Source organism: Miscanthus floridulus, chromosome 7 (genome assembly GCF_019320115.1).
Source record: "Miscanthus floridulus cultivar M001 chromosome 7, ASM1932011v1, whole genome shotgun sequence".
Lineage (NCBI taxonomy): Eukaryota > Viridiplantae > Streptophyta > Magnoliopsida > Poales > Poaceae > Miscanthus > Miscanthus floridulus.
In genome coordinates, this window is record NC_089586.1 from 26,015,421 (window position 1) to 26,086,205 (window position 70,785).

The following is a 70,785-nucleotide window of genomic DNA, read 5'->3' on the forward strand; positions in this document are numbered from 1 at the left end:
GAGACCGGCTACATGAGTAGAAACACAACGATTAACAACAAATATACGTACGCATGCATCTATAAGAGATGATAGATAATCGAATATACCTCGCCAGTATTTTCTTGCGCGACAATTTGTTGATCTTCAACCACCGGCATATTCAGGATATCCTCATAATCAGCAAAGTACTGACTCGTGTCATCTACATCCACATTGGTGCCGGCGTTGATAATATCCGCCATTATGTCATCACTCAAGTTATCATCCGGAGCAGCCATTTGTATCTTCAAGATAACACATAGATAGAATTATTATGGTACATAACATAAGTACATGTGATAACACATATAGAATTACTAAATCCAATTAAATATAATAACACATAATATTTCATAAGGATAAACAATAATAAGGTATAGGCTTTGGAATCGAATCAAAAACACTTTCGATCCAAAAACATGGAAATAAGTACATGTATATATATACACATAGAATGATACAATATATTTTCTCTCTCTCTCAACACATAGAAATAAGTGCATATGTCTATATCTCTAGATATGCATGTGATAACACATTGTCTCTCTAGATACAATTTTCTCTCTCTCTCAACACATGAAAATAAGTACATGTATATATACATATAGAAATAATTAAGTACATATGTATACCATATAGAATCTCTCTCTAGATATATATAAGAGATATAATATATAATTACTAAATCCAATTAAATAAATCCAACATGAAATTAGATAAACTAGTAATAGATAATACATTTTAAAAAATCTAACTAACTAAAAAATTATCTAAAAAACTAACATATATCACCTAACAATCTAACTAACATATATCAATTATCTAATAAATCTAACTAACTAAAAATCTAACTAACATATATCAATTATCTAATAAATCTAACTAACTAAAAAATCTAACTAACATATATCAAAAACTATCTAAAAAACTAACTAAAAAACTAAATAACTACTAAATATTGTTTATTAGTATTATCTAAAAAAACAATGAAAAATCCAACATTATAATCGATCGACGACGGCAGTGAGGCCGGGCGGGCGGGCGAGTTCGACGACGAGGCCGGGCGGGCGGGGCTCGACGACGGTAGACGAGGCCGGGCGGGCGAGGCTCGACGACGGCAGCCGATCGAGAGCGCAGTAGAGATCGAGTTCGACGGCGGTGGGCGCGCGGGAAGCCTCGGCGACGGAGGGTGGGATCGGGTGCAGCGGCGGAGACGGGATGCGGCGCGATGCGGGCCGGGAGAATGGCGCGGCCGGGTGGGGGTAGACGACGACGGCGGCGCGGCAGGACGAGCTCGACGACGGCGGATGGCGCGGCCGAGACGAGATCGAAGATGAACAGAACAGACGTTCGATATATATAGGCCGGGACCCTTTAGTCCCGGCTAGTAACACCAACCGGGACTAAAAACCCTTTAGTCCCGGCTGGTATTACCAGCCGGGACTAAAGGCCCAACCCTTTAGTCCCGGCTCGCCTTACAAGCCGGGACTAAAGGCTTTTAGTCCCGGTTGGTTTGACCAGCCGGGACTAAAGGTATTTTTGGGCGCGCAACGAAATTGCCGCCCACCCTTTAGTCCCGGTTCTTAGTCTGGGCCGGGACTGAAGGCCAAAAAGTTTTGGCAACCCGCCAGCGTAATTGGCCTGGGGTTTTGATTTTGTTTAATACTAGGTTAAACAATTAATTCCATATCAACTTCAATACTTTGCAATATTTATTTTAAAAAATACTATTGATTAACTAATTATTTATTGTAAATAGGAAAATTTTGTAACCTAAAGTTTTTAATTTCTTTTATGAATATAGAATATAAATGTTACTAATACTAAGTATTTTGTTAATGCAAAAATATATTTGTAACTTAAAATTAATAAAACTAATATTATTCGATAGGAAATTTATTATCACATTATTGTAACGTCAATGTTTCAATTTTTTTCGGTTTTTGACCAAAATTGATAGGAAATTTTTGTTAAACCTATAAAAATAAAGAAAATATAGTATTTTTTGTTGTACAACTTTTTCAAATGAAAAAATGGCCTATATAAGGATTGTTGTTTTTTCAATTCGACCAAAATTAACAAACTTGGTATTCAAAACTTTTCAATTCGAAGTCATTTAGAGTCCATAATACTAGGGACAAAGTGTTGTTTTTTCATTTGACCAAATTTGACTTGGTCAAACTTGCTCAAATGAGACACTAAATGACCTCAGATGAAAAAACTCTGAATACCAAGTTTGATCATCTCAGCAAGATCTACAATTGTTACATAGATCATTTTCCCATTTGAGAAATTTTTATCAAACACTAGTCACAATTTTCCTTATCTCTTATAAACTTCTAAAACTACGTCACACACTTGTGAAAATTGAACTACATTTTGTTCAAGCTTTCTCAAATGAAAAAATGGTCTATATAAGGATTGTAGATATTGATGATATGAACAAACTTGGTATTCAAAACTTTTCAATTTTAGACAATCTAGGGTTCCGAAAACTAGTTTGTAGGCGTCAAAATTTAAAAATCATAAATTTGAACCGTCCAAACTTTCTCAAATGGAAAGTTGACCAAAACAACAATTGTAGATCTTTTTGAGTTTAACAAACTTGGTATTCAAAACTTTTCAATTCGAAGTCATTTAGAGTCCATAATACTAGGGTCAAAGTGTTGTTTTTTCATTTGACCAAATTTGACTTGGTCAAACTTGCTCAAATGAGACACTAAATGACCTCAGATGAAAAAACTCTGAATACCAAGTTTGATCATCTCAGCAAGATCTACAATTGTTACATAGATCATTTTCCCATTTGAGAAATTTTTATCAAACACTAGTCACAATTTTCCTTATCTCTTATAGACTTCTAAAACTATGTCACACACTTGTGAAAATTGAACTACATTTTGTTCAAGCTTTCTCAAATGAAAAAATGGTCTATATAAGGATTGTAGATATTGATGATATGAACAAACTTGGTATTCAAAACTTTTCAATTTTAGACAATCTAGGGTTCCGAAAACTAGTTTGTAGGCGTCAAAATTTAAAAATCATAAATTTGAACCGTCCAAACTTTCTCAAATGGAAAGTTGACCAAAACAACAATTGTAGATCTTTTTGAGTTTAACAAACTTGGTATTCAAAACTTTTCAATTCGAAGTCATTTAGAGTCCATAATACTAGGGTCAAAGTGTTGTTTTTTCATTTGACCAAATTTGACTTGGTCAAACTTGCTCAAATGAGACACTAAATGACCTCAGATGAAAAAACTCTGAATACCAAGTTTGATCATCTCAGCAAGATCTACAATTGTTACATAGATCATTTTCCCATTTGAGAAATTTTTATCAAACACTAGTCACAATTTTCCTTATCTCTTATAGACTTTCTAAAACTACGTCACACACTTGTGAAAATTGAACTATATTTTGTTCAAGCTTTCTCAAATGAAAAAATGGTCTATATAAGGATTGTAGATATTGATGATATGAACAAACTTGGTATTCAAAACTTTTCAATTTTAGACAATCTAGGGTTCCGAAAACTAGTTTGTAGGCGTCGAAATTTAAAAATCATAAATTTGAACCGTCCAAACTTTCTCAAATGGAAAGTTGACCAAAACAACAATTGTAGATCTTTTTGAGTTTAACAAACTTGGTATTCAAAACTTTTCAATTCGAAGTCATTTAGAGTCCATAATACTAGGGTCAAAGTGTTGTTTTTTCATTTGACCAAATTTGACTTGGTCAAACTTGCTCAAATGAGACACTAAATGACCTCAGATGAAAAAACTCTGAATACCAAGTTTGATCATCTCAGCAAGATCTACAATTGTTACATAGATCATTTTCCCATTTGAGAAATTTTTATCAAACACTAGTCACAATTTTCCTTATCTCTTATAGACTTCTAAAACTATGTCACACACTTGTGAAAATTGAACTACATTTTGTTCAAGCTTTCTCAAATGAAAAAATGGTCTATATAAGGATTGTAGATATTGATGATATGAACAAACTTGGTATTCAAAACTTTTCAATTTTAGACAATCTAGGGTTCCGAAAACTAGTTTGTAGGCGTCGAAATTTACAAATCATAAATTTGAACCGTCCAAACTTTCTCAAATGGAAAGTTGACCAAAACAACAATTGTAGATCTTTTTGAGTTTAACAAACTTGGTATTCAAAACTTTTCAATTCGAAGTCATTTAGAGTCCATAATACTAGGGTCAAAGTGTTGTTTTTTCATTTGACCAAATTTGACTTTGTCAAACTTGCTCAAATGAGACACTAAATGACCTCAGATGAAAAAACTCTGAATACCAAGTTTGATCATCTCAGCAAGATCTACAATTGTTACATAGATCATTTTCCCATTTGAGAAATTTTTATCAAACACTAGTCACAATTTTCCTTATCTCTTATAGACTTTCTAAAACTACGTCACACACTTGTGAAAATTGAACTATATTTTGTTCAAGCTTTCTCAAATGAAAAAATGGTCTATATAAGGATTGTAGATATTGATGATATGAACAAACTTGGTATTCAAAACTTTTCAATTTTAGACAATCTAGGGTTCCGAAAACTAGTTTGTAGGCGTCGAAATTTAAAAATCATAAATTTGAACCGTCCAAACTTTCTCAAATGGAAAGTTGACCAAAACAACAATTGTAGATCTTTTTGAGTTTAACAAACTTGGTATTCAAAACTTTTCAATTCGAAGTCATTTAGAGTCCATAATACTAGGGTCAAAGTGTTGTTTTTTCATTTGACCAAATTTGACTTGGTCAAACTTGCTCAAATGAGACACTAAATGACCTCAGATGAAAAAACTCTGAATACCAAGTTTGATCATCTCAGCAAGATCTACAATTGTTACATAGATCATTTTCCCATTTGAGAAATTTTTATCAAACACTAGTCACAATTTTCCTTATCTCTTATAGACTTTCTAAAACTATGTCACACACTTGTGAAAATTGAACTACATTTTGTTCAAGCTTTCTCAAATGAAAAAATGGTCTATATAAGGATTGTAGATATTGATGATATGAACAAACTTGGTATTCAAAACTTTTCAATTTTAGACAATCTAGGGTTCCGAAAACATATTACATAATATCCGTCTCTAAAACATAATATATTAAACATGCATCGTTGTATCATGCGGGCACAACAGTGAATTTCTTCTTGACGTATGACCCTTGGTTATGATCTTGTCGTAACCATGGAGTGTCTTCATCATTTAACATGATGCTTGGATCTTTCTTCACTATGAAGGGTGGAATTCGGACATTTCTTTCGTAATCTTCGGACATGTCTGACTTGTCTTCAATTCCTACTATATTTATTTTCCCAGAAAGAATTATGTGGCGCTTTGGCTCATTGATCATTGAGTTGATGTCTTCGTTTTTTCCTCTCTTTGATTTTGTAGACATGTCTTTCACATAGAACACCTGACTCACATCGGCAGCAAGGACGAATGGTTCCTCTTTGTATCCAATATTGTTGAGGTCCACTGTTGTCATTCCATACTCTTTGTCGACTGTTACCCCTCCTCCGGTCAGCTTCACCCATTGGCACCGGAACAAAGGGACTTTAAAATTAGGTGCGTAGTCTAGTTCCCATATCTCTTCTATGCGGCCATAATATGTTTGTATATTCCCATTTGGATCTGTGCCATCTATGCGAACACCACTATTTTGATTGGTGCTCCTTTTATCTTGGGCAACTGTGTAAAATGTATTCCCATTTATCTCGTACCCTTGGTACGTGAGGATATGCCACGATGGCTGCCTAGCCAACAAATACAGTTGCTCATCAATATTGTCATCGCCTTGACATTCTTTTCGCAACCAACCACTGAAACTTTTCATGTGCTGACGCCTAATCCAAGCTTCAGTCTTCCCTGGAAACTTGGATCGTAAGAACTCCTTATGTATCTCGATGTACGGATGCACCAATGACGAGTTCTGAAGAACTGTGTAGTGTGCTTTATTGAAATAATCGTCTTCCATGCCAATATATGTTTTCTTCCCTAAAGTTCCTTTACCACTGAGTCTCCCCTCATGTCGTGATTCGGGAACGCCAATCGGAGCAATGTCAGGAATAAAGTCAACACAGAACTCAATGACCTCCTCTGTTCCATAGCCCTGGGCGATGCTTCCTTCAGGCTTAGAACGGACTTTCACATATTTCTTCAAGACTCCCATAAACCTCTCGAAGGGGAACATGTTATGTAAGAACACAGGTCCAAGAATACTAATCTCCTTCACCAAATGAACTAGGATGTGTGTCATGATATTAAAGAAGGATGGAGGGAACACCAACTCAAAGCTGACAAGACATTGAACCACATCGTTCTGTAGAGTAGCTAGTTCCACTGGATTGATTGCCTTCTGAGAAATTGCATTGAGAAATGCACATAGCTTCACGGTGGCTAGACGTACATGTGGAGGTAGAATTCCTCTTAAAGCAACTGGAAGCAATTGCGTCATAAGCACGTGGCAGTCGTGGGACTTTAAGTTTAGGAATTTTTTATCTGGCACATTTATTATACCCTTTATATTGGAGGAGAATCCCGATGGGACCTTGATGCTGCTTAGACATTCGAACATGCTGTCCCTCTCTTCTTTGCTAAGCGTGTAGCTAGCAGGACTTAAGTAATGACGTCCATCACCTGTCTTCTCTGGATGAAGGTTGTCTCGTTCTTTCATGCACTGCAAGTCCTGGCGTGCTTCAAGTGAATCCTTTGGCTTCCCGTACACACCCATGAATCCTAACAGGTTCACACAAAGATTCTTTGTCAGGTGCATCACGTCGATTGCGTTGCGGACCTCTAGGACTTGCCAATAGGGTAGCTCCCAAAAGATGGACTTCTTCTTCCACATGGGTGCATGTCCATTAGCATCTTTGGGAACAGATTCACTGCCTTGTCCCTTTCCAAATACTACTTTCACATCCTTGACCATTGCGAGTACATCTTCCCCGGTTCGGTTATGAGGCTTCTTCCGGTGGTCTGGCTTACCTTTAAAATGCTTCCCTTTCTTTCTTACTTGGTGGTTCAAAGGAAGGAATCGACGATGGCCAAGGTACACGACCTTTCGACATCTTTTCAAATATATACTGTCAAGGTCATCAAAACAATGTGTGCATGCATTATATCCTTTGTTTGTCTGACCTGAAAGATTACTTAAAGCAGGCCAATCATTGATGGTTACGAACAACATTGCTCGTAGGTCAAAGTGTTCTTGTTTGTACTCATCCCAGACACGTACACCTGGTTTGTTCCATAAAACTAGAAGTTCTTCAACTAATGGCTTCAGATATACATCAATATCGTTGCCAGGTTGCCTCGGACCTTGGATGAGGATCGGCATCATAATGAACTTCCGCTTCATGCATAACCATGGAGGAAGGTTGTAGATACATAGAGTAACTGGCCAAGTGCTATGACTAGTGCTCTGCTGTCCAAAAGGATTCATACCATCTGTACTTAAGGCGAACCTTAAGTTTCTAACCTCATTTGCAAACTCTGAAAATTCTCTATCTATCGCTCTCCACTGGGACCCATCAGCTGGGTGTCTCAGCATATTGTCTACCTTACGGTCTTCTTTATACCACCGCAACAACTTTGCGTGGTCTTTATTTCTGAACAAACGTTTTAAGCGTGGTATTATAGGAGCATACCACATAACCTTGGCAGGGATTTTCTTTCTAGGACGTTGTTCACCCTCGACGTCACCAGGATCATCGCGCCTGATCTTATACCGCGATGCTTTACATACCGGGCATTCATCCAAATTCTCGTATTCATTGCCATGGTAGAGGATACAGTCATTAGGACATGCATGTATCTTCTGGATTTTTAATCCCAAAGGGCAGACAACCTTTTTTGCTTCGTACGTAGTGGTGGGCAATTCATTTGGCTTCGGAAGCATCTTCTTTATGAGGTTTAATAAATTCCCAAATGCCTTATCGGATACACCATTCTTTGCTTTCCACTGTAGCAATTCCAGTGTTGTACCCAGCTTTTTTTGCCCCTCTTCGGCCATCGGGTATAGCAACTTCCTATGATCCTCAAGCATGCGCTCCAACTTAACTTTCTCTTTTTCACTTTCCCATTCTTGTTGTGCATCACGAATGGCATCGCCAAGAGCATCACCGAGATCATCTTCTACCGCTACCTCTTCTTCATCTCCCCCCATTGTAGTATCATCAAAGGCACCATACTGAGCAATAATGTCATCAATGTCTAAATCTTCTCCTTCACCTTCTTCCATCATGACCCCGCTTTCTCCATGCTTAGTCCAACATATATAGTTTGACATGAAACCTGACTTAAGCAAATGTGAATGAAGACTCATTGAGCTTGAATATTCCTTTAAATTCTTACATAGGGCACATGGACAGCATATGAAACCATCCCGCTTATTTGCCTCGGCCACACCTAAGAAATAGTGCAAGCCCTCTATAAAGTCTTGGGAGCGACGATCGGCATTGTACATCCAATGGCGTGACATAATCTGTATTACACGACAAATTATGAAAACCTTGAACATAATTAAGTATTTTATTACACAACATAAATGACACACACACGGTTGATTAATTAACTAAGCCTGGCTACAACGTAAGCAATCCCAACTATCACTAAACAAACTAAAACTACAATGCACTTCAGTAACATAATTATTTTGTGATCGTACGCAACTAAAACAGACAAATCATTCTTCTGTTGAATATCAATAAGCTTCTCCTGCTGGCTCACTGCCTCATCAGCAGCATCCGCTACCTCAAGCGCACCCAAATTCTGCACGTATGTAGCATAATCTTCCTCCCAGTACCAACCATCGCATCCATTGCCCTCCCACTGAAATTAAAGCCAAAAAATATTTAGTCAAAAATATTCAAGAAAAGCAGGTCAATTAGCCATAATTATAAAATGCGTAAGAAACTCACATCGCGATCCGGGCACTTGTAGAAAACACGACCCTTGTTGGGTCCCTGTCTCTTGACTCGGTACTCCATCACAATCTTCTGCTTACACTTGCCGCAGATAATGAGAGGGAGTTCTGGCCTCAGTCGTTTCGCAACCGAACGAGAGGCCGAGGATCCAGTAACAGTTGTCATCTACTTTCTATACTTATTTTTGCAAACTAGTGTAAATTTCATATTTTCAAATATCCATCAAATTATAGCTCAAAAACATGTTTCAATAAATAACCATCCGTACTAGTTGACCTTGCTTACGTGATCATCTCGGCGAGCATTTCTCCACCGGACGGCACCGTACTTGGCCAAGGAAGAGCTCCGATTCTACGAGAAAGGGAACACGGTCTTCCACGACCGTTGCCGCTCTCCCTCGTAGAATCAAAGCTCCTCCTTGACGTCCGTTACCGCTCGGCAGAGAACATGCTCGCCGAGATGAACACGGTCCGCAAGTTCAACTAGTACGGATTTTCTACAATTTTCTAACAATTTTCTAAGTTTTTCATTTCATGGAAAAATTAATTCTAAGATCACGTAAGCCACCGGGGACGAGAATGGCGCGTGCTCCAGCGAGGACGAGCGAGGCGTGATTTTGATGAACTAATTTAACTTTTGTTTATCCAAACATATATGCAAATCATCATGTGATTTTGAGCTAAAAATGACATATAAAATCATAATAAAGTCCAACATATAAAGTTACACATGCATCTACATCGCAAAATGAGATAAGCTACTGATAAAACATAAGAGGATTAAGTTTGTTACCTCCAAAATCGAAGAGCAACACCAATGGAGGGGGAGAGTGCAAGAACAACAGCAAGCTGAAGAACAGAGGCAGTGAGTTTGAATAATGGAATGGCTCGGGCTCGGGGAGGAAGAATTGAGCAGAATTATAGGCCGGGATAATTAGTCCCGGTTAGGGGTCCAAACCGGGACTAAATATTAATCTTTATTCCCGGGGCATAACCCAAACCGGGACTAAAAGCTTTAGTCCCGGCTGGTATTACCAACCGGGACTAAAGGTAAACCTTTAGTCCCGGTTGGTAATACCAGCCGGGACTAAAGATCCCTGCCCCGCGGACGACCGTTGGGCAGGGACCTTTAGTCCCGGTTGGTATTACCAACCGGGACTAAAGGGTCCTTTAGTCCCGGGGGCAAAAAATGCCGAGGCTAATGCTAAATTGGGACATCGTTCTAAAGTCTGTTCTCTAGTAGTGTTCTCTTCATCCATTTTTTTCGGTCCGTCCTCCCCTAACTAACTCCGTGAATGTGGAAACTATCTTTGTTAGGCTATGTACAACTCTCATGTTTTATATGACATATTGGACACATGTTATTAAGGTAACCTAGATAGTTAGAAATCATAATCTAAATCTAAATAGATCTCTTGATCCTGGGTAAGTTAAATAGGAATCCTAACCCAAATAAAAAAAGATATAAATAGAAATTAGGCAAAATCTTATCTTCTATACCTATTTAATTTCTGTCATATTTTTTGGTCCATCGTTTTCTCATGTGATGTGTTTGTCCCCAACTCTGCCATGTACAAGAGTCCTAATCGGTTTTAAGTAGATGACAATTTAAACTTGCACATGTGTACCAAAGGTTCGGTACGTGTGATTTGAATCGTGCAGAGGTGACCAATAGGAGTCGTGCATCAATCAAATCAAATCAACTCCAAAACGAAATTAGGTAGGACTCCTCAGGCATTGAAGTTGCCTCTATACGAAAGCATACGCTTTTTCTGCCGCTGCTATAGCAAGGCATAGCAAGGCGCGATAACATCTGGCTTTGGGTTTGCTCGCTGCCGGTGGTATGCTGTATGCATATCAGGAAAGTCCGTTTCGTATTGGCGTATGCTGTATGCATAGTAGTTTAATTCCACCGCTCCTTTGTGCATATGGTGTATCATTTTCTTTGTACTGAACATATCTGGTATGCATCATCTGGATGGGCATAGTATCGTGGCACACAAAAAGGTGAATAACCGCTGGGTACATTTTCTTATAACACACACGGATATATGTGTTTGTTGACGGCGCACCACCAATGTCATGGCCTGGCTGTTGGAGCCTTTTCGCACCGTGGCACGCATACAAGTGTGTGCCTTGCCTTCTACATTTTTAACTCACAATAGGTACATACAAATAGTTATCTTTTCAAATTAAGTCAATCTCCTGTTAATTTTCCACACATGAATAATACTTTATTGCACTATCATTTATTGTCTTGGAATTTATTGATATATGGTTAGGCCAAGTCTAATTAAGTCTAATAAAAATAGCTAGCTCATTTTTTTATTGGCACAAGCGTGCGAGCATCCACTACTAAAAAAAATGTTTGTAGCAACGGGATAATTTTTTTAGGAGCGACTGGTGATGTAGCCGCCCCTACAGTGGACATGCTCGGGACCCACGAGACCAGCCGCCCCTACAAATGGCACAGCAGGAGCGGCTGATGATACGAGTCGCCCCTATAAATGGGTCGATTTGTAGGGGCGGCTCACTCACCAGCTGCCTCGGTGTTGCGATTTGTAGGGGCAGCTCAATCACCAGCCGCCCCTACAAATCACGCTTGTTCATCATTGATCATCATGAACCGTTGTGATTTTTCTTTTTAATCTCTAGGTAAAATTTGTAACTAGTCTTTCTCCCCTATACTAACTCCAAATGTGATGATTTTTTTCTAAAATTTTCTAAAATCATGCCCTATCAAGTACCGTGTTGATTTAGTCATTCTTTTCGTTTGACAAAGTTTGAGCAATTTAAATTTTCAAATTTAAAAAAATAACAAGTTCTAACAAGATTTTGAAACACCAAATGATTTCAGCTGAAAAAGTGACGAATACCAAAGATGTATAACTCATCAAGATCTACAACTTTAGTTTGGTTATTTCTTTATCTGACAAAGTGATATTAAATATTGTTTATAAATCAACATGTCTCGCATATAGTTCATGAAACTGAGTGATATGTGAATTTGTGAATATTGTTTACTAACACTTTGATAAATGAAGAAGTGACCAAAATAAAAGTTATAGATAGTGATGAGTTCAACAACTTTTATGTTCACGACTTTTGTAGTTGAAATCATTTAAGGTTTTAAAATCTTGTTTGAAGTTGTCATTTATTAAAATTTAAAATTTGAACTATTTAAATTTTGTCAAATAAAAAGATGACCAAAATAAAAGTTGTAGATAGTGATGTGTTCAACAACTTTTATATTCACGACTTTCTTATTTGAAATCATTTAAGGTTTTAAAATCTTGTTTGAAGTTGCTATTTATTGAATTTCAAATTTTGAACTGTTCAAATTTTGTCAAATGAAAAGATGATCAAAATAAAAGTTGTAGATAGTGATGTGTTCAACAACTTTTATGTTCATAACTTTCTTATTCGAAATCATTTAAGTTTTTTAAATCTTATTTGAAGTTGTCATTTATTGAAATTCAAAATTTGTGAAAAGATGACCAAAATATAAGTTGTACATCTTGATAAGTTCTACAACTTTGATGTTTACAATATTTTCATTTTAGATCATTTTTTGTCTTAAAATTCAATTCGAAGTTCACAAATTCAAATTTTCAAAATTTCAAATATATTTTTTTATTTTAAATATATATAGAAGCAAGTAAATTTTTATGTGTACGAAAAAATATAGCAAATTATTTTTATTACATTTATACATTTATATATATATTTACACATTTATAAAAAAAAATATGCAGAAGTAATATTTAAAAATATGTGAAAATATTTGTAGGGGCGGCTGAATCAAAAACCACCCCTACAAATACATTTGTAGGGGCGGTTGGTAATTAGAGCCGCCCCTACAAATAACTCTAAGTATATATTTAGAGCATAGTCGGCCCACTCATCCCCTCCTCTCTCTATCTCTCTCTTACGCTCCCGAGTCGCGACGCGAGCGAGGCGACGGCGTAGGGCGACCTCGGCGGTGGCCGACCCTCCGCGCGGCGGCATCCACCCTTGTCATCCTCCTCCTCCTCCTGGTCCTCCACCACTCCCCTTCCTCCTCGCAACACAAGGTAGCGTGTCGCAGCGGCGCGAACGACAGCCTAGGGTTTGGCCCCTCCGTCGCCGGTGGTCCCCACAGGCGCGCACCACTGCGGCGGCATCGCAGGCCGTTCCCACGGACTGTCCCCAGCGGTGGCGCCCCAGGGACGGCCGATCCCGGCTCAGCGGCCCTTGGCGGCGGCGGCCTGCCATCGGAGCCGCGCGGTGTCCTCCTAGCCTCCTCGCCGGTCGCCGTCCTCCACCTCCACCTGGCGCGCCGTACACCTCTTCATTCCCTCGTCTACGACCAGGTGGCGGTGGTGGGTCGTGGGTTTGGGCGCGGCCACGGGTGCGGGCTAGACTAGGTGGCAGGCGGCGGCGCTGGCCGGGTGGGTGTGGGCGGCCTCCTTCTATGACCTCACGCGCTGGACGCGCGCGCTCGTCCAGCTGTGGGTCACGCGCCGGGTGCACGTCGAGACGGCGGCCATCCTCAGGTTCCAGGTCCGATCCCCTCCGCGTCATCTCTCCTCCTCTATGGTCACGTAATTTCTACTCATTTCTAAATTCTAATTTCTCCGACGAACAAATTAGCTGCATTACGCTGCTTCTCTTTAGGATTGTTGAATTTGTACGCTTGATGCTACCTTTTTGCTTGTCCGTCGCGTCCTTTATGTCTATTATAGGATCTGCAACTTTGTAGCAAGGGCCGGTAGAACTAACTCGTCGATTAATTTAAGATGAACTTGGCTTCAGTTCATTCTCTTACTCTAAATTGAACGGATCGACAATTAGGCAGTAAACAAGGTTGTCTTGTAAAAACTCTGGTATCTTAGTTTTAGATTTCCGTATCTTCGGTGTTTCTCAAGTGTTGAATCAATGCAGAGGTTGTTGGAGCACAAGTTGTTGGACAATTTCTTCTCTGTGCTGTCATGCGTTGTCTCCGTGCCCTTCTACACGGGATTCCTCCCTCTCCACTTCTGGGTATGTCTTTTGTCTCGTGGCCCACTGATTTGATTGCCTTGCTTTCTTTATTTTCTGTAATAATTCTGTTTGATTCTGAATTCTTAAACAATATATATATATATATATATATATATATATATATATATATATATATATATATATATATATATATATATATATATATATATATATATATTGTAGAGTGGACACGGCAAGCTGGCTAGGCAGATGACCCTCCTCATGGCTTTCTGTGATTACCTCGGCAACTCTAAGGTTTGTCATCTGTTCATAATACAATTGAAAGGATAGGCTTTAGTTTAATCGTTGTTAGAAGAGTGACAGCTACAGAAGATGAGAAGGAAAATGCCATGGAATATGGGCTGCCATCATCGCATGCTCTCAACACTGTTTGTTTGATGGGGTATGTTCCTGCTCTTATTTCGATAAGGGAAGTTTGAAAGGAATTGTTGGCTAATGCTGCTTCTGATCAATGCAGATATTTATTACATTATGTCCTCACATATGGAGAACATGGCAGTGTTATAGTTGTTGTGGGTTTATCTCTAGCTTTCTTACTTGTTACGCTAGTTGCCGGTAGTGAGTCAAGAGTTCTTAAGGCAACTGTTTTTTCTCGAGTTACTGAAATATACTGATGATTTGGTTTACCTTAAATTGGCAGCAAGGATATATTTGGGTATGCACAGTTTGACCGATGTTGTTCCTGGAATTGGTTTTGGTATTATCATCCTTGCATTCTGGTTGGTTGTCGATGACCATGTTGATGCCTTCATTGTCTCTGGGAAAAATGGTACATCCATACACCTCAGTGCTTGCGTGCTGCAAATTTTGGAGGCACGTAAGGTGTGGCGTTGAAAGTTGAAAAGTATCCTAACAGCTTTCCCGCTTTGCACTTGCAGTTGCAACCTTCTGGGCACACCTTTCTCTATTGATGTGCTTTGCATATCCGAAGCCAGAATTCCCTACTCCTAGCTTTGATTACCACACAACATTCAACGGAGTCACTTTCGGAATTGTAAGAGCTCTGTTTCTGACTAACATTGCTTAATCAAAACTTGCTCACGCTATACTTGATTCTGGTCAGACTGAAGATATTATTGATACATTCTTCTGTCCTAACCTTAGACTAGAAAATCAAGCTAGTTTACGATTAAAAAAATAATGGCAGGATTCTCGTTGGTTCTCTTTGCTTAACCATATGATTATAATATTCTCTAGTATCCATTTTATGATGGAAGGCATGAAGTTGGTCATTGACTAAACATACTGCCCCAAGTAAATTCTATGTTATTACAGAATTAGTTTTGTACTGATGATTTGCTAGTGCGCTTTCTTGGTATTCTATGTTTACAATTCAAAAAACAAATTTTAGGCCTCTCGCCTGTGTTTTGGTTTCTTCATGTATCAGCACATCCTATTCTCTGTTCTGAATCATATGGTCTACCCGAGATTTTTCTGACATTTCTTTCTGACGAACGTGATTCAGGTGTGCGGCGGCCTGCTATATACAGATGTATTATTGTGCCGTGCACAAATGTTTATCAGTGGTTTAACAAATATTATGCTTGGGCTGACATCTCCTATCCTATTTCTAAGTATGAAGTGAAGTGGTTCGATCCAATATATTTTTGCACATGTCATACGAATTTTGATGTAATACAACCCTTCGATATTGGCATTTAGTGTTTCAGGACACGTGAAAATAGCTTCAGGGTTAGTTAATAATCTTGGTAGATTGAAATATTGTTAGAACTTCCCTATCTGAAGGCCAATCTTCTAACTCCGACTGATCTTACCACTGTCAACTCAATGGCGACAAACTAGGCTATTGTGGATATACTAAACACAATGCTGACAGCTAGTACCAACACCTTGTGCTCTTGTGTTTGTGGTCAAATTTAAATTATATATATATATATATATATATATATATATATATGTGTGTGTGTGTGTGTGTGTATGTGTGTGTTCTGGTCGAATTTGAATTATAAATTTAATTTTTTTGATAAAAAATGTACTGTAGGGGCGGTTCTAGACTGAACCGCCCCTACAAACAGATATTATAGGGGCGACTGGTACTACGACCGCCCTCTACAAATATATGATTTGTAAAGACGGTATGGTAGGGGCGGCTGACCGAGCCGCCTCTACAAAAGCTTATCAGCCGCCCCTACAAAACGTTTCTGTAGTAGTGACCATGCAACAAGTTATATATCCCGTTGCAACGCACGGTATGTTTGCTAGTCTTAAAAAAACTGTCAAAATTTGAGGTTTTTAGTTATCTGTGTAATATAATTTTCTATATACGTTTTTCCTTCTCAATCGATTGAGCAGACTCTACGCGGGCCCTGCGTCTAATCTATCCAAACTCTACGCAGTCCTGTCCATGTCGACTTTTGCCCCAAACTCTACGCAGTCCTGTCCATGTCGACTTTTACCCTATCCCCTAAGGCCCTAGCGCTGAGCGGCCAACAACGATTGAGGAGTCAATGTGAGATGTGCTAATATGCAATTGAATTGTTGGCTGTATTTTTTCAGTAGAAAACCCCTATATACTTTCATACTTTCTTATTTAATCGACGGCTAAAAATGTTAGAAAGTTATATTTAAGTCTCTTTTGTGCCTATATTTTAAACTATATTAGTATAACGTTTGAACTATTTACATCGTAATTTGCGAAAGTTTTCAACTTAATCTTCGAATTTAAGACTTATCATGACAGTTAGTGTCTATATATCGAATGGCATACAAAATTTATAATTGTTTATCCAATTGCCAAATAGGTTTACGGAATCATATATAGTTTTTTTAAGTAAACCCTAAAATCCTAGATCCGCCAATGGTTTTTCCTTAAAATAAAGACGGCTATGGACAGGTAAATTTACTCGGAACTTTCTGTATGGTCTTCGCAGACGACTCAGAACAGTGAGATTCAGTAATCTGCCACCTGTGTCTGTGTAGACTGCGCTTTTGCGATGACTGAATGCAGCATGACGGGTCAGTCTCGAGTGTACTGTTCATCACAGTGTCCAAGAGACCAAGATCACTACTAGATCAGTCAATGGATGGTTAAGGTTAGCCGCTGTTGTGTTCAGCGCGTCTGGACGGCAACTTGGCAAGGATTAACCTCCCTGGCTCAGTGGCTCCCTCTAATATACATGCATGGTGTTAACTGTCAAAAAGCAACCACAGTGTACATCTTCGCTAATCGTTAACGATGCTGACCATGCATCATGCAATGCAACGAAAGGCACCATAGCTTCAGTACAATGGGCAACTCACTTGAAACTTCCATAGTTCCATCATATATCGGAATCCAATGGCTGCAACTGCAAAGAAATGACATTGCATGCCCCGCGGGTGCTGCAGCAACATCGCAAGGACACGCACAGTCGTTAGCGCTTATATATTACGACACATATCCGTATAGGACCATCCAAAAATCCAAATCCTCATTCAGTGACAATATATGTATGTGGTAGACAAGATCCAAACAAACAAACATCGTAGCCGATCGATACCATACAAATTGAGAAGATTCCCCTTGATTCCATCTCTTGACCCTTACAAAGATTCCTCTTCAGCCACACTGAACGACACACATCAGGCATTATTCTTAGCATCGTCCACGGAGAGGGATCAGAAGCACCAAGTTACCGCCAAGTGAATCGATACAGCAAGTACAGTATTATACAATAAGATACATACATATATTGCGCACAGTGCAACACCGTGCCACGCTGATGTAGACTGAAGACAACTCTATAGCACCAGTAACGAACGAATACTCAGCCCTGTAACAACATGCCACATCTGATATCTCGCCGTGTCTCTATAAAATGAGGCCACAACGAGCGTCCAGGCCGGATCACGAATGTCTAAAAGCCACTGCACCTACTCCATGGCGCTTCTTTGTTCCCCTCGTCAAGCAAGCTCCTGTTCCACCCTTATAACTCTAGCAGCAAGAGCGCAGGACCAGTCGTCGTAGCACTCACACACGAACCAAAATCCACACGAGAGGGCTTCCGGCAAAACAAGCTAAGCTGCCTTCTGTTGTCCGGCGGCCGTCGTCCCAGGCCGGCCGTGCAAACTAGCGTGCTACTCCGACGAGAAGAGCAGCTAGCAGGCAGTTTCTTCTCCATCCGCCGGCGCCGCCGCGACGGCAGCAGCTGGCTAGCTAGCTAGCCGAGGTATGTAGCAACTGTTCCATTCCCGGCCGACCGCCGGCGGCACCGTGCTCGCGTCGCGCGTGCAGACCCAGTAGCAGCCGGCGGCGCCGGTAGCGACGACGGTGACCCGGCGGCTTTGATTCGTTTCTTCGCTTTTCTTTTTCAGTTCTGCTTTCGCTTTGGAGTTCGCCTTTATGCATCAGGGATTCTTGCTTGACCCAGAGGATTAGGCATCCATTGCTGATGCCCTTCTTTAGACGACGCAGCAAATCCAATCGCGAATCGACACGTACTGGGGTCAGCTTGGCATTTCCGACCATTTTGCACAGTAAAAGTAAACAGACTTGTGTTTTCGTAATACTCTTTGACTGGGCGTTGTTCGTATTTGAAAATAGCAGTCCGTGTTCATATGACAGATATAATATGATTTTGACGTGTTTTGTTTTAGGATCATTTTGAGGGTGGTTGGGTGGGGTGGGACTGACTTTTCTCAGACCCGCTGGCCAGATTTGGTCCAAAACTGTAGCCGGCCAACAGGAAGACACTACGGCTAAGCTCTGTGGGCTAGAGTTGGGCCGAGTTTGTTTAGATTATTACTGAACATATGAATAGACTTCCACTAATCAGAACATTTTGAGTAACGAACAACGTTTGAGTAATAAAAACAGAATAAATATCCTAGTATTAACAAACGTTTGAGTAAACTTCAACGACAAAAAAAGGAAAACAAAGCCCACGATTTTGTTTAGATTAAGAGAAGGTCCACATATTAGTGAAAGATTAAGTGTTCCTATGTTCCTTAAAAATGGTAAATAAATATCCTACTACGTATTCATTAATCAACGCTTTAGTAACTTTCAATAAGCAAAAAGTTGCAGCTACGCTGGTTTGTAACACAAATAATCAGAACATTTTAAAAACAACTCAAGCCATCCTCCAGATTTTTCTTTGGGAAAAAATATATTTTTAAATTATTCTGCTCTGTGATAGTATTTTGTAAGCTTCAAGATTCGCGCTTCCATAAAAAAAAACTCCATTACGCGCTATCTTTGAGCCTTTGACAGTCAAGGACTTAAGGTCAGCCATGGTTTTTTTTTTTTCTTGCCCCTTACTTTGAAGTGCAATTGTGATTTTGCATTCGTTTTTTTAACTTTGTGATTTTGCCCTTCACTGCGAGCAAGTCAACGTGATTTTGTCCCTGGTCTGTGTGAATTTGCCCCTGCTTTGACCGTTGACTAGGGGCAAAATCGTATTGACTTGCTCATAATGAAGGACAAAATCACAAAGTTAGAAAAGTTAGGGCAAAATCATAATTGCACTTCAAAGTAGGGGCAAGAACGCAAGAGCCTCCAGCCATCCCCTAGTATGGTCCCGTTCGCTGGTCTGAAACTTGGCTGAAATTGGCTGAAAAATACTGTTCCGACTGAATTGTTGTGAGAGAAAAACACCGTTTCGACTGAAAAAAAGCCGAATAAACCGAATATGAGGTAAGCCGAATAGAACCTATATATCATCACTTGACTGTTGATGATCTCTCCCCTTGTGCTGTGAATCTTTCTATGCACCACTCTTCGATTAAAGTATTCACTTGCGTAAGTTTTCTCGCTGGCCGCCGGTTCGCTGCGTCTCCTCGTCGAAGCACGATGAACGCTGGTATGCTATGGTTGATTGCCCAGGTAGTTTGCAGGGCAAGTACATGTATTGCTGGTCAGATCAGAATATGTCCCGTTCGCTTGTCTTATGAATCGTACTATTTCAACGAACGAACAGTATTTTTCTCTCACGATAAATCAGTAAATAGTACTTTTAGCCATGGCTTTTCAGCAGCGTACATCTGAAACCCAGTATTTTATTTGCAAATATATACTATATATTATGTCTACTTCATTTTCTTAAGCGGGAGGAACGTGGGGGCACGTGCTGCCTGCACTGTTTTGGGCTTTGTTTTGTTTTTTTAATAATATACCGTGTAGAAAGAGTTATGACTCCAACTTTTTTTACAAGGGGCATAAAATTAGATTTAGACCAAAACCATTCCAGACTTTTAGTAAAATACGATAAGTTTTAAATTATGGTCCAGTCCTAAACATAAAGTTGTCTATAGGAAGATAAAATATGCGTAGCCGTCGACTCCACAGTGGCCTGGATGGAGTTGATGTTTTTTAAATAAACACATAAAAAATAATATCAAAAGCTGTTTCTTTAGTTGAAACTTATTGTTTATATATATAAATTACCAGCTTAAAAGGAAGCAATATCATCACTTGGACGTCAAAAAAATCAGACAAGTGAATTTATAAATGCATTTTTTGTTTACTCCATTGGCCACTCAACTTAAAAGGAAGCAATATCATCACTTGCACGATTACTCAGACCCGTCAGAGGTCACTGTCGTCCCATCTATTTTCTTAATCCAATCAGTAGCTCTCTTAGCAATTACACAAAATACTTAAACAGCATAACGACAACCGGAAAAGCACGGTCTGCATTGGTTAGCTACATGATGCAATCAGATATGAAAAGAAAAAGGGCAACTGTTTCCTTTTCTTTCTTTCTTTTTTAAAAAAATGGGGACTATCAGCCTGGCAAAAGACAAATACATGCATGGCCTTTATGTCACTGTCAAGCCAAGCCATGCAAGAGGCGTGACATGCACAAACCGCCCAATGCCCTCCCTCCGTCCACGCCACGCACGATAGCAACCTCCGTTCCACGCCGCACCATGCGCGAGCGCGTGCCAGTCGACACATACTCCACGCTAGGCCTCCCCGCATTAGAGGTTCGGTTGCCGTTACCGGTGGCGGATCCAGAACGGGGCTACGTCTCGGGCTAAGCTGCTGATTCATATTCAAAACAGTCTGATTTTGCTTTCTAGGCCTCATTTTATCTAATTAAGATCATAGTTTTTTAGGCTAAACACCACATATGTTAAATGGACTACATGGACTCGCCCCGGGCTGCAGCCCGGGCAGCCGGGGCCTGGATCCGCCCCTGGCCGTTACGTAGTTTATAAGCTGGCTGATACTGTTTTGTTGTAAGAAAAAGAATATTATACGATTGTTCGAACCATGAGACCGCGACTGGACTCTTTAAGGGTCTGTTTGGAACGCAGGAATAAAAACAGCCAGGAATAGGAAAAAACGTAGAAATTGGGTGAGTGTGTAGTGGTAAAACAGAGGAAAGAAAAAACGTAGAAAATAACTAGAAGGGGTGTTTGGAACGCAGGAATCCATAACACAGAAAAAACGTAGGAAGTAACATTATTTTTTTTTTCTCTTCTCTTGCTGTCTCGGTCTTCGTGAATCCATTGGTTTGGACTGGATGTTTTGTTTCCCGTGAAATGAATGGAGTAGGAAACTTTCCTTTATTTTACTGTTGAAGTTTATTCCAAACAGTATTTCTGGAACCCTTACCAAAAAAAATAGGATTCCTATAAATTTTCTTTGAAATTCCTATATCCAAACGAGGCCTAAGCGTCTCCCACCAAAAGTCTAGTCGCCAGCGGCGTGGTTCCTGTGCGGGTGGGCCGGCGGGCCCCGTCTCCCTCGCCGGCTTACTTTCTCGTCTCGTCTTCTCTCTCCCGGCGCCCGCGCCCGCCGAAACACTTTCGAAAGGAAACCGATCCGTCACCCAAACCTCGCCCCCGCCGCGACCTGCGCGTTTAAAGCGCAGCAGCGGCAAAAGGAAAAGAGGAAGCGAGGATCCGGGAGCGTGAAGCACGAAAAAAGCAGGGGAACGAGCGAGGAAGCAACGCGGAAACGGGAAAGCGAGCGAGACAAGCGCCCGATTTGGACCCCCGCCCGCTTCGTTTCCTCCGCCGCACGCCTTCTCCGGTTCTCCCCCACTACACCACCTTCCCTCCCGTCCCCTCGCCTTCCCGCCACGGCGACCCGCTGCGTCGCCGGAGCGCTGTAGCTGTCACCGCGCGCGCGTGCCCGCCCGCCCCGAGGTGGCTGCCGTACCGCCCGCTCGCCGCGCGCGGGCGCTCCCGCTCGTCGCGCGCGGGCGCTCCCGCTCGTTAGTGGGGTTCTCGGAATTCGAGGTTTGCTGACTGATGTGCTTGCGCGGAATGTGGCTGCAGATCGGGGAGGGGTGCGGTGTCATCTCTCCTGAGCAAGCGGCGCAGCGATGGCCGGGGGGCAGGCGCTCGAGGCGTCGCCCGGGCGGTACCAGCGTCGCCGCGACGAGATCGACGACGACGACTGCGCCGACGTGCTCGGCATCGACGTGCGTGGTCCCGACGCCGACCCGTTCGACATCCCCGCCAAGCGCGCCCCCGTCGAGCGGCTGCGGCGCTGGAGGGTGAGTACCTGACCCCCAGTCCCGGCCACTATTTTGAATTCGCTGTGCTGTGCCCTCTACCTTCTGCTACGCTGACTTGAGTGCCTGCTTTGTTGTAGCCGCTTTCTGTAATTCTGGGTAATGTGGTTTAGTTTTGTCCGCATTACTAAATATAAGTGTTGGTCTGATGCGGAATTTTGGCTATTATTAGAATTAGATTATAATTATTAATGTATGTGTTGATGTCTGATTTAGCGAAGCATACATTGAGGTATTTAGTTTAGGACATTATTGTTAGTACCACTGAATGTTGTAAACCTTGACTGCTCATTCCAATTCACTTCATCACCCAACCCAAATCTTATTTTGTGATTACCCAAAAGAAAATTTAGTGAGATGAACTAGCACTGGTAAGTCTAAAATTTGGCTTTCTTTGGGTATTGCCGGATGCCACACTGTTGCTTTTGTTTCCTAATGAGATACTTAAAATTCACAGCCCTCATAGCATCCCAATGCCTCCTTAGCCCTTTGGTCCAAGTGCATGTGTTGTGAACTAATAGCAAGGATTATTAAGTCATAATTTGGTGACACCCTTTTTATCTGTATATTGGATTAGTCTATTGGGTGGACTTGATACCTGAAGTAAATACAGCATTGCTTCTGGTTAATACTAAGATAAAGAGTAAAATGCACCACGGTCCTTAACTTTTCCCAAATTCTCATCTAGTTCCATAGACTCAGGCTCTGGGTCCTTAATTTTCTTTTTGATACATAAAGAGTTTATGGACCTAAGTGGGAATCTAGAAAAAGTTTAAGAACCCCAGTGCATTTCACTCAGATAAAAATCGAAAGTTTTAGAATGGATACAATCTGGGGCAGAGCAACCATAGGAGATGACACAACAAAACTATCTCACATATCTTTAGATTGAATACAATAAGAAACTGTAGGAGTTGACAGTTTACACAACAAAATCCACCTATGACCATTCACCATCTCTAATACGTCCTCCATTGAAAGAAAAATGCAATTTACTGTACTAGTTTCTAAAACAAATGATTGAATTGCCTTGAAGAGCTGAAATAACTCCAGGGTTAGCTAGTTGATTTCATTTGTTAACATTGGCATTAGCATTCTTTCTCAAGAAATGGAGCTTTCTCTGTGGATGAAGCATATGGTATTTATGGTGTTCATCCATGAAGAAAATTGCTGTAATGTCCTTGGCCTGAATTCTAGTGCTTCAAATCCACCATGTTGCCACATAATTCAACCAATGTGAATGTGGTACTGTGGCTGACTAACAGTAAATCACTCTCCATTCCTTTTGTTTGATGTTAATGACTTTCACGCTCTCCAAGATATGACATTGACAGCTACTGTAATGACTACTCCCTCCATCTCAAATTATAAGTCATTCCAAGAATCTTAGAGAGTCAAAGTAGGCCTGGTGCAAGCGGTAGAGTCTTACCGCCTGTGACCGGAAGGTTCCGGGTTCGAGTCGCGGTCTCCTCGCATTGCACAGGCGAGGGTAAGGCTTGCCACTAACACCCTTCCCCAGACCCCGCACAGCGCGGGAGCTCTCTGCACTGGGTACGCCCTTTTTTTATGTTATAGCGATATCATTTGCTTTGGGCATATGGCCAATTTAGATTGATTGTGAAATAGCTGGACCGCCCAGATTCTAATAACAAAGAACACATTGAAACACCCTTGTCTTTAAGAGAAGAGGGTGTACCTTCTTATTTTTAACAAACAACAATTGAGGGAAACAAAAATCTTAACTAGTTCATGCATGGTTTCCTGTGCTTCGGACATGCTTGTTCTGAAATTTCCAATAATTACTTCAACTATTGCTGCTGCACATGCAGTCTTAACTGTTTTTATCTGTTCACTAATTTTTACACTTTCTTATTGTGTTTTTTTTTTCCTTTGGCAGCAAGCTGCACTTGTCCTCAATGCTTCTCGACGATTCAGATACACGCTTGACCTAAAAAAGGAGGAGGAGAAGGAACAGATAAGGAGGAAGATAAGGGCCCATGCCCAAGTCATACGGGTATTCATTCTATCTTATGTTCCTTTAATGCATTTTTATACAATGCTGCACCTTTTTCGTTTGATGGATTTGAGTTCGAATGCAATCAGGCCGCTTTACTATTCAAAGAGGCTGGGGAAAAGCAGAATCATGACACAGAGTTACCAGGTAACTGTTTGGGATAATAGATGCCTTTTAGTTTTAGGTTTCACGGAGAGTACAAGTGTCAATATCTTAGTTGTAATTATCGGTGACATTTGTCCACATGATCAACATCTTTGTCAAGGATTGGTTGCTACTAAGTTGAGGACCTAACGGCATATTTATCTATAGTTGTGCAAAAATGGCAATACTACTTTTGTAATACTTCATTAGTGTTCTTTTTATGCAGAAATTCTCCCGCGGGGGGTTGGAATTGGAGAGGAGCAGCTGACAGTGATGACTAGGGATCATAATTATTCTGCTCTGCAAGAATATGGAGGGGCATGTATCATTATCTTTGAAAGTAAATTTGAGTCTCCAACTTGTGGACAGCCAATTAAGGCATGCCTGTCTTCTTTGAAAATTAGGTCAAAGGGCTCGCAAATTTACTGAAAACCAACCTAGAGAAGGGAATTCATGGCGATGAGGCAGATTTGGCATGCAGGGCAAATGCTTTTGGGCCTAACAGATATCCTCGCAAGAAAGGAAGGAGCTTTTGGGCAAGCTTCCTTACCCGATTTAACTGTGATTACTCTATTAAAGCTATTGCTTTAACAGTTAACATTTTTTTTTCTTTTGGTGGGGGTGGTTCTATTTCTACAGGTTTTTCTTTGGGAGGCCTGCCAGGACATGACGCTAGTTATCCTTATCATAGCTGCAGTAATTTCTCTAGTACTGGGCATTGCAACTGAGGTCAATTCCTTTAGTCTATCATATGTTTTTCATGTTCCTTTTATGCTATCGTTTGTTGATCATTTGCTATTGATGCTTATCTGCTTATGATTTGAAGTCTGTTATATAAGCTTTCAGAAACAATGTTTTTGTTGATCACTTTACCTATACAGTTATGCTTTTAAACATATGTTTTGTTTATTAGTTCTAACTACAAGGGTTTCACCAGGGTATCAAAGAAGGCTGGTATGATGGCACTAGTATTGCATTTGCGGTTTTTCTTGTGATAGTCGTTACTGGTATGATGCTTGTTTTTTACCCTCTAATCTCTATATTCATTAATGCTCTAAGCAACATAATACAATAGGATGATGCAAATCATGGGTTCACTTATTCTTGAATTTTCTGAGTAAACGCTGTAATTTTGGGAGATAGAATCCAGATTCGTTATTATCCTTACGTTCAGTAATATGTTTGTAGTGTGCAGGATTGAATCCTTACTGATATGCTTCCAGGTTCTGTATAGTTTTTTTTAGTGCTTGTTTTTCGCCTTTGCTAAACGATTTTCTATTGAGAATAAAAGTTCCACCCCTAACTATTTTCTTCTCTTATTGTGGTAGCTGTTAGTGACTACAATCAATCACTGCAGTTCCAACACCTCAATGAGGAGAAGCAAAACATACAAGTGGAGGTTTGTGAAAGGAAACTACCATACAAGTTTGGGTCAATAGATTGTAGCACTCTAATTTAATTTCATCATTCTGTGTTGTTCAGGTTATTAGGGGTGGTAGACGGATTCAAGTATCAATATTTGATATTGTAGTTGGTGATATTGTGGCTTTAAAAATCGGTGATCAGGTAAGGAAGCAAATATGTCTTGCTTTGATTTATGGCTAATGTTTGTGTTCCTGACATTATAATCGTATCGAAATGGCATTTTTAGGTCCCAGCTGATGGTGTTGTAACCAGCGGTCATTCTCTTGCCATTGATGAGTCCAGTATGACTGGGGAAAGCAAGATTGTAGGCCACATTTTACAGTTTACACTCTACCTAGAATCAGTTTCCCAATGGTTAGCAGACACACTAAACAATGCTTCTTCTGTTAGGTTATGAAGGATCAGAAGTCACCCTTTTTAATGGCTGGATGCAAAGTTGCTGATGGTTTTGGTACCATGTTGGTGAGTGATTGTATTTTGCCTCCTTACTCCTTGCTTATTTTTCTATTTTGTTCTGAAAACTAAATGTTCTTGAAGAAAAAGTGGCTAGGCTCAATTTGTATTGTTTAAGTGTATGTTTACCCACTCCCGAGAATATTTCCAGTGGCTCACTTGTGTTAAGAACTAACACCCTTGACTATTATACCTTAACAACTTACAATTACAAAGGGGTATCCCTTTTTTTTTGAACGGGAAATACAGCAGGGGAAGCCCCACTGTAGGATTTTATTAAATAAATCAGGAACCTGTACAAAAGGTAGAGAAATAACAACAAACCAACCAGCCGGAGGGCTTAGGTAGCCACGGCGTGAAGGGAACCGCAGGCCAAAAACCAGGGAGGCCTAAGAGAGGAGATCTAAACAGAGGAAAAAAGCTACACGTTTATCATCTCTCATTCTAAAAGCCTGAAGTTTGGCCTCTTCACAGAAGAGGTTTTTCCAAGAAGAGAAAGAAGGCCGGCCTCTGTCAAAGGGGTATCCTATATCTGTAGTCACCTGGAAATTTGACAATAGACTCTGTCATTCAGGATTTCTGCATCTCTTGTTCCCCTGATACATCAACAATACCAACTATGTAATATTGTAGTCGCTGTGTGCGGACACGCAGAGGCGGGAAGTTCTCTTCCATTTTCAAAAAAAAAAAAAAAATTCTGTAGTCACCAAGTTCCTAGGTCGATTGGGTCGAGGAACATTTTTTTTCTTGAACAACGTAGGAGAGCCGCTTGTCATTTTATTAAGAAAGGAAATCTTACAAATGTGAGGGCTAGAACAAACCTTCCCAACACACCCTACTTACACTAATCCATAGCTAAAATGAAATTTGCGCCACTGCAAAAATAAAAAGCCTGATCATGACCTGCTTGGTCAGGATAAGCTCCTGAGGAGCAGAAGCACCGGCCAAACACCACAAATGTCATTCCTCTACCATTTGAAGAACCTGGACATTCGGACGAGTTCAAAATCAGCAGCTGTTGAGGAACATGGAACACTATTTAAGATAGGTTTTGCCAAGGCTAAGACAAAATTGTTCCCCTGTTCCCCGGATGATGAATGTGGCATTGTACCTGTACCACGTTCTTGGTGACACTGGGTATCCCATTTATTTACACCCCCCTCCTCCCTTTACAGGACTCCCACATTACTAGGTCACTGCTGTTTATTTACACCCCCCTCCTCCCTTTATACCCCCCCCCCCCCCCCCCCTCCTCCCCTGGGTATCCCATTTCCCTTCCTCTAGCATTCCAATTCCTACCTTAACTTGCTATATGGCTCGGCAGCAGCTCCCTTGCTGATTCATCACTTTAGCTCTGCTTCCCCTGCTTGGCCATCTGCATTTAGTCCTCCTTCGGTATTTCTCCTAGCGCCTTTCTTGCACCCTGCAATCACGTTTGCCAAATTGCCGATGATTTAATGACCTACTTTTTTGCTTACTCATGCAGTCCAATTCTAACTGATTAGGCCCTAATAGACCACTAGACCTCATTGCTGGTGTGGACAAAATAGCCTTCCATTGGATTCATGGTGCATAATCGCCAACGAAATCCATAGTAGGGTGCTCATGCTTAAAGGTTAAAACATTGGTTTCATTGTTTTAGACGCCCTTCCAGTCCCAGGCCCATCAGATTCCACAACCAGACAAAGCCTTAGGCTTAACTCTGCCCAAAATACTAGTCTTGATAGGTGAGGGTTGCCCCCTGAGAGTGTCGTAGATTGGGTATTATGTGTGGGATAGATCGTATTGAGCCTCTCAGGCAGTATATATAAAGTACAGAGACTTCTGACTTGGGGAGCAAGTTCCCTCGCCTGTATACATATGTCAATATCGGATTACAATCCTAACTACCAAATATATAACACCCCTGACTTATATGTTGTGATCCGCCACCATCAACTTCCGATGTAAAACTAAACCTAGCAAAATACACCCATTCCATATCTGTTGTTCATTGGTGTGTATATGGACTTTTAATTATTGCTGTAGATTGTACAAAGGATTACACTTTCAGCTAGAGTAATTAATAGTGCGAGTTAGTTCGTGACACCCTTAAGAAATGTCCTTATTAACAGGCTTTGCGATAAGGCATGGATGTTTTGTGTATATGAACGTTTCCAGTTCTTTGCAGGTAACGGCAGTTGGCCTTAACACCGAATGGGGTTTATTAATGGCCAGTATTTCAGAAGATAACAACGAAGAAACTCCTCTGCAGGTTTCACCCTTTTATCTTTCACTGATGATTTGATCAGGAATTGTGCATTGTGCTATGATACTCTGAAGCCTTGCTTACATTTTATGGTGTACTTCATGGGTTTATCTTTTCTCTTTAAGGTGCGGTTGAATGGAGTAGCAACATTCATAGGTATCGTAGGGCTTTCTGTTGCTGCTATCGTCCTCGTAGTCCTCTTTGCAAGGTAATAACAATATCTGTAAGTCTTGATGATTAAAATTCGAATAGCTCAGGTAACCCTACAGTTGAAGGGCAGGCTGTCACGCTGATTCACAACACTATTTTTTTGTCCTTTTAGTATTCTGGAACTGCTAAAGCACTACAAAGCATATTGCAGACACCACTGACAATATAATGTTCCATATCTATTAGAAATGACCTATGACTCATTATGAACTGATCTATATGTGAGAGCGAGACAAACAGCATCAGACTTATTATTTCCCTTTTCGTGTTCTCCCCATAGTTTTATCCTATAGGGCTCAAAATGACGACATACTGCAGATCTTTTTTTTTCTGCTGTAAATCCGCTGTATATATGTCAAATTAGAATTTTTTTTCTCTTTGCTTCCAGATATTTTACAGGACATACTACAAATTCAGATGGTTCTGTTCAGTTTGTTAAGAGGCACACGAGTGCGAAATCTGCAATATTTGGTTCAATAAAGATGCTAACTGTTGCGGTATGTAGTGGCTGTTTTTAGTACATTGTAGATTTTTTTTTTTATTAAATCTTATACTGCTGAATCATCTAGGTAACTATTGTTGTTGTCGCTGTACCTGAGGGCTTACCGCTGGCTGTCACACTAACGTGAGCTAATATATTCTGGCGTTTTCTTTAATATTCTATTTTATTTTAATTTCTCAATGTCCTTTTCCCATTTCATCAGTCTGGCTTATTCCATGCAAAAAATGATGGCCGACAAAGCACTGGTACATATTTCTCCAGATTAGTTTATGATGTATTCTTCCAGTTATCACATGTTGCTAAGCATGTCAATTCAGGTGCGGAGGCTTTCTGCCTGTGAAACAATGGGTTCAGCTACAACTATTTGTAGTGACAAGACTGGTACATTAACATTGAACCTGGTTAGTTGTTTTTGTTTTGAAATGGGCCTTGTACTTATTCTTTATTAGTTGATACTATGTACTCTCTCTGTTTTAAATTATAAGATGTTTTGGCTTTTCTAGATACATGTCTTTTACTATGTATCTAGACAAAGTGTATGTCTAAATGCATAGCAAAAACAATGTATCTAGAAAGCCAAAACATCTTATAATTTCGAACAGAGGGAGTAGTAAATTGCCTCTGGTTTTGTGATTATTTGACCCTGGGAATTTTTGTTGTTCAAGATGACTGTTGTGCAATCGATTGTCGGTGAAGTAAAGCTGCAAACTGCTGGTAATGTTGATAAACTGGCACCTACTGTAGTCTCACTTCTACTTGAAGGAATTGCACAGAATACCTCAGGCAGTGTGTTTGAGGCACAGGTAATGTTATGTTCTCATCACACAACTACAAAGGTGAACTTAGATAGTTCTTTATGAAATAATTTTGTAAGACAGTTGCAGCTACTTTGTATTCATCTTTTAATTTGGGCTGTTGATTTTGTGGCACTGTCGCACGAACACTACACACAAACTTTTTTTTTTCAATGGGTGTGTCTGGGGGTGTAGGGGGATGGATTTCTTTGTCCTCATTTAGTTTTTCTCCAGCGTGTTTGAGAAAAAAAATCTAAATGAATAGTTCCTAGATCAATGGCCAGTTAATTGGGTTTCTATCTATTTATTTGGGAAAGTTTTAATTTTACAGGCGAGCATGTAGTTTTTTCGTTGGTGTGTGTCTGGTTGTTTGGTGTATGGGTTACAAACCTTTTTCTTCTTAATATAATGATATGCAGCTCTCCTGCGTGTTCGCCAAAAAAAAAAATCTATTTATTTGGGAAGTAAGAGATATGTGGCTTAGTAAAGTGGAGATAGGCTACGTAGGACTTGGGAGTCAGTTCATGTCCGTAAAAGAGAGATCCTTTTATCCATTTTAAGGAAATGACTGGTGATACGGCAAAAGGCTTTGCCCACCAAATTGGTTTAATCAAAATCTCTAATCAACAAAGATGCCTGGCAACTTGAGGGGACCATCCTTGGTGGGTGCCGGAACTTAAGTTTTTAAAATTTTCAGTTTGATTACTGTTGAAACTGATGAAATGGTTATTCTGGATGTATTTTGTGATTTTGTCTTATAAGTTTGGCATATCTAAATTCTTAGCTACTTGGTCTCTGTGTATGTCAATATCTTTACTGCTTCTGTTATCATTGATGCTACTTAGAGTGGTCTATTCTTCTGATATAAAATATCATATTTGCGTATTTGTATCCCCTCTATAATGTCCTAAATTGTGGCTTATCAGGATGGTAGCGTCGAGGTAACTGGTTCACCAACAGAAAAGGCTATCCTATCTTGGGGTCTTGATGTAAGTTTATTAGCTATTAAAAATTACTTCTATTTCTGGTGACATTGTTAAAATTTAATTTCATTTCTGATAACTACATTTTTTCCTTACCCTGCTGGTACCTCATAGCTTCGTATGAAATTTGCGGAGGAGAGATCACGATCTTCTATAATTCATGTCTCTCCCTTCAACTCTGAAAAAAAGCGCGCTGGAGTTGCAGTGGTTGCGGTAATTCCATCTGCATTTTCTTTTTCACTTTGTCTTTATTGTTTGTTTGAGCTCTGTTTTACTATTACATTATTCCTGCTTTTTGGTGTCCTGAAATGATTGATGCCAGCTTTCTGTGTGGATGAATTATTTTGAGACTTTGTTAAATACTCCCTCCGTCCACGAAAGAATGCAATTCTCACTTTTCGAGGAGTCAAACAGTTTGAACTTTGACTAAATTTGTATAAAAAAAGCACTAACATTCATGATATAAAATAAGTATCATTAGATTGGTTATAGAATATATTTTCATAATAAATTTACTTGGAGATATAAATGCTAATACTATTTACTATAAAGTTAGTCAAACATTAGCTACTTTGACCGGCACGCTTCCCACAATTGCATTCTTTTGTGGACAGAGGTAGTACAAGGCTACATAATACATATAACTTAAAACGATAACATATTCTGAAATTTACTCTCTTTTTTTTGTAGCTCTGTTTCTGTATGTTGATTGAGTTCCAAATATTACTTTAGGATAAAATGTTGCATCTTATATATTGAGATTGCTTGTCTCTTCTCAACCATCCTTTGTCATTTATCCGTGCTTAATAATATGACACTGTTGAAGTATTCTTGATACAAATGTACTCATTGTTTTCATATTGAAGATCTAGTACCCAAATGTACTGTTGTTCAAATTTGAAATCTGTTGACCCAAAGCATTCCGGAGGCACTTAATTCCGAACGTGCTGTTGTTCAAATTTGAAATCTGTTGACCCAAAGCATTCCGGAGGCACTTAATTCCAGTGAAGGGAGCAGTAATCTTGTTCATGTGCCATTTTCAGAGAGATTCGAATGTTCATGTACACTGGAAAGGAGCTGCTGAAATTGTTCTTTCCTTGTGCACAAGTTGGCTCGATGTGGATGGCTCAACACATGAAATGACACCTGATAAGGTAGAAACACTGGTCCCTACAGGCTTACCCACTTGCCCCCTCCATTCCTAAATAGATTTCATTCTAGGATCCTGTACAAGAACAACCAAGGCACACATATAGAAGACTATAGCTTCACGCCGAGCCTTCGTCAGGTTAATAGTTCTTGGGATGGTCTTTAAGCTATTCCTGTTCCAAGTCATAAAAATATGTCGTTTGGGACAAGATTTTAGTCGAACCTTAAACAAACTAATCCCCTGTCAAACATGTCGTAGGACAATATTTAGTTAAACCTTAAAAAACACAAACATCAATAGCTTAGAAATTGTTTAGTTTGAAAACATGCAAGATGCAAATTATATTATGTGTAGAATTTTATTGAAAAATATTTGCAAAATCTTATAAATTTGAAGGATTTTAAGAATATATTCTAGTAGAAACTATTGGTCAAATATATGCCTCGAAGGCTGCAATCTTAAACGTGATAAGTATTTTTGCGGGACATGTAAGGAAAACATGGTAAAAAATCATCTTGGGAACGACCCTGGAAAGCTATAACCCTATAATTGCAGATTTGAGAATAGAAGATGTATTTTGACACTTCTCATTTCCACATCGATCTTTCAGGCTAATCAACTCAACAAACTTATAGAAGATATGGCTGAGCAAAGTCTTCGATGTATTGCTTTTGCTTATCGAAATCTTGATCTTAAGGATGTTCCAAGTGAGGAGCAAAGAATCAACTGGCAATTGCCAGATAATGAATTGACTCTTATTGGAATCATAGGGATGAAGGTATATGCTCATGAACTTGCAAGTGTTGAATTATGTTGCTTGTTCTAGCTCTTGTAGCCCTTGCTTGTTGCTGAGTTTCCCCTGTTTATTTGCAGGATCCTTGTCGCCCTGAAGTAAGAGATGCTGTTGAACTGTGCAAAAAGGCTGGTGTTGAGGTGTGCATTTGTGTTGCATTCATGCCTAAGCAAATGTTTGAGGATTGTTCGAAATAAGACAAGCCATATCTGTCTCAGAAAAAAGTGTGCTGAGGTTTCTTGCATAGTATTTCATTATTAAATATTATTCATCATATAATACCCATGTTAGAAAACCAGCTTTCATAAGGTTTTTTCATGAATTTGTATTCTTTTACTGGTTAGCTCAGTATGATGTTTGATAATTTTATTTTTCTGTTTTGAGATGCAATTCAAAATGGTAAAGTGAATGAATCTTCTAACATGGGTACTTGGTAAAGTGGATCTCCTACCATGGGTATTTTTCTATTATCTCTAGATACAAAAGCTGTTTATTTGTATTTAGTGGTTGTGAAAGCACATGAATGTTGGCCATGTTAACTTTTTCTAAAATTTTGTCTGCATTACTGAAGTGTGAAGTCATCACGAATCTAGCCTGGCTTCTGTGGTTTCTAAATTCCTTCTAAATAAATAGGTACGAATGGTAACTGGAGATAATCTGAAGACAGCTAAAGCAATAGCACTTGAGTGTGGAATACTCGATGACTCAGAGGCATCTGCACAAGCTATAATAGAGGGAAGAGTTTTCCGTGCTTATAATGATACTGAAAGGGAGAATGTTGCCGGCAAGATTTCTGTAAGTCTAACTCATTTGTGTTTGAAAGTCCCTCCGTTCCAAATTATAGGTCGTTATGGCTTTTCTAGTAGACATAGCGTATATCTAGGTGCATAACAAGAGCTATGTGCCTATAAAAGTCAAAACGACCTATAATTTGGGACGGAGCCACGGAGGTAGTACTATGCAACATAATTTAGTTTGGGTTGATTTGAGTCAAGGATATTTGAGTGTGGTGTGGTGTTTGTGTCATTGCTAAGCTTGGTTCTTGTGATTGCTACTGTTCCTCTAGTATGACTGCTAATGTCCCTTTTCTTAACTTCTGATATCCTATGTTCTGTCATTCTGTTACAATATCTCATGCACTATTGTAATTGCTAGATAAAAAATATGAAAATTTGAAACAACTGAATCTGTGTTCCACAAACCTAGATACAAAATGTTCACCGTTTTCAGTTTCATTTAGCTTGCTAGCTGGTTTTGTCGAGTCAGTTTTTGACTCTTTATTTCATCATGTAAATGGACAGGTGTTCTGTGTTTAGTCCTTGGATTACACTTTATATTGTTCATTATGTGCTCTTGCTATTGACTGTTCTACTGGGACTAAGATCTATCAACAATACATTGCAGGTGATGGCACGATCTTCTCCTAATGACAAACTTCTCCTAGTAAAAGCTCTTAAGAAAATAGGCCATGTTGTAGCCGTTACTGGTGATGGAACAAATGATGCTCCTGCATTGCATGAGGTACATTCAATTTGGGAGTTCATATTATAAATGAATACAAGAATTCGCCATGCATGTGATTATATGATGCACTATTTGGTAATGCGGTACTACTAACATGGTGAGGTTTCTTTCTTCTCCTTCTCAATCTTATCATTACTCCCATTTATCAGGCAGACATTGGTCTTTCTATGGGCATACAAGGAACAGAAGTAGCTAAAGAGAGCTCAGACATAATTATTCTGGATGACAATTTTTTATCTGTTGTGAAGGTTTGGCATATTTTTAGAATCTAACGATCTTGATAATATGCACCTAATACAGCGTTTTCTTATATGTTCTTCATTTGTTTTATATTATAGGTGGTTCGCTGGGGTCGCTCTGTTTATGCAAATATCCAAAAGTTTATTCAGTTCCAGCTTACCGTAAATGTTGCAGCTCTTGTCATCAATGTTGTTGCTGCTGTTTCCTCAGGAAATGTTCCTCTAAATGCTGTTCAGGTTTGTATAAACATCTGTAGTATGTTTTTTAAACAATTACTGCTATAGCTATACTAAATAAGATATTTAGTGTGGTTATATTGATATTTTAAGTTTTTAACTGCAACCGATTTCTGAATACCAAGAGATAACTTACTCTTGCTGCACCCTGATTTCTTTTTTTTTTCTCGAACAGCGCAGGAGAACTGTGCATCATTTCATTAAGGTAGAAAAATGTTACACGGGTTTAAGAGACCCAACTCACACACCCCACACCCTGGACACCAAGTTACAGACTCGCCACAATAACAGCAGAAACGACCAAATGCCTCCGAGCTTTAAGCTCCAGCAGGCCATGACCTGAGAACAAGCTCCTGGAGTTTAGAGGCTCCAGCCGACTAGCCGAGCACCAGAGACCTCCCTCCGAGCTAACAGCCCTAATGACCTCCTGAACGCTTAGCCTCTTGTTGTCAAAGACACAAGAGTTGCGATGCTTCCAGATCTCCCATGCCACCAAAATTATCAAGGAGTTGAGGCCTTTATGCGCTTTTTTGGGGACAGCTGCAATTGATCTCTTCCACCACCCCGAGAAACGAGTCACAGTAGGTTGTGGTGCCAACTGCAGCAGCCCTAACTGTTGCAAAATCAGGGTCCAAACTTGTCGAGCGAAGACACAGCCCATCTTGCAGTTTCCTGAATTATTATAAATGGTTGCAATGTTGCATGCTGCAATATGTGGTTGTTAGCATTATACACTTGGTCTTGTCTTGTTGCTCTCCATTTTGTGCTACTAACCTGAACCAAATCCTGCTATTATTTTATTATTCTTTTACTAGGTGAATCAAGTGCTTTATGTGTAAACAGGAATTAGTTGCAGACATGTAATCCAAAGCTAAGCTATTAAAGATATATGCACAAATGTGATGTAGTAACTATTAGGAATAACATCTTTTCTTTTTGAGTAATGTGTTTTTTTTTCTCGAACACACAGTAGAGTTGTGTATATTGATATTATATAGAGAGAAAGAAAGGGGATAGAAATCCCATACAATGCAACCTCTATGCCTCACCTATGAGACAAGAGAAGGTCGCAAGGAACTGGCCTTTCTAGACACTCTAGCATCTCTCCACGTCCACGACCCAAAAAAATGAAAAATAGATCCTGAAGTTTTCGAGCACCAGCAAAGCACCATGGACTCACTTCCTCTTTGAAGGAATGATGTGCCCTTGCTAGGGAAGGAATCACAACGTCAAAACCTCTATTCCTTTGAAGCCACAAGGTCCATGCTCCTAGGATCACCATACTGTTAAAACCTTTTCTTTGGGTATTCACGACTTTTTTGTTTGCTTGTCTCCACCATTCAGTGAAGCTCTTCTCGTTCCTTCTAGGTACAGTGCACTCAAGCCCAAGAGGGGCTAGTAAATTATACCGAAATTGCCTAGCAAAAACACAATTAGTGAGGATATGCTGCACTGTCTCCTCTTGAAGTCTTGGTCATAAATAATACATTGCTCGGGATAGGGAGTTGTCTTTAACCGTTCTGCAGTCCAGCACTTATCTCTAATCGCCGTCCATAAAAATATCTTGTATCTCGGAGGACCAAAACCGTTGCCAAGGCTCAAAGGTTATTGAACCAAAAAAATAGGTTCTGTAAATGGATTTAGAAGTAAACACTCCACTCCCCTCATACAACAACAACATAGCCTTTCAGTCCCAAGCAAGTTGGGATAGGCTAGAGTTCAAACCCACCAAGAGCTCCAAGTCACGGTTCAGGCACTTCAATAGCTGCTTTTCAAGTACTCTTATTCAAACATAGATCTCTAGGTATATTACAAGCTTTCAAATATCTTTTTATTGTCTCTCCCCATGTCAATTTCGGTCTTCCTCTACCTCTCCTCATATTATTAGCTTGTCTTAGGACTCTACAATGCGCTGGTGTCTCTGGAGGTCTCCTTTGGACATGGCCAAACCACCTCAACCGATGTTGAACAAGCTTTTCTTCAATTGGTGCTACCTCTAGGCGATCATGTATATCATCGTTCTGAACTCGGTCCATTTTTGTGTGACCGCAAATCCATCGCAACATACGTATTTCTGCAACACTCAGTTGTTGAACATGTCGAATCTTTGTAGGCCAACATTCTGCTCCATACAACATAGCCGGTCTAATCGCCGTTCTATAGAACTTGCCTTTTAGCTTTTGTGGTACCCTCTTGTCACAGAGAATGCCAGAAGCTTGTCGCCACTTATCCACCTTGCTTTGATTTTATGGCTAACGTCTGCATCAATATCTCTATCCCTCTGTAGCATCGATCCCAGATACCAAAAGATATCCTTCTTAGACACTACTTGACCTTCCAAACTCACATCTCTCTTCTCCTGTACAACTCCGCCAAAGTCGCATCTCATGTATTCGATTTTAGTTTTGCTCAATCTAAAACCTTTAGACTCAAGGATCTGCCGTTATAACTCTAGTTTTCTATTTACTCCCGCCTGTCTTTCGTCCACTAATACTACATCATCAGCGAACAACATACACCAAGGGATATCCCCTTGTATGTTCCTGGTAATCTCATCCATTACCAAGGCAAAGAGCTACGGGCTTAAGGCTGACCCTTGATGAAGTCCAATTTTAATCGGAAAGTAATCTGTGTTACCATCGTTTGTTCGAACACTAGTCACAACATTGTTGTACATGTCCTTGATGAGGGTCACATACTTTGATGGGACTTTATGTACATGTCCTTGATGAGGGTCACATACTTTGATGGGACTTTATGTTTGTCCAAAGACCACCACATAACATTTTTTGGTATCTTGTCATAAGCCTTCTTCAAGTCGATGAAAACCAAGTGGAGGTCCTTCTTCTGCTCTCTAAACCGCTCCATAACCTGTCTTATTAAGAAGATTGCTTCTGTGGTTGACCTTCCGGGTATGAAACCAAATTGGTTTGTTGATATCTGCGTCGTTCTTCGCAGGCGCTGCTCGATGACTCTCTTCCATAACTTCATAGTGTGGCTCATCAATTTAATTCCCTGATAATTAGTACAACTTTGGATTTCTCCCTTGTTCTTGTATATTGGTACCAATATGCTTCTTCTCCACTCCTCAGGCATCTTGTTTGATCGAAAGATATTGTTGAACATCTTGGTTAGCCATACTATAGCTATATCCCTGAGACATTTCCACACCTTGATTGGGATACCATCAGGGCCCATCGCTTTGCCTCCTTTCATCCTTTTCAAGGCTTCTCTGACCTCCGATTCTTGAATCCTCCGCACAAAGCGATGGGCCCGCCCCTTGAATGGTGGTGTTCTCGTTCTCACTCCCTCTTATCCTTTATGCACTTGACTTGGTTGAAGTCCCTTGTCTTCCTATCGTGAGCACTAACCATCCTATAAATGTCCTTCTCTCCTTCGTACTCAAATGTCGGTAAAGTCCTCATAGGCCCGCCCCTTTGTCTCACTCATCGCTCGTTTTGCAGTCTTCTTTGTCACTTTGTACTTCTCTATGTTGTTTGCACACCTGTCATGATACAAGCGCTTATAACACTCCATATTTTCTTTAATAGCCTTTTGCACATCTTCATTCCACCACCAAGTGTCTTTCGAGTCGTATCCGCTCCCTTTGGTCACTCCAAGCACCTCAGAAGCAACCTTCCGAATGCATGTTGCCATCTTCTCCCACATGCTGTTTGCATCGTCTTCATCATTCCAAAGGCCCTCTTCAATGATCTTTTTCTTAAAGACCTTTGATGCCTCCCCTTCAAATTTCCACCACTTCGTTCTAGCAACCCTAGCTTGTTTGTTTCCATGAGCTTGCATCAGAAAGCGGAAGTCAGCCATCACCAACTTGTGTTGAGTGACCACACATTCTCTAGGTATCACCTTACAGTCCACGCATGTTCGTTTATCCCTCCTTGTAAGGACAAAGTCGATTTGACTAGAGTACTGGCCGCTACTAAAGGTCATTAAATGGGACTGTCTCTTACGGAAAAAAGTGTTAGCTATCATCAGATCAAAAGCTATGGCGAAGTCTAAGACTTTCTCTCCCTCCTGATTCCTACTACCATATCCGAAACCCCCATGAACCGCCTCGAAACCTGCACTTGATGTACCTACATGGCCATTAAGATCACCTCCTATAAAGAGCTTCTCGCTACTAGGGACAGTTCTAACCAAGCGATCTAAGTCTTCTCAGAAAAGCTGTTTAGCACTCTCATCATAACCTACTTGGGGGGTATACGCACTAATTACGTTTAAGACCATATCACTAATGACAAGTTTAACTAAGATGATCCTATCCCCTTGTCTTCTCACCTCCACCACACCATCCTTGAGGCTCTTATCAATCAAAACTCCTACTCCATTTTTATTTGAAATTGTCCCTGTGTACCAGAGCTTGAAGCCGGTATTGTCCACCTCCTTCGCCTTCTGTCCCTTCCATTTAGTCTCTTGGACGCATAAGATATTTATACGCCTCATAATCGTTGTGTCCACTAACTCTCTTAACTTACCTGTAAGGTACCCTACATTCTAGCTACCTAAACGGATCCTAGTTGGCTCGACTAGCTTCCTTATCTTTCGCACCCGCCGAGGTAGGTGTGAAGACCCTTGCTCATTTTGCACCACACCCGGGCGCCGATGTGGCGCGCCAATAAGGATGCGACGATCCGATCCTTGCTCACTTGACACCGTGTCTAGATCGCGACACGGCGCGTCACGGGGGTGACGACCCGGCCCTTGCTCATTTAACACCATATCTGGGTTCCGACATGGCGCGTCGCTAAGAGGGTTACGCCCCAACGTGATTCTTTTAGGTTTCATCTCCATTAAAGTGGCTAAGTTTTTACATTGGCTCGCTGCGCCTAACACAACCCTCCTCCTTTACCAGGGCTTGGGACCTGCTAGGATGGGATACCAAAGGCGCCCCACCATAGGCGGAGTTACTCCACTCCCCTCATGTCTCCAAAAAATGTAGATCATCTTTGTGTGTTAGAGTGAACTCCTTAGTAATGCATTATAAAGCCCATGGCTTAGAAATAAATGTCAATGTGAAAATAATATTGCCAACTTGCCATGGACCAAACCAAGTTGTTAATGAACAAAGTGTAGTTAAAGTATTAAGCTTTTATTTTAAAATTGGACACCAACAAATATTAGCTTCCTTTTGTTTCTTATGCAGCTTCTCTGGGTTAATCTCATCATGGACACACTTGGTGCTCTTGCTTTGGCTACTGAACCACCAACTGATCAACTTATGAGGCGGCCACCTGTTGGACGCAGGTTAGAAGTCTTTTCCTTTTGAATCATTATGGGTGTGATTGGTTTCCTCCACTAGGCTTAGCCTGCATTAGGCCTTATGCAGCATAACCCAATCCACCATAAATAAATGCAATATGTTGGTGTTTGGTTGTCCTCTGCACTTTCGGTTGGTTACATCATGTTGCGTTGCATGTGGTCACCCCAATGTTCTAGTATAGGTGGGGAGGTGAGAATCTATTTTTGTGGACCTCATCAGCTTGTGCAAGGCGCATGCATTGGCTTATATGACCAGTTCTAGCGTACTAGCTAATGCAGCATTGGGCTTATTATGAATACTATGCAAACCTGCATAAGGGCCTTTGCAGTCAACCAAACATGGATAAGCTGCACTGCACAATCCTGGATGTAAACTAATGCAGGCAACCAAACAAACAGATCTAACACAAAATCTGCATCTGCACTTTATTCTTCTGCAAATATCATATTTTTTTCAGTTAGCAGTTAGTCGTTTATGTTTCAAAATTTTCAATAATCAACCTACAATAACATGGTGACAATATTGCTGCAAAAGCACTCTCCACAATCTGGTTTTCTAGCATACCACTCTTCAAAGCCAGTTTGCTATTTTAGCACTCCTTAATTACTTCCTTGTTTTTCCCCCATCATAGCATCGTGAACAGAATTGAATACCAATGGCTCAGGTTTGGACGTGGCGCCTCTCACCATTATTTCCTCCATCTCCACAGTTATTCCCAGTTCCTTGTCCACCTCCCTCTGCCTTCAACCTTCCATCTACCTACCCTCTGTTCACCAGTTCACCACACATATCGTAGGCTCCTCCGAACTCATTGCCTCTGGCTTCATACCAAGCTTATGCTGGCTTCATGTGCTGAAAGAGACTGAGGCCCAGGGAGAGTATCAGGGAGGGCATGTTCGTTGAGGCGCATCTTCATTATTGGGGTCCCCTAGCGGTGAGCTCAATCGTTCATGCAAACCTGTCTACCGCTTGTTGCCATGGGCAGCAATGCGTCCTGTGGCTCCATGGTCTGTGTTAGTCATGTGCTGCGTTCATGGACATGTTGCACCATGACCACATCCACCAGGAGTGTCCCACGTTGAGGCCCAACACCATGTACACATCCACAAGAGAGAGGGCGAGGGAGGGAGGGCTCCGCCATGGCAAATGAGGAGGGGAGGAAGACGACCGGCTTCATGGAGTGCTAGCAAAGATAAAAACTTGGAACTATGGAGTGCTAGAATACCAACCTGGGTTTGTAGAGGTGGTATGCTAGCAAACCTGTTCATGGATAGTGCATAGTGTTATAGAGGCAATTTTGCCTAATATAATGGTTAGTTGCAAAGCTCTCTTCTCCTAATAAAGGTTGTTAAATACTCCTGCTTCACTCAGTTTGTAAGGCGTCTGCACATGTCAAGATTAGTCCCTACTTTATTTGGTTCTACATTAGGTGAAGTTACCCAGAATGGTGCTGATTGATTCATATATCAAAGAAAATCATTGACCTGTGAAAGCTTGTACCAAGCTGTAAAAATGATTAATACTCCATATTATTACAATTAATTATTCTCTCTGGTGAAGGGCGGGCCTGGTGCAAGCGGTAGAGTCTTACCGCCTGTGACCGGAAGGTCCCGGGTTCGAGTCGCAGTCTACTCGCATTGCATAGGTGAGGGTAAGGCTTGCCACTGACACCCTTCCCCAGACCCCGCACAGAGCGGGAACTCTCTGCACTGGGTATGCCTTTTTTTTAATTATTCTCTCTGGTCACAAACATAGACGTCTTGGATAATATTCAATCAAGTCAATTTTGTGAAACTTCCATAAGAGCATCTCCAGCAGTCTCCCAATCCCACCCCTCATCCCCATAAAACTGTCATATTGGGGGAGATAGCTCACTTTTTCTTCTCCAGCAGCCCCGCAATAGCCATTAGCCCTCCCTTTTTTTGGTGGCCACCAGTATCTTGCCCATCTCCCCTCAAATGAAGGGGGAGTTGCATCTCCCTCAATAGACAGGCCCCACAGTAACTACCACTTTTTCCACCTCTCTACTCGCACCGGAGCTCGCTGTGCGCCATGGCTGCAACATGGTTCGATGGCGGGGGTGAGACCGCGAGAGCTGGCGAGCGGCGGTGGCCTCAATCCCAGGGTGGGGGTTGCATGGTCGCTGTGCGGGGTGGCGGCGCTGGATCTGAGCGTGCGATGGGCAGAGAGTAGAAAGAAGAATCTGACAGCTAGGTCCCACGTATTGGGGGCATTATTGGTGATCTGCTGTAGCATCTCTCCCAATAAATCTGAAAAACAATGTTGGGCTACCCCAATAGCGTTCAGATGCTCTTCTCATAAAATTATTGGGGGGAGTATTGGGGAACTGCTGGAGATGCTCTTCTCATAAAATTATTAAAGTTTACACATATTTCAGTAGAAAATAGCATTCAGAGATATCGAAGATTCTCTGTCCAAAACGCCAAAGTATTTTAAAGTTTTAACTGGAGGGAGTATTATATGTGATGTGAAAGAAGCTAGTTGCTGAAGTTCAGTTTTGGAGGTCCTGCCAGCTGCCTTATCAAATGCCTCCTTTTTTCATGAAGTAGAGACTAGAGAGTAGAATGTAGTGGTTATTTTATGTTTATTTATGTTAGTTGTGTTTGTACACCCTTCCCACCTAGGTTCTGTTACGAATAAAGAGAGACTCAACTGGATGATAATATTGAGGCCCAATAGGGACTATATATAGAGTATATGGGAGACACAAGAGGGAAACCCTAGACTAGATGATTACAGTAATACCCTTGACTATTATACCTTAACACAAGTCATCTTTGGCTCAAATTTGGGTGACTATTTCTTCTTATTTACAATGCCACCTAGTTACTCCTAGGTTGGTCGGGTTTTTCTAATGATGTGTTTATTGTTAGTACTTATTTTTATTTGTCATTTTTATTTTTTATTACCTGTTACTGGTTCATCAGGGTCTGTGTAACCTTTTACTGAGCATCACCATTTAGCTTGACACATCTTTCTTAAGGTTATGTTGTGCCTGCATTGAAAATGTAATTTCCTGGTGAAGGAATCACCCAAGAAATAGCATATTCTTTATATTATTTGCATTTCAGATTAATTTAAAACTAAAGGATTCATTGTATTTTTTTTCATAATTTTTTGTTGTATATGCTTAAATGGCTAACATTCTTGTGCATTTGATGCAGAGAACCTCTTGTGCCTAATATCATGTGGAGAAACTTGTTTATTCAGGTATTGAGGTCCTGCCAGATGTTGCCTAACTGTAAACTGTGACTGGACTACCTTTTGATAAATATTGATGTTTATATGTAACCACAGGCTGTCTTTCAAGTTGCTGTTCTTCTGACTCTCAACTTTAAGGGTCGGGATCTTTTGCATTTGACTCATGACACACTAGATCACTCCAGTAAAGTGAAAAATACACTTATATTCAACACATTTGTCTTGTGTCAGGTAACAATTGTTTGGACAACTGATTTCTCTTTTATTCTTAGATTTTCTTCATTCGAAGCAAGGGATATAATATGTTAGTAACCACTAGCATATGCGTAAACCATTCTGGGAATTGACGAACCTCGAATCCTTGATTTCACATTTCCCAATAGGTGTTTAATGAGGTCAATTCTCGTAAACCAGAAGAACTGAACATCTTTGCCGGAGTTTCAAGAAATCATCTTTTCTTGGCAGTAGTGAGCATAACTGTCGTGATGCAGGTATGAAGGGGTTTTAGATAGTTTTAGCAATAAATTTAGGATTTTAAGTACATAACACTTGCTGGCATGCCTTTTTTATGTCAGGTGATAATTATTGAGTTCCTCGGGAAATTTACATCGACAGTGAGACTCAACTGGAAGCTTTGGCTTGTTTCTGTAGTTATTGCTTTTCTAAGGTAAGATACTTTTTCCACTTTAATAACCTTAAGTTTTTTTTTTGTAAGGATCAGCTATGCTTTCTAAAATAATTTGATGGAGAGATCTAATAGCCTCATGAACTTTTGGGCAACATCCATCCGACAAGGCGACCACCAGATATAAAAGATCAGACATCCTATTCCTGAACTTGTACCACCAGTTACATTTTAATTTTGAACCCAGTGTTGCTGGTGGTTTTTGCTTATGTTGGCAGGTGATGTCCCTATTGTGTATTATTATGATGGGAACAATTTGTAGCTATAACCTCGTGTCAGATTCGTTTTAAAAAAAGTTCATGTCAGGGAGGAGGATTGGGGCAAACCTCAGCATCCTGGTCTCTTCCCTTCCTCCTCTGGAGTCCACTACATCCTTCTCTTTCCTCTTTTCATACAACAGCATTGCTGTCCTGATCCACAGCCGCAACCTCCGGTCATCTAGCTCGGCATTGGCGGCTTCTGGCATTTTAGTTTCATATAATTTTCTATGATTTAAAACAGATGAGATTTAATTTCTGATAGGTGCCCTAGAGGATTGACTGTAGCTTGCTTGTAATTAACTATTGCCTGGCCATGCAGTTGGCCCTTGGCTTTTGTTGGAAAATTCATTCCAGTTCCGAGGACTCAATTGAAGGATCTCATCTTAAGGTGTTGGCCTAAAAGTAAGGATCTCACCTACTCTTTTTTTGTTAGATATTGGGACTGTAGTGCATCTGCATCAGCTGCAGTTTGCTTCTTATGTTGCTTATTTATTGGAACGGCCATTATTTTATACTTAATAAATATGTAACCTTCGGGCCTCTTAATGTGCAGGTGGTGAGAGTGCAGCACAACAGACTCAGGATGACAGAATAGCATTATCACGGGCGTGAAGCTGTTCTTGGGCAACTTTTCGAAATTATCAGATGCTGAAATAGTGTTGGTGCACATAGGGTGCTGATTTCTTCTAACCATGCTACCTTGCTCCCTGGCTATGAATTCTATGGCTGTAGTCAGCAATCGGTACATCCTCGCTGACTCGTGATCTAGAATTTGAAGTCACTGTATGTAAACAAAATATGTTTACTGTAGCCTAACGAAGTTCAGGACCTCCAGTGGTTCATTGCACAAGTTGTGCAATCGGTCTCAGAATCCTTTGGTAAAGTCACTATAAACAGTTTTTCTTGTCGGCAGGAGTGGAGTGTAGCTCTTTTTCCCTAATATCATTTTCCTTTTAGATGCAATCTAGAACATTGTCAAACACTCTACTGGTCACTGTTGGGTGTAAAGTCCGATATCTGATTGCTACTGGGATGCGGTCGAAGGATTTGAAATTTGTAATATGAATTGTCTGATTTTGTTAGAGTTGCCTTTGGTTTGCCATAATAGTTGTATTTCAAAAAATTGACTGGCCATATGTATTGCGATTGTTAAGCCGTTTTTATTGGCAGTTTTTGGTACATTTTTTTGCATGATACTATGATTAGCAGTAAGCACAAGGTACGGCCATCCATATTCCCAAGAGGCTATGTTTTCACTTTGGCGCCGGAAATTAAACATAGCTAGTGACTAGTGTAGAACTCCAGTGGAATTATGATTTGTTTTTAATTTCCCATTGCATTGATCCTGACTGCCTCCTCAATCTTGATCTCACCTCTATGCGTGCTGTTGTTCGACTTGATCATGATCGTGAAGTGCCTGAGCAGCTGCTGGTGCGCAATCATAGTGGGCCTGCTTCTATTGCCAGGGTGCACACTATCCGCACCTGGCTTGACGCCAATCCAATGCCTGAGTTTTCGCACTGCACTTTTGGCCCTGTTCCTGCTCTGCACACCCCTCCAATCTACCAACATGTTAGTAACCCACCTACGCAGATGCCTGCCAATCCACAAAATCTTGTTGCCACCATCCTTGAGTGGGAGATTCCAAGTGATACCCCTAACCTTCGTCCTGTTCATACCAGGCGCGCCACTCCCTATCCCAACGCTAACAATGCCAATGCTTCAAGCTCCACCACCTAGCGTCACCTCCTACTCTTGCACTCCCTTGGTATGGTGTTGGCAGGGTGCCTGAGCATGAGCTCCAGGACGTGAGTGAGCCCACCCCTTTGAGCATGACAGTTGAGGAAGGCACGGCCACTGCTATGGCCGAACTGAGCTTGTATGTGCCCACCACTTTCTCTACTGGTGGGCACACTGAAGAGGAACATGAGAGTCGTGCTCAGAAGAGGCGTGCAAGGCGCAAGAGGGCCAAGGACAGTGCCCGCAAGCTACGCAGGAGCATGAGGTTCAAGGAGAAGGAAGAGGCAAACTTTGAGCCCCCTGAGGAGAAAGCTGCCCGTGTCCAGCAGGCTAAGTTCGACTTCACTGGTGCGTCTCGTCGCCTCCGTAACGCCCTCTCCCGTTCTTATCTCTTATCTGACAATTACTATCCTTCAAGTGATGATGAGTCCCTCACCGACATTGCTGCTGCCTGCGGCGCTAGCGAGGAAGAGCTCGCAGGCATCTCCGGTGTGACGTCGTCGCCGTCAACTGGACAGTGATGGGTTCCCAAGAAGACGTGCATGACGGTGGCGCCATCTACCGCTCCGGGAGGCTACCTGCTCCCAATTTTGCTCCTACTAGTAGTGGCGCCAAGAACTCCCCTCCTAACTAAGTTATGAGATGCTTCTCTGTAGCACATCTGTTATCTGTGTTCCTACACCTTGTATCCCAGGTTGCAGCCTGAATAATGTAGATAGTCTGACAGCTGCCTCTTTGCACTGTCCCATGTATGGTGTTGAACACTTCCTTAATGAATAGAAGCATCAAAGTTTTCAGCTGGAATGTGAGAGGTCTTGGTGATTCTGTTAAATGTGGTGATGTCCTCGCTGAGCTCCTTTCTTCTACCCCTAATCTAGTCCTTCTTCAAGAAACTAAGTTGGCTGACATCCCTAAGCACAAACTTTACTCTTTCCTCCCTCGCCGCCTTAACAACTTTCATTGTGCTAGCGCCAATGGTTCATGTGAGGGTATCCTTTCTGCTTGGTCAGACTCCTTTTTCTCCTCCATTGGCTCCTCCTCTACTACTAATACTATTTCTACTCTTCTCGCCTCTACCACCACTAATCTCCCCTTGTTTATTACCAATGTCTATGCTTCATCCTCCCCTGAGCTCAGACCGGCCTTTCTAGATGCTCTGTGGAGATTTCGATATGATAAGATATGCTCATGAGAAGAATAATCCTAATTTTCGGCTATCTGAGGCAGAAGCTTTTAACGACTGCAATAAAATGTGCCTCGTTGAGTTGCCCCTCCTTGACAGAAGCTTCACATGGTCTAACAAGCGCAACACCCCTACTCTTGAGCGGCTGGACAGAGTGTTCATTAATCTTGCCTGGGATGAGAGGCTTCCCGGTACTGTCCTCTCTTCTCTCACCAGAACCACCTCTGACCATGTTCCTCTAAAGATTGATTTCTCTACCGCCACCCCTAAGTCTAAGCTCTTTCGCTTTGAGAACTATTGGATTCAGTGCCCCGGATTCCGCGAGGTCTCTGCCACAGCCTGGTGTTGTCGGACGAACAACGGTGATCCAGCTGCTGTGCTTGCCGCCAAGCTTAAAGAAACCCGCTTTGCGCTCAGAAATTGGAGGGGGCGAAAACAAAACCTCACTCAGCAGGAAACAGATTGCAGGATTGTCGTCAATCTATTGAATCGCGTTCAAGAAATTCGCCCTTTAAGCACCTCTGAATCCAATGTGCGAACTCTCATTGTCAACATTCTCAGCAGAGTTACCCATGCCAAACTGCTTTTGTGGAAACAAAGAGGTAAAATCAGGGCAGCTATTGAAGGTGACGAAAACACCATTCTTCCATGCCTGTGCCAATCAACGCCACCGGCATAACAAGATCCAAGTGATCGAGCACGAAGGCTGTGAGCTACATAACCATGATCAGAAAGCGGCAGTCCTCCATTCCTTCTACCTTAATCTCTTGGGCTGTGCTCGTAGTACTAATTGGGGATTTCATATCAGTGAGCTCTATCTAGAGGGGCCCTTGGATCTTAGTAACCTAGATGCCCCTTTCGACCGGGCCGAAATCCATCATGCTTGCCGTCATATGCATTCCAATGCTAACCCGGGTCTAGATGGCTTTGGCCCCTCATTTTTTAAGAAATGCTATACATTAGCCGGTTGTTTCATTTGCTCAAAATAGCCGGTTTTGTGGCCGTTCGTTTTGTTTGTGTCTTCATTTCGATCGTCCGATCCATCTTAGCGCGCGGCACCCATCTCCGTCGTCGTCTTCAGTTTCTGACCGTGGGCCAGCGTGGTTTTTTTTACTTTCTTGGTAGTGGCGTCCGAATTTTCTCGGCTGTTTCCCACTTTCCCGATTCCCCCATTTTCGATTTGGCTCCCCCCGCAACCGAGTTGAGGCGACTCGCGGCGGCTCCGGTGCGGCGGCCAGCGCTGTCAAGGGTTTCGGCGAGCTAAGTTCCTTTTGTTCCCCTTCCCATGTTTCCTTTTGGCGTCACCGCTGTTTGTATCTGTTGTCTCTCGAGGATTTCGCTGGTACCGAAGAAATCCCCGCCATTGCCGCACCCGTTGTGCGCCGGTGGATCTAGTCTGACGCAGGGAGGGTTGCGGCCGCCGTCGATTGGAGGGAGTAGTCGTCGTCGGCCTCTGTTGATTTGAGAGAGTCCGCGCTGTCGCGTGTAAGATCCCTTAGCCACCCGGCCGCTGCCTCCGTCGCTGCTCACCGCGACGGGCGCGGGCGTCCCCGGCGGACCACAGCCTGCTCCGTCCATCGCCGCTTACCACCAGGACGGGGCGCCTGGTGTCCCCGGCGCGGGCTCCAGGGAGTCGCGCACAGCAGGAGCCGCACGCTCCAGGCGCCCAAGCACCACTAGGCCTGGTGGCCTGTTCTTTTGTCTGGAAGCAGTCTGTTCGTTGCCCCTCTCCCTCTCTGCTGTTTCTGTGACCAAGGAGCTAGATCGATCTCCTTTGTTACATGTTCAGTTGTTCAGTTCAAGTGAATAGTTTATATATGCTCAAGTTGATTTGCTGACTATTTGTTTAGTTCTAGTGAATTGTTAGTCATGTCCTGGGTGGTTTTGAATCTTCCAGTACATTCTATGTTTAGTTCAGTGTAAATCTTTCAGAATAGTGATGTATTATTTCATTGTAGAGTTTTAGTTAGTTTCTGATCCTGCATAGTTTGAGTTTTAGATTTAGTTTTAGTTTTCTTCAGAGTCTACCAGTGTGAACCATTGCAATCTTTTTGTTCAGATTATAGGTTTATTTTTTAGTTTCTATTCAGTTTTAGTGTTAATCTTCTAGAATAGTGATGTGTTATTTAATTGTAGAGTTTTAGTTAGTTTCTGAAGCTGCATAGTTTCAGTTATAGATTTAGTTTTAGTGTTAATCTTCCAGAATAGTGATGTATTATTTCATTGTAGAGTTTTAGTTAGTTTCTGATGATGCCGGCCTCTATTGATTTTCAGAGAGGCCGTCGTCGCATGTAGGATGTGTGTAGCAGCAGCAGCAAGTAATGAAAATTAGTCACTTGCTTTTGTTAGTTTGACTTTGAATTCATGGATATCATTTTGTTTTTTAGGGTTATGGCTCATACGAGCAATCCCTGTTGCGGCAATCACGGGCTGCAGGATAACAATCGAGTTGGCCCTGCTCTTCGTTATGTGAATTATTTTAGAAATGTATGTTTCTTTATCTTGTTTTTAAATAAATCTAGTATGGAATTAGCTCTTTTTTCATACATTATTAGCTTTTTCAGTGTTTATCAGGCTTCCATGTCATCTGCGAATCTTCATTTGCTGGAGGAGTTTGTTGGTTTTTGTGAGGCCAAGAAAATAAATCTGCATAATGACCCTGTGCAAGAAGGGAGTACATCTCGCCATGATCAAGCTAATGCTATTCCTGATTCATCATCATTTAAGGAGGATATCATTTTGTATTTTGGTGATCAGTTGCATCCTAATGTAATTTTTTCCCTTAGGTGCCTTTTTTAACTTACTGATTGTCTGTTTGGTAGTTCTAACTTTTTTTTCAGGTCATTGACGACCTATGCAAGCTCGTGAATGAGAGTTCATATGGGAAGTGTAGGTTCTGTAAGATGCCCACTGAGAGCTTAGTCCTTAGTGTCCTTCATATATTGTCAGATGCTGCACAGATCAGCAAAGACTCCAAAGGAAACACTGCTCCTCCTCCTATTTTAGATCCTAATGTTGGAGGTATTTTTAGTATTTTCTTTAATTTTAATTTATTGCATTTTGTTTTAATTTTTTTTCTTTATAAGTAGTAATGATTTTTTTATACTTTTTGGAATTCAGTTGTAAAAGGCCCATCCGTGCATTGTTCTCAGCAGTTCACCAGGCGCAGTGGTGCAGGGTTCCCCGTACCCATGAAGTGCATAAGAATTCCAATCAACGAGACTACAGGAGACCCAAAGAATGCGCACACTCATGTTGCTGGTAAGGACAAGTCATTCCCATTAACATAGATTGGTTTGTTTTCTTCTTATGTACTATATTAACTTTTTTACCTAATCATTGGTTCTGAAATATATCTGTAAATATTTTTCTATAGGTATTGAGGGGAATTATGTTGTTAACAACTTCCAAATGCACAGTGGCGAGCAGCCCCTTATGCGCAGTGGTGAAGGGTTTCAGCATCCTGTTAATTGCACAAGACCCCCAAATTATGAGTCTACAGGAGTTCACAACAATGGCCACATTCCTGTTTCTGCTAGGATCAGTCCTCACCCTCAGGTTGTGTAATCCTCCCGTTTTTTCATGTTAATATATTTTTGTATTCGTGTCATCTTGTTTAGCTTTCCATCTTTTATGGATTTTTCTTATTTCTTTTATTATATAGAACCCAAAAGAAGCTTCTGATTTCTTACATGGTTTGAAAATGAACAAGCAAATGCTGGTCCTGGACACTCCTTTGGTGATGTGTAAGGGCAATCGTATGTTTCATGAGGCTGCATCCATGGTAGATTATGGTCCTATCATGAACAAGAAACAAAAGGTATGACATTGCTCCATATGCTGTGACTACCCCGCTCGTGGGTAGTCTGTTTTTGTTAAAGAAGCATTTGCAAACCATTAGTAAGTTTTTTTATTTCATTTTTTTTTCTTTTTACCACTTCAGGTCCAAGTTGGTAATTCAGTTAGACCGGTTATCAATATTTCTGATGAGAGACCTAAGCTTGAAGAGGTCAGATATAGGATGAGGACCGGATCTGGCCAGAGATTTCCTATAACTGAAGAAGAGGTTTGTTACTATAATGCAATCTGTGGGCTTGCTCATAGCCAATGGAGTGGGTAAGTTAAGTTTCTTTTTTTTTGGTATTGTCTCTTTTATCAATCATGTTTTTTTTTCGCTGACTCTTTTGTTTTTTTAGTTGGAAGGCAGTCGAATTCTCTTTGTTGACCAGTGTGACATATTCCTCACTGGGCGAATCCGTTGAGCCTGGGGGCAAAGTTGATAACTATTTTGTTTCCGGGATGTGTCGTTATTTTTTTGAGGATGTTCACCCTCGGCAGTCGAAAAAACACTTTTTCTATCCAAAAGTTGGGGTATGTTTTGTTCTTATTCTTGTTCAATTTTTTAAATTTTAATTTATTTATTTTTCAAGTTCATTAGTCAGTCAGCCTAATTTTTTTTATTTATAGGGTTCTCTTTATACCTACAACTGCTCAGATGATGTGAGGATAGTCCAGAAATCGTTCATCGGTGCCAATTTTGCCTACAAGCTTCATTTGTCAGATAAGGTTTTTCATCCTTGCATTTATTTTTTGTTTTACACTTCCTATGTACAGATAAAAGCCCTGCTATGTAATGTGATTTAAATTTTTTTGATGAAATGTGATTTAATTTTAATGTATATGTTTTAGCTTTGTTTTCTAGTAGTCCTTCATAAGCATTGGTTCGTGTTCATTGTCGATCTGAAGAACAAGATGTTTGTATTCTTGGACTCTTACTTCGATTCCAATGCTAATTTTCAAATTGATGCTAGCTCGAAGCTTGTAAGTTTATTTTATGTTATCTTGATCAGTTTCTCTGGTCTTAGCTTGTACCTTGTTTGTACTTTACCTATTTTTTTTGTCAGATTATTGCTTTCAAGGAGTGCTGGTATCAGCATGCTGAAGGCTATACAAGTTTGGAAGATTTCTCTGTGTCTTATCATGCAGTCCCGAAACAGAATGATATGTAAGTCTTGCTATGTTTTTTTCTTTGAACAATCATCTTTCTTATTGGTTCGCCCGCTGACTTTTTTCGCCATCCTCTGCCCCTAGTGTTGATTGTGGTATTTTTGCCGTCAAGTTCATGGAACTCTGGGATAAAGATATTGATCTAAGGAATGTGTTTGACCAATCTGATATTTCAAATATCAGGGTGAAGCTCGCAAACAATATGTTTTTCAGCAGGGCAAACACTATTAACAAGTCTCTAGTAATCAACATGTGCCAGCAGGTACTTGTCCCCTCATAGTCTTTGTTGCATTAGCCTTTTTTATGATTTATATGTTTCTTTTTATATTTTAGATTGTGGTTCTATCCAGGGACAAGTTATCATTGTTATTAATTTTTTTTTCTTGCAGTGGATCAATACACGTGTCATTAACTAGGCTTTTTTTTCTCGCTGGGTGATGGCTGGAGCTATATCACATAGGATTAACAAAAATGTACAGAGGAGGGTACTAGCCAAAAACATGTTTTTTTGTTCTGGAGATGTGTTTGCACGCACATAGAACAATATAGTAATGTTTACATGCACTTGTAATGTCTCTTGTAATATCCTATTACATGAACTGATAATGCGTTTATGATAGCATTATATTACTGTCTTCCTTGGTCCTCTTGCACTCTTTTCATTTGCATCAGTGTTGTTTCTTGTTGTTTTCTTCATCCTCTTTGGCTTGGGCTTGATCGGAGATCCTGCAAGGATATTTTTAACTTTTGATTATGATAGCACTGCTGTAATGTCAAGAATAGTGTTGAGGTTTTTTTATTCTTTACCTGTGCTCTCGTTTGCTGTTACTTTCTTCTTCTTCTTGTTTTCTTTTTGCTTCATTTTCTCTCTTTCCTGTTCTATCAGTGGCTTCATTCTTTTTGGCAATGCTGGCCTGCCTCTTTTTGTTGTTGTTTCTGGATCCCCAATATTGTTTTCTGCATTGTTCACTGTTGCATTTGCCTCCCCTCTGATTTGTTCCACTTCAATGGAGTGTACCTCTTCTTGAGTGTTTTCAGTTGTTTCGGACATCAGAATTGTTTCCAGGTGCAAGTCAATCCTGTTCATTTCTGCCATAAGGTACTTTGTTACTTCCTCTCTTTTCGATGCCTTTGAATTGATTATTGTAGATTGCCTTGATAGCATATTGAATCTTAGCAGTGAACGCGCGTCAGCTGTGTTTTCTCCAATTCTTTGCTTGACCATTCTAAGACCCCTTTTCCTCCATCTATCTATTATGTACTTGTCTGGTATTCTGCTAATTTCTTTTTCAATCATCACTTTCAGGATGTGCAAGCAGAGTACTCCATCTTTGTTGAATTTGGCGCAGATGCAACTCATCTCCTCTACTCCCTCTCTGAGGTCAGTTAGGACAGTGTACTTTTTTATCCTCTCTAGTTTCTAAACTTGGTTACTTCTCTGCCATACTTGAAATACTTTGTCTTCTTGGATTTCTTTGTAAGCTAATGTAGATGTAGCTTTTAGTTGAAGCTGGAATTTTTTGTATATATTCCTGTTGTACAATTCTTCTGCCTGAATCTCAAATGTGTAGCCAAACATTAGGTCCTTCTGCCTTTTTTGTACACTGTAGTGGTCCTCTAGATTTTCTGCTATGTCTATTGTTTCTATCATTCGTTGGTACTCTGAGAAGAAGCTGTGTATACTATAGGTTGGACCCACATTCTCTTTGAATCTTGCATTGACAGCCTCACTTCTTGATGTGGTTTGGATAATGGGAAGAAATCATGTTTGTAGTATACTGGGATGAATCTTTCCCTTGTCTCCCACATCCTTGTGAAGTATTTGTTGTTCTCTAGCTTTTTGTCTTCAATCATCTTACCCCATAAGTACTCAAATTCTTCTTCTGATAAGCAGTTGTTTACTGTGTCTTCAAATATTTCATAGAGGCCTTTGTTTTTTGCGAAGACTTTTAGGTTCTTGTTGTAGCATTTGTTTTTGATGTGAAACAAGCAGTTTCTGTGTCTTGTATTTGGGAACACCTCTGTAATGGCTGCTTTCATTGCTTTGTCCTGATCCGTAATGATGGACCTAGGGTGCTTGCCTCCCATTGATTCCAGAAATGTTTCAAATACCCACTTGAAAGTCTCTGCTGTTTCATCATGTAGGAAAGCGCATCCAAATAAACAAGTTTGAGCATGGCCAGTTATCCCCACAAACGGCGCAAACGACAGCCTGTATTTGTTAGTCATCTATGTTGTGTCAAAGCTGACACAATCACCATATTCTTCATAATATTTAAGTGATGATCCATCTCTCCAAAAAATGTTTTTAACTCTATTTTCCTCATCCAAATCAAACTTGTAGAAGAAACTTGGGTCATCAGACTTTTTGTTTCTGAAGTTGTCCAATAGCTTAGTCATATCTGATCCCCTGACTTCTCTGTTAATTTTTGTTCTTATGTTACTAATGTCTTTCTTCTTCACAGGAAGTGCCATGGGTCCTCCTCTAAGATTGGACAAGATGGTTACCATCTTTCTTGTCGGAATGTTGCTTTCATTTAATGTTCTTATGAGTGCTTTCTCCATGTCTGTCAAATACTTGTGCCCATCAAAATGCTTTCCTGGCTGTAGGTCATGGTTGTGTTCTAATTCTAGTCCAGTAATCCTCTAGATTTGACCTTCTTCTTTGGCAACCATAGTACACTGACAATTTGTTTTTACTACCACATTTGTTTTCCTTTTAGGTCCTTTCTTTTTTCCAATGTCCTTGTCCACCTCTGCCTCCTGCTGTGGTAAGGTCTTTGGTTCTTTGTTTTTGCCATACTTGTTGCACTTAACTGCAACTTTTGTGACCTCTTGTTTTTTTTTCTTGCTTCCAGACCTGAAGACTTTTACTACAGCCGTTCCAAAGCCAGCCAGGTATGCATAGAAGTTGAAAAAATGTTGAGCAGCTTCCTTTGTTTCAAATTCCATCCCTATCTGTGGAGTGTACATGCTATTGATGTCAGCATTGTTTCCTGCAGAAGCTGCTACCTGTTCTGCAGCAATGAATTCCTCAATTTCTTGTTCAGTAAGTTCTTGGCTGTTGTTTGTTTCTGCACTGTCAGCATCTTCAGGTGGCACGCTCACTGCTTGAAATGTTACTGATGTTGTCGATGTTCCTTGAACTTCTTGTAGCTTCATGTTTTTGAAGATGCTATTCTGTCATTGTTCTTCTTCACTATCAATTAAGTAATCTTCACCCCACTCTATGAGTTGATTGTCTTGATATTCATTGTTTGAGTATTGCAGTTCTTCGTGTCTTTCAGGGCCATTGCTAATGGTTTCTACTTTTTTCTGCAGGTCACTTCTTCGGGGGTCTTTTTCTAGAGCAGGACACATTGATGTATTGGGTGCATACTGTCCTGTCTCCATTCCATTCATTGTTTCTTGGTCTCCCTCGCATCTGCTGGTTGTTATATACATGCTATTTTCCTCCATAGACAAACCACAGTCGCCCCCTACAAGCTGTATTAATGCATTTATGTTGAAGATAAGTTTTTTTCCATATTCGGTGTATTTGAAACTTAGTTCTTTTCAATATCGGCTTACCTCATGACTTTGTTGGCTGCAGTACCAGTAGCTGAAGTCATCAAAGTCTGGTAATGTGCTTTCATGTTCCTAGGTGACTGTGATTATCAAAATGTAAGTTGTAGAAAGTTATCATATTATTTTTTTTCTTACGAAGATTTTTTTACCTGCACATGGCCACTGGATCTCATCTGTGCACTTGCTATTGTTTGGTGACCCCTGCAAACAAACTATTCTTACTGATTGCGACTATATAATTTTTGCATATTTAAATGTTTTTGTCAATGTCATACCTATGTGTTCATGTCTCCCAACAACAAAGATGTATATGGGCCAAATGTATGCTGCATATTCAATTCCATTAAGTATGAGATTAGTTCTTTTATTTTTGTAATTACAGTAAACACTATCAGGGTTTATTCTTTTTATGTCTTGTAAATTCATCATGATGGTAGTATTTTTTGTACCTGGACACTAGCAGGTATGATGTTTGCTTCCTGGGAGTTTCTTATCTGTTCAATTATGAGCTCTGTGTAACTCCCCTGCCAGTTGTTTCCTGAGCTGATTGGGGTATTAGAATCTGTTGTCTTGATTTGCTGTTGCTGCTTCCCCTTCTCCTTGCTTGTGAATCTTCTGATAATCTGATTTTCCTGCCAATAAGATTATTTTTTTGGGGTGAGGGGTTAGATGATATGTGTTTTGTCAGGCTGTGATCCCAATTTTATTATTTTTTTGGTGTAAATCCTGCAGTGTTATTTGTGATCATAGCAGCAGGCAAGATGAATGGGATCCTGTAGTGTTATCGTGATCATAGGAGCAGAAAGATGATGGGGATCCCCATGTGCTCCAAATGTTGATTTTGAAGGTTAGTGATTTTTTTCAACTTACTTGGTTTGCCCCGTGAAGTTCAGTCTGATGTTGCTGTACGTCGTCCTCATCCTCCATCTTGGTCTCTCCTGTTTTCTTTTCTTGGTTTTGTTCTTCGATCTGTTTTTTGGCAGCCGGCGGCTGCTGGGTGGGGGGGGGGGTTCGCGTGGTTTTGGAGAAGAGGTTGGTGTGCTCGGTCAAGTAGTGTATCTAATTGGGCTTTTCTTTTTTCTAGTTTTGGCTGGGGTCTTTTTGGGCTTTTCTTTTTTGGTTTTGGCTTGGGCCTTCCCTTTATGGCGTTTTTAATTTTTTCGTGGGCTTTTTTTTTGACATTGTCTTTTTTGGGCTTCATTTTTTCTTGTTGGGCTTTTGTCCTTTTATGGGCCTTTTTTTTGGATGGCCTTTATTGGCAGCAAACCGTTCATTTCAGGCGTCTTTTTTATTGGCTCAGCTATTTTTTTCTCTTGTTGTTTGCATCCCCCATTTACTCCCTACCTTTTCTCCAGCTGCCCCTCCCCCAGCCCTGTTCTTTTCTCCTCCCCCTATCTTTTCACATATAGTTTCAGTCATTTAGAGTTCAGGTTATTTAGTTTCAGCTGGTTATTTAGTGTAAACCGAGAAGTTCTTATGTTGGATTCAATTATTTTGTTTATTTTCAGTTTTCAGTCTTAGTCATCTGTAGTCATAGTCAGTTTATTTAGTTTCTGTTTTAGTAAGATTCAGTGTAGAGTTCAGGTTATTTAGTTTCAGCAGGTTATTTAGTGTAAACTGAGAAGTTCTAATGTTGGATTCAGTTATTTTGTTCATTTTTAGTTTTTAGTCTTAGTCATTTGTAGTCATAGTAAGTTTATTTAGTTTTTGTTACAGTAAGATTCAGTGCTAGTCAGTTTATTCAAATTTAGGAAAGATTCAGTCCTAGTCAGTTTAATTAAATTTAGGAAATTGTGTTCAGTGCTTTCAGTTTATTGAGTTATTGCTTCATTCATAGTTTTAGTCTATTGTTTGATTCGTTGTTGTTTTCCATGTTCCCCAACGCTGTTTTTTTTCTGTGTTGTTTAATCTAAAATCTGAAATGAGTTCGAATCTGAGAGCGGTTGCGCGGCAGGGGGGAGGGGTTGGGGGGGATATCCATGGGTTGGGGGTTAGTTTCAGTTGTCTTTTGGGTCTTAGTTTCATTATTACTTTATTTCTTAGTTTCATTCTTAGTTCAGGTTATATTTATTTAGAGCTTTTTAGTTACTCTGTTCATCTCAATTACAATCATGTTAGTTCAGTTTCATTCTCTCTTTAGTTTAATGTCTACTAGTTCATTTCAATCTTCAATTACAGTTATGTCATTTCAGTTATATGTCTAGTCAATCTTCAATAACAGTTATGCCAGTTCAGTTTTATGTCTAGTCAATCTTCAATAACAGTTATGTTTGTTCTGTTATATGTCTAGTCAATCTTCAATTACAGAATTTCCTTGCTGCAAATTCTACTCTAATAAGCTGCATTTGTTTCATAAGGTTATTCTTTTTTTTCTTTTTTGAGTTCAGTTTTTGGGTCAGCAGTTGAGTTGAGTTTAAGCTTTTGTTTAGTTTTTTGGAAGTATGTGAAACTCATTAAAAAATGTTAAATTGTATATACTGATATAAACTCAGATGTTGGAATAAATAGCTCATTAGTGCATTTTTGAACCTAAACCTGATTTGGAATTAGGTTTATGTTTCAGGTTCAGGCTTAGTGCATATTATTAGTTTCACTGCATTCTATTGATTAAAGGTTTAGGTTCAGTTTCATAATCAGGTTTAAGTTCAGTTTCTTTATCGAGTTATTTAGTTCTCTTGACCAATGTTAGCTATAATGTTTTGTTTCTTAAACAAAGGGTTTTTATCCTCATTTATTGCCCTTGTGTATTGTCTGAATTGTTCCATAGCTAATTAGTATGATTGAATGCATCTTTTTATAACCAAGCTTGTTACATCTCTTTGTGTAGGATCTCAATGCAGTAAGGTTCCTAGCAGAGAAAACCATAGTGGAAATGAAAGGAGAAATGCCCTCCTCTGTGAGATTCAGATGCTTAACCAATTTTGATCGGCATCTTAGAGGGACTACAATGACAGCAGAACACTACCTCCTCTACTGAGACTCTGAGAGCAGCTATCACTGTTCATTTATTAACACAATGGATAGTTATTTTTCCAAATTCCATATGTGAGTCTGTTCTTTATGTCACTTTTTTCATGATATCTGACTGAACTACATATTTGTATAAAATGTCACTGTATTTCTTTTCTTTTTCTTTGTTCACTGCTACCAATTTGGATTTAATTTTCTTTTTTTTTACTGCCCTTTGATGCTAATGGATGTCAAATCCCGGCTATTTTACTGAAACAAAACAGCCAGATTTTTTTCAGTATCATCCGGCTGTTTCTTTCTCTTGAAATAGCCGGTTGTTTTGTTTTACTGAAACAGCCGGATGTCGTATAGACACTTCCTTTTTTAAAGCCACCTGGCCTGTCACCTCTCCTGATCTATATTCTCTCTTTGATTCCTTTCACTCTCATACTGCCACCATCGAGCGCCTCAACAGATCCTATCTCGTGCTTCTTCCTAAAAAAAGATGATGCCAGGAAGCCTCAAGACTTTCGCCCTATTGCTCTTCAAAATTCTACCATCAAGGGGATCTCCAAAGTCCTCACTAACTGGCTTCAGCCCCTTATCCCTTCTCTCATTGGTACTGACCAATCTGGCTTTGTCCTCGGCAGATGCATAGCTGAAAGTCACTACCACAGACATGATTAGTAGGGGGCGGCCGGTGAGGCTTTGCAGTGGCGGCTCGGTCCTACCATACTGTCTCTACAAATCATGTATTTGTAGGGACGGTTCATAGGCCGTTCTTACAAATCGATCTACAAAATCGATTGGTAGAGGCGGCCGTAGTACCAGCCGCCCCTATAATACTTGTTTGTAGGGGCAGTTCAGTGTAGAACCGCTCCTACAGTACATTTTTCCGTAAAAAAATTTAAATTTACAATTCAAATTTCAACCAGAACATATATATATATATATATATACATATATATATATATATATATATATATATATATATATAAATAAAATTTAAATCTGACTACAAGTACAAACAGATACTGCGGCTACAGCTAGCTGCAAGGAAACGAAATGCATTTATTGCAAGAAACAAAAGAACAAGGCAGAGCCGAGCTATAGTTATTGTTGTAAACTCTAGCCTGCAGAGAGAGCACGGCTAATCTTGCTGACTAACAATGTTGAACTCCTCCTGCAGGATGAACTGCTACTACTGGGCTAGCTATTGCCTGACCTGCAAATCTGAGACATAAGATCAGCTCCTGCTATCGGCACAAAGAGAATGAGCAAGCAAATTGTAGAGCACGCTTTCATAAACAACATAATAGACTCAAGCCGAGATGCTCCAGATCTCATGAAAACGCACCAAATCAAGACAACTGATAATAAGATTCGAACCGGCAGTGGAGATGAGTCGCTGCCACCTGATCTCGTCGAGAGGAGGAAGGGGATCTCATCATCCTTTGCCGTCGTGCCCCCGGAACTGCAGAGGCCACCGCGCCCACGGCCATCGGCGAGCAGGCAAGGGAACGCGTGTCGTGTGCTCGGTTGCCGCCCGAGCTAGCGTAGAGGCACGGGCCCACTGCTGCCAGGACCTCGCCGTCGTAGATCCAGTCGTCGTCGCCTTGGCCGCGCACGAGGGCGCGCGAGATCCGGCCGTTGCAGTCCCTGTCGCGCTCCCCCTTCCCCGTGGGCCCGGCTGTCGAGCTAGTGCAGAGGCACCGACTCGCACGGGACGCCCAGCCGCCGTAGTTTCTTAGCGCTTGAATGGGAGGAGGAGAGAAATGAGGTGTGTGGCTCTCGAGCTTTTCTCTCCGGCTGCGAGCACGATTCGCTTCCCCACGATAGTCATCACCGACCAGGGAGGGAGCTGAGGCCTAGGCACTAGGGAGTTGTGGCCGGTGGCGGCGCAGGCTAGGGCCGGGGCGGAGCTGGGAAAAGGAAGGGGTGGGTGTGGATAGGGGTTCTAGCGTCCGTTTTATACGAGGAAGATTGCATGCTCCCCGTTGGATCAAGATGGATGGACGAAATCATCTACAACCTTAATTGGGCCTGCGAATTTGAGAGTGGACCAAATGCTATGTTATGTCAACCCAGTAGAATTTAACTGAATATGCAGCGGGCATTTGTAGGGGCTGCTGGTGATTCAGCCGCCCCTACAAATGGCACAACAGGGGCGGCTGGTAATAGCCGCCTCTACATACCCACCCCCCTACAAATCAATGTATTTGTAGGGGCGGCTGCTGTGCTGGAGCCCGAGCACATCACTGTAGGGGCTGCTCTAATGCCCGCCGTCCCTTAAAAAATGCCCTGTTACTGCAAACTGTTTTTCACGTAGTGAGTTTTGCTTATGCCACTGATCTCCTTCAGTGTTGTCATCGTCGCAACGCCCCCACTATCATTCTCAAGCTTGAATTTCACAAGGCTTTTGACTGTGTGAATTGGGACAACCTTGATCACATCCTCCATTGTCGTGGCTTCTCCGACAAATGGTGCAAATGGATGCGTGATCTTCTCGACACTGGCAAGACTACGGTACTCCTAATGGCGTCTCGGGGCGCTGGATTAACTGTCGAAACGGCCTTCGGCAAGGTGATCCCTTGTCCCCCTATCTCTTCATCATCGTTGCCGACGTTCTTCGTCGACTTCTCCAACATTCCGCCCTTGCCAGCTGTATCAAACACCCTCTTATTCCTAATGCTCCCTGCCCGGTGCTCCAATACGCTGACGACACCCTAATTTTCCTCAGCTGCTCCCCTGATGCTGTCAGTGAAACAAAGCAAATCCTTGAACCCTTTGAAGTTTGAACATGCCACTGGTCTATCTATCAACTACCACAAAACCACCTTCCTTCCCATCGGTGTGCCTGATGATACTGCTCAGGAGCTTGCTACTGCTTTTGGGACGACGGTCTCCATTTTCCCTCAGACCTACCTTGGCCTTCCCTTGTCCCCACACAAAATCGTTGTTGCTGATTGTCTCCCCTTGATTTCTAACTGCGATAAGCACCTTTCTGGGTGGCGTGCCTCCTTGTTGAACAGAGCCGGGCGACTCACCTTGTCCACGGCAGTCCTCAGCTCTATCCCCCTCCACTACATGTCTTCCATGAGCATTCCAAAGACGGTGATCAAAGCCATAGATCGGCATCGTCGTGCTTTCTTCTGGACAGGTGATGATGTCTGCCATGGGTCCAAATGCCTCGTTGCGTGGGAGAACGTCTGTGCTAGCAAAGATGATGGTGGCCTGGGTGTCAAAGACCTGGAGGTCCAAAACCGGTGTATGCTTATGAAATTTATCGACAAGCTGTTCTCTGCTGAGCCAGCCTCTTAGAAGGTATGGCTACTCCGAGATGCTGCTACCTTCGATACCCCCTTCTCCGGCACCCAAAGCTACCTCTGGAAAATTATCAATGATGAGATCAACACCTTCCGTTCTATTACGTATGTCAGTGTTCACAGTGGCTCCGCCATCTCCTTCTGGTTTGATCACTGGCTACCTGATGGCCCGCTGTGCTCCTCTAATGCCGCCCTCTTTTCCCATACCACTAGGCCTAATGTCTCGGTGCAAAGTGCTTTCCAAAATGGGTTTGATTCGTGCCTCCAGCCTCGGCTAACAACTGCTGCTAGCGCCCAGCTAGTCAGCCTACTCTCTTGTTTGCAGGAATTCCAGCTTGATGATAGTCCAGATGTGAGGCTAATGAAGTTGACAGGCAAACCATACACTGCAAGGGACGCCTATAAGGCTCTTGACCGTGTGCAGAACACCCCTGACCACCATGGGTGCCGCATTTGGGGGACCTGTGTGTTAGATTAATTTGGGCCAGGCCCATTATTTATTCTAATTAATCAAATAAACTTCAAAGGCCTACAATTATTGTTAAGAGGAAAAGTGATTAGTACCACATGGGAAATTCACTAAAAAGGTTCTCAACTTAAATAGTGAGTCTTAAGACTCTCACATAGACAAGTTGAGAGGGAGAACCGGGAGGCCACACGCGCGCGCCGCCGCCGCCGAGCCGTGGCCGTGGGCCGTGGCCTGGCGTGATTTTGTCGCTTGGCCCAACCAAAACCCTAGCCGCCGCAGCCAACTCCCAACGCCCAACCACCCTGTCCAGGTTCATTCCCCCGACAGGGCCTAACGGATAGATGGGGAACGGCGCGGCTATAAAGGGGGGCACCCCTGTCCGGCAGGGAATAGACCCGACTCTCTCTTCCTCTTCCTCCTCTCCGCAACATCTGAGCGCTGAGCTGTTCGTCTGCATCTCCGACCAGAGTTCCCTGCGCGCATAGGGAGCTTCGGTAGTAGGCCTCTGGAACTTCCCCCGTCAAGCGTACCTACATGGGTAGGCAAGGAATCAAGTTTTTGGGGAGCGCCGGCTTCCCGGCGCGACTGCTACCCCGTCTCCGCTTCTGTAGGTTCCTGTTCGGGGGCTTCTGCTTCCTGACGGGAGAGTCCCGTGCTACTGCTCCGACACCGCACCTGCAGGAGCTTCCTGTGCTACTGCTCCAACACCGCACCTGCAGGAGCCTCCCGGCGCGACCTCCTCTACAACATGGTGGACACGAGGAGGACTGGTGCCCGCACCAACGCCACCGACGGAGAAGATGATGGCTCACTGTCCGCGGGTACCGGCAGTCCCACCCTAGGGTATAAACCTAATCCCACTGTGCGCTATTGTTCATATGCTATACTGTTAGCGTTGTTAGCGTACTTGGTTGCTGCACTGTTAAATACTATCTGCAGTAGTGGTGGTGTTACAGTATGGTTAGTGGTACTGTTACTATTGGTTAAGTCATTTTTATGGATTAATATAAGTCGTAAATTGACCAAATGTTCAACAATCCAAAAACTTGATAGGTCTTTTTCGGCTGCTAGTTTTGCTGCGTCACTAAAACCACCAGCATTGAAAGATGATGGATCCAACTATAAAGTGTGGCATGTCTGTTCCAAGCTGTGGTTCACTAGTATGCGTTGTGAGCACGTGATCAAGGGAAAGCGCATTGAACCTCCTTTCTCTCACGAGGAGGAGATTAAGTTCAATGAGGCAGATAACTTGTTCAAGGGGCTCTCATCAGCATATTAGCTGAAAGCATGGTGCAAGTGTACTTGGATATGGACACTGGCAAGGACATGTGGGATGCACTTGAGGCCAAGTTCGGTGTTGCCGATGCTAGCACTGAGCTGTACATCATGGAGAAGTTCTATGACTACAAGATGGTCGATGACCGATCTATAGTAGAGCAGGCTCATGAGATACAGATGCTGGCAAAGGAACTCCAGAACAATGAGTGTGAGTTGCCTGACAAGTTTGTGGCCGGCGGTATCATCGCTAAGCTGCCACCTACTTGGTCGAGCTTTGCCACTACTCTAAAGCACAGGAGGCAAGTGTTTAGTGTGACTGATCTCATTGCTACTCTTGGTGTGGAGGAGAATGCTAGGGCAAAGGACACTCATGGCAAGAAAGCGCATGAGGAAGGTTCTAGCGCCAATCTGGTGCAAAAGAAGAACTTTCATGCCGCACAGAGGAAGAAGAAAAACAAGCCTGCAGTCAAGCCTAAAGCTGCAACTTTTAAGAAGGGCAAGGAAAAAGAAAAGGGTCTTTGCTTTGTCTGCGGTGCATCTGACCATTGGGCAAAAGAGTGCCCTGACCGTAAGGACAAGCAGAAGAAGACCGCAAACATGGTTGTTAGCGAATCTGGAGGATCTGGGTACGGTAATCATCTACCTATAGTTTTTTCAGTTTGTCTCTCGCCAGAGTGGTGGGTTGACATGGGTGCTAACATTCATGTATGTTCTGATGTTTCTTTGTTTTCTTCTTATCAGGAACAAAGAGGTTGCTCCTTGCTGATGGGAAACAGTACGCATGCTGCTGTACTTGGTGTTGGTACAATCAATCTGAAGTTTACTTCGGGAAAGATCGTGCAGCTAAAGAACGTGCAGCATGTCCCCTCCATCAAGAAGAATCTCGTTAGTGGGTCTCTATTGTGTAGAGACGGCTTTAGACTTGTGTTTGAGTCCAATAAATGTGTTGTATCCAAGTATGGAACCTTTGTTGGAAAAGGCTATGAAAGCGGAGGCTTGTTCCGCTTCTCTTTGATGGATTCTTGTGATAAAATTATGAACCATGTGAGAAATGATGATGAGTCTAATGTTTGGCATTCCCGACTAAGTGCCATGCTTGTGTTCAAGCGAAGCAACCTCGCAAGCCTCACAAGGCTGTGAAAGAGGTGAGAAATTTGGCACCGCTAGATCTCATTCATTCTGATCTGTGCGAGATGAATGGTGTATTGACCAAAGGAGGAAAGAAATATTTCATGACTCTTATTGATGATAGCACTAGATTTTGCTATGTGTAGTTGCTAAAAACAAAGGATGAAGCAATGCATTATTTTAAAATCTATAAAGCTGAAGTAGAGAACCAATTGGAAAGAAAAATCAAATGGTTGAGGTCTGATCGTGGGGGAGAATACTTTTCACATGAGTTTGATTCATTCTGCAAGGAACATGGAATTATTCATGAGAGGACGCCTCCATACTCCCCCCAATCCAATGGGATTGCCGAATGAAAGAATCGCACTCTAACTGATTTGGTTAACGCCATGTTAGACACTGTGGGACTTTCCAACGAATGGTGGGGTGAGGCTATATTGATGGCATGTCATGTCCTGAATAGAGTTCCTACAAAGAATAAAGAAGTAACACCATTCGAGGAATGACTCTCTCATACCTGCGCACTTGGGGATGCTTGGCCAAGGTGAATGTGCCAATCGTCAAAAAATGCAAACTTGGACCAAAAACTGTAGATTGTGTGTTCCTCGGTTACGCTTTACACAGCGTCGGCTATAGATTCCTAGTTGTAAGCTCTAGAGTACCTAACATGCGTGTCGGTGTAGTGATTGAGTCCAGAGATGCTACATTCTTTGAGAATGAATTTCCTATGAGAGGAAATGTACCTAGCACATCTAGTTAAAAACCTGTTGATTCCCCCGTGGTGCCAACAGAACATCTTGAACAAACATGTGTTGAGAATCCTGAGGAGGATAATAGTGGAGCTACTCGAAAGAGTAAGAGACAGAGGACTGTAAAGTCTTTTGGTGATGATTTCACTATATACCTCGTGGATGACACTCCAAGCACCATTGCTGAGGCATTTTCCTCTCCCGACGCTGACTACTGGAAGGAAGCAGTGCGAAGTGAGATGGATTCAATTATGACCAATGGAACTTGGGAGATTGTTGATCATCCTTATGGGTGCAAGCCTGTAGGATGTAAATGGGTGTTCAAGAAAAAGCTTAGGCCTGATGGTACGATTGAAAAGTACAAGGCAAGGCTTGTGGCTAAGGGTTATACCTAGAAAGAAGGCGAGGACTTCTTTGATACTTATTCACCAGTGGCCCGATTGACCACAATCCGAGTACTACTTGCCCTGGCTGCGTCTCATGGTCTTTTCGTTCATCAGATGGATGTTAAGACGGCTTTCCTAAATGGAGAGTTAGATGAGGAGATCTACATGGATCAGCCTAATGGTTTTGTAGTAGAAGGTCAAGAAGGAAAGGTGTGTAAATTATTGAAGTCTTTGTATGGCCTAAAACAAGCACCTAAGCAATGGCATGAAAAGTTTGATAAAACTATGACATCTGCTGGCTTTGTTGCGAATGAAACCGACAAATGTGTGTACTACCGCTATGGTGGGGGAGAAGGAGTAATCCTGTGCTTGTATGTGGATGACATACTAATCTTTGGGACAAGCCTCAATGTGATTGAGGAAGTCAAGGACTTTCTGTCAAAGAGCTTTGACATGAAGGATTTGGGAGTGGCTGATGTGATACTAAACATCAAACTACTAAGGGGAGAAAATGGTGGGGTAACACTTGTACAAACTCACTATGTGGAAAAGGTACTGAGTCACTTTGGTTATAGTGACTGCAAGCCTGTGTCCACTCCCTATGATCCAAGCGTGATCCTGAGAAAGAACCGAAGAATAATGAGGGATCAGTTGAGATACTCCCAAATCATCGGCTCGCTAATGTACTTGGCTAGTGCAACGAGGCCTGACATCTCATTTGCTGTGAGCAAATTAAGCCGGTTTGTTTCAAATCCGGGAGATGATCACTGGCGTGCTCTTGAAAGAGTATTGCACTATCTAAAGGGAACGTCGAGCTTTGGCATTCACTATACTGGGTACCCGAAGGTACTCGAGGGCTATTGTGATGCAAATTGGATATCTGATGCTGATGAGTTAAAAGCCACAAGTGGATATACATTCACACTTGGAGGTGGCGCTGTTTCCTGGAAGTCTTGCAAGCAGACTATCTTAACGAGGTCAACAATGGAAGCAGAACTTGCAGCACTTGATACCGCTACTGTTGAGGCTGAATGGCTCCGTGAGCTCCTTATGGATTTGCCGATGGTTGAAAAACTTGTGCCCGCAATTTCTATGAACTGTGATAACCAAACAGTAATTATCAAGGTAAACAGTTCAAAGGACAACATGAAGACCACTAGGCATGTAAAGCGGCGGTTAAAATCTGTCAGAAAATTAAGAAACTCTGGAGTAATAGCATTGGACTATATCCATACGTCTAAAAATCTGGCAGATCAATTTACTAAGGGACTATCACGTAATGTGATAGATAGTGCATCGAGTGAGATGGGGCTGAGACACACATGAAGTTCTATCGTAGTGGCAACCTATCCTATGTGATCGGAGATCCCGTGAATTAGGATGGTGAAACAAGCTATGGGTAGACTGAGGGAAGAGACCCTTTTTAATAAAGGTCAATCTCTTGAGTAATGCACTTCTCTTCCTATCTGTATGGCAGGTTGGCAAATACCTCAATGTGATCCGAGTGGCTTAATGAGAAGCAAAGATGTCGGCCTACAGGGCATCTTAAAGGAACACACCTATGTGAGTTCGATTGCTAGTCACAATCTATGAGATTTAGGTGATCTCTAGATACTCATGAATAGGCCAGGAGTACGACTTATATGCTCCAACCAGAGGGGATGCTACAGGCAGCCTAGTATCAGTAAAGGAATCGAGTGAGCCTCACTTTGCACAAAACTATCAATTCAAGGCATAGTCCATTGGTCAGTTGTAAATGAGTGTAAACTCCTTTTCTAGATGGATGTTCAACTTAACAGTCTCCATCGAAACACTGGTATATCAAACAAGCTCAGAACTGAAGACATTAACTGTAGACTTCTGAAGTTTGGTGGGGATTGTTAGATTAATTTGGGCCAGGCCCATTATTTATTCTAATTAATCAAATAAACTTCAAAGGCCCACAATTATTGTTAAGTAGAAAAGTGATTAGTACCACATGGGAAATTCACTAAAAAGGTTCTCAACTTAAATAGTGAGTCTTAAGACTCTCACATAGACAAGTTGAGAGGGGAAACCGGGAGGCCACACGCGCGCGCCGCCGCCGCCGAGCCGAGCCGAGCCGAGCCGCCCGCGCGCGACGTGCCGAGGCCGTGGGCGTGGGCCGTGGCCTGGCCTGGTTTTGTCGCTTGGCCCAACCAAAACCCTAGCCGCCCCAGCCAACTCCCAACGCCCAACCACCCTGTCCAGGTTCATTCCCCCGACAGGGCCTAACGGACAGATGGGGAACGACGCGGCTATAAAGGGGGGCGCCCCTGTCCGGTAGGGAATAGACCCGACTCTCTCTTCCTCTTCCTCCTCTCCACAACATCTGAGCGCTGAGCTGTTCGTCTGTATCTCCGACCGGAGTTCCCTGCGCGCACAGGGAGCTTCGGTAGTAGGCCTCCGGAACTTCCCCCGTCAAGCGTACCTGCACGGGTAGGCGGGGATCAAGTTTTTGGGGAGTGCCGGCTTCCCGGCACGACTGCTGCCCCGTCTCCTCTTCTGCAGGTTCCTGTTCGGGGGCTTCTGCTTCCTGACGGGAGAGTCCCGTGCTACTGCTCCGACACCGCACCTGCAGGAGCTTCCCGTGCTACTGCTCCAACACCGCACCTGCAGGAGCCTCCCGGCGCGACCTCCTCTGCAACATGGTGGACACGAGGAGGATTGGTGCCCGCACCAACGCCACCGATGGAGAAGATGGTGGCTCACTGTCCGCGGGTACCGGCAGTCCCACCCTAGGGTATAAACCTAATCCCACTGTGCGCTATTGTTCATATGCTATACTGTTAGCGTACTTGATTGCTGCACTGTTAAATACTATCTACAGTAGTGGTGATGTTACAGTATGGTTAGTGGTACTGTTACTATTGGTTAAGTCGTTTTTATGGATTAATATAAGTCGTAAATTGACCAAATGTTCAACACCGTGTGCCCAACAAAGTCAAGGTGTTTGCTTGGTTGTACTTCAAAGATAGACTCAGCACAAGATCGAACCTCCATGAGAAACATGTCCTAGAGGATGAAGATTGCCAGCGATGCGCCAACGCGGTGGAATACAGACATCACACATTCTTCTGTTGCCCCGTCAGCTCTGAGGTTTGGAGAAAACTCGGTCTTGCCAATGTCAGTTCCCTCTCGGATGAAGATGTCTGGAATGCAAGCATCCCAACGGGCCTGAGTCCCAAACTCTGGCCATTTGTTCTGCTCACTATCCTCTGGCGACTGTGGGACTCCAGGAATGGCGAAATTTTCCGGAACGAAGCCGCCCATAGCTGTGTAATCATATCTAGGGTCTGTAACGACTTTGTAATTTGGCCAAAACGCCTAAAGTGCGATCATGATGTAAACAGTCTCAATGGCTGGCGTGCCTATTTCCTTACTTGTAACTCTGCTACCTCATCCAGCTAGCTGGAAGGTTATTTCAGTTTAATGAAATTTGGTGGGGAAGCTCTCCCACCCGTTCAGTTTCAAAAAAAAAAAAATCCCATGCATTTGAATCGTCCATTAGTTTTCATTGATAGTCGTGGACAACTCCTCATTTTGTATCCTTTTGGTTTGCTGCAGGTTCTCTGTAAATTCTCACATGTTTCTTTCCGAATCAGCTGATGGTATGCAAAATTTCTAGTTTCTAAAGGGTATCACTTAAAGGTAACCTTTTTGCAAAAGCAATAAGGCGAGGCATGCATTGCGTGCAAATTACGGCCCCGTTCGGATGGTATGGTTCTAGAGGAATTTGGATGGTTTGGAGGAATTCTGAAGAAATTTGTAAGAAAAAAACACTGTTCCTGATGAAAAAAAATGGATCCAGCCAGGTTTAAGGGCATGTAAACGGAGCCTACCTCTCGATTTGTTTAGGGGGACGTGCCTAAGCATGTCGCGGAGCCAATAATAGGGCACATGCTTGGTGGCCATCTATGCTTCGCCCGAGGAAATCATGATGCTTGCTTTCCCTGGACTGGACGAGATGCATGGCGGCCTTTCATTAGAGGAACAGTGGACGGAGCTAATGGGAACAGCGGCGAGCCGGCGAGGGACTTAACAGAGGATCCTATTGGTCTTTCGTTTGTCTTGTAATCCATAATTTTTAGCTTATTTTTTTCAGCTAAAACAATATTTTTCTCTCACAACAAGTCAGCCAGAACAACGCTTCGACTTGTTTTTTCAGCGAAGCAAACAGGATCATTGCGTCTAACCTTGGTGAACTCACTGAAATGGAGTGCAGGTAGTGTAGTAATTAACAAGATCAATGTGGCCTTGGATCCTGCAACACACCGGATGCTGCTGTTGTGTCGTGTGTGCCCACCTCTGTACGGACATTCTCGCA

General features: G+C 41.7%; 3 protein-coding genes and 2 pseudogenes across 4 annotated transcripts; 3 read left to right on the forward strand and 2 right to left on the reverse strand.

Moving 5' to 3' along the window:
- Positions 1-5,179: 5,179 nt before the first annotated feature.
- LOC136462888 (uncharacterized) lies at positions 5,180-9,963 on the reverse strand. The gene is made up of 7 exons (XM_066461928.1): positions 9,777-9,963; positions 8,979-9,156; positions 8,788-8,889; positions 7,474-8,542; positions 6,854-7,377; positions 5,934-6,700; positions 5,180-5,813 (listed from the first exon to the last, which is right to left on the reverse strand). The coding sequence occupies exons 2-7, from the start codon at positions 9,147-9,149 to the stop codon at positions 5,180-5,182; spliced, it is 3,267 nt and encodes a 1,088-aa protein (XP_066318025.1). The 5' UTR covers positions 9,150-9,156; positions 9,777-9,963.
- Positions 9,964-10,867: 904 nt separating this feature from the next.
- LOC136465242 (lipid phosphate phosphatase delta-like) lies at positions 10,868-16,821 on the forward strand (annotated as a pseudogene).
- Positions 16,822-21,694: 4,873 nt separating this feature from the next.
- LOC136466745 (calcium-transporting ATPase 5, plasma membrane-type-like) lies at positions 21,695-45,789 on the forward strand. Of its 2 annotated transcripts, XM_066465249.1 has the most exons (35): positions 21,699-22,123; positions 22,256-22,476; positions 24,392-24,508; positions 24,598-24,655; positions 24,879-24,970; positions 25,057-25,188; positions 25,292-25,381; positions 25,590-25,659; positions 25,981-26,051; positions 26,135-26,218; positions 26,304-26,381; positions 26,468-26,539; positions 28,701-28,784; positions 28,904-28,986; positions 29,377-29,485; positions 29,558-29,613; positions 29,693-29,735; positions 29,808-29,891; positions 30,156-30,293; positions 31,211-31,273; positions 31,382-31,480; positions 32,311-32,421; positions 33,028-33,195; positions 33,291-33,350; positions 33,844-34,005; positions 34,615-34,731; positions 34,884-34,982; positions 35,073-35,210; positions 40,375-40,475; positions 43,677-43,722; positions 43,810-43,944; positions 44,097-44,204; positions 44,289-44,380; positions 44,978-45,060; positions 45,212-45,789. In XM_066465249.1, the coding sequence occupies exons 2-35, from the start codon at positions 22,303-22,305 to the stop codon at positions 45,268-45,270; spliced, it is 3,276 nt and encodes a 1,091-aa protein (XP_066321346.1). In that variant the 5' UTR covers positions 21,699-22,123; positions 22,256-22,302; the 3' UTR covers positions 45,271-45,789. The 2 variants fall into 2 exon arrangements, with proteins under 2 accessions (XP_066321347.1, XP_066321346.1); XM_066465250.1 differs by lacking the exons at positions 40,375-40,475; positions 44,097-44,204; positions 44,289-44,380; positions 44,978-45,060; positions 45,212-45,789 and having other exon boundaries at positions 21,695-22,123.
- A 4,183-nt stretch (positions 45,790-49,972) lies between these two features.
- On the forward strand, positions 49,973-53,004 carry LOC136465243 (uncharacterized). Its single transcript, XM_066464056.1, has 13 exons — positions 49,973-50,068; positions 50,156-50,350; positions 50,422-50,602; positions 50,702-50,842; positions 50,958-51,139; positions 51,246-51,401; positions 51,525-51,697; positions 51,778-51,952; positions 52,049-52,147; positions 52,271-52,402; positions 52,486-52,586; positions 52,673-52,850; positions 52,978-53,004. The coding sequence occupies exons 1-13, from the start codon at positions 49,973-49,975 to the stop codon at positions 53,002-53,004; spliced, it is 1,836 nt and encodes a 611-aa protein (XP_066320153.1).
- A 206-nt stretch (positions 53,005-53,210) lies between these two features.
- Positions 53,211-55,750, reverse strand: LOC136465244 (protein FAR1-RELATED SEQUENCE 4-like; annotated as a pseudogene).
- Positions 55,751-70,785: the final 15,035 nt, after the last annotated feature.

Excerpts from the sequence above, each read along its gene's own strand:
- LOC136466745 (XM_066465249.1), top strand. The coding sequence starts at position 22,303 with ATGGCCGGGGGGCAGGCGCTCGAGGCGTCGCCCGGGCGGTACCAGCGT. Across the intron at positions 43,723-43,809 it reads GGAGAAACTTGTTTATTCAG|GCTGTCTTTCAAGTTGCTGT; the intron begins GTATTGAGGTCC and ends ATGTAACCACAG. Across the intron at positions 45,061-45,211 it reads CTTAAGGTGTTGGCCTAAAA|GTGGTGAGAGTGCAGCACAA; the intron begins GTAAGGATCTCA and ends CTTAATGTGCAG.
- LOC136462888 (XM_066461928.1), bottom strand. The coding sequence starts at position 9,149 with ATGACAACTGTTACTGGATCCTCGGCCTCTCGTTCGGTTGCGAAACGA. Across the intron at positions 8,543-8,787 it reads CGGATGCTGCTGATGAGGCA|ATTATGTCACGCCATTGGAT; the intron begins GTGAGCCAGCAG and ends CGTGTAATACAG. Across the intron at positions 7,378-7,473 it reads TTTTGGACAGCAGAGCACTA|GTCCGAGGCAACCTGGCAAC; the intron begins GTCATAGCACTT and ends TCCTCATCCAAG.
- LOC136465243 (XM_066464056.1), top strand. The coding sequence starts at position 49,973 with ATGGCTCATACGAGCAATCCCTGTTGCGGCAATCACGGGCTGCAGGAT. Across the intron at positions 50,843-50,957 it reads TGCGCACACTCATGTTGCTG|GTATTGAGGGGAATTATGTT; the intron begins GTAAGGACAAGT and ends ATTTTTCTATAG. Across the intron at positions 52,403-52,485 it reads TTGATGCTAGCTCGAAGCTT|ATTATTGCTTTCAAGGAGTG; the intron begins GTAAGTTTATTT and ends TTTTTTTGTCAG.